General features: G+C 42.6%; 2 protein-coding genes across 3 annotated transcripts; both read left to right on the forward strand.

Annotated features, from left to right (window-relative positions):
• Positions 1–15,868: 15,868 nt before the first annotated feature.
• On the forward strand, positions 15,869–35,940 carry GLYR1 (glyoxylate reductase 1). Of its 2 annotated transcripts, XM_087386158.1 has the most exons (9): positions 15,869–15,951; positions 16,077–16,247; positions 18,567–18,677; positions 18,779–18,880; positions 22,600–22,701; positions 24,310–24,425; positions 24,597–24,675; positions 24,767–24,937; positions 35,328–35,940. In XM_087386158.1, the coding sequence occupies exons 1-9, from the start codon at positions 15,949–15,951 to the stop codon at positions 35,424–35,426; spliced, it is 954 nt and encodes a 317-aa protein (XP_087242284.1). In that variant the 5' UTR covers positions 15,869–15,948; the 3' UTR covers positions 35,427–35,940. The 2 variants fall into 2 exon arrangements, with proteins under 2 accessions (XP_087242284.1, XP_087242285.1); XM_087386159.1 differs by lacking the exon at positions 15,869–15,951 and having other exon boundaries at positions 15,996–16,247.
• Positions 35,941–55,515: 19,575 nt separating this feature from the next.
• On the forward strand, positions 55,516–58,910 carry LOC147893999 (pentatricopeptide repeat-containing protein At3g16610-like). The gene is made up of 3 exons (XM_087386521.1): positions 55,516–55,847; positions 55,922–55,998; positions 56,076–58,910. Exons 2-3 carry the CDS (start codon positions 55,960–55,962, stop codon positions 58,785–58,787), a joined length of 2,751 nt encoding a protein of 916 aa, XP_087242647.1. The 5' UTR covers positions 55,516–55,847; positions 55,922–55,959; the 3' UTR covers positions 58,788–58,910.
• The last annotated feature ends 13,179 nt before the right edge of the window (positions 58,911–72,089 follow it).

Consider the following 72,089-nt stretch of genomic DNA (forward strand, 5'->3'; position numbering starts at 1 on the left):
CCTGGTGCATTTGCCCCAGCATAACAAAAATAGCTATTTCTCCTCTTTTTTCCCTCCATGACATAAGGCTCTTTATGGAAACCTTTGTCAAAGGAACCTTATAGAACCTTAAACCTTTCAAAATCTCTCAATACATGAAGAACTCGAAAGAATTAACTACTCAAACCGAGACAATAGAACATGCAAATGGAATCTACAAGACTAGCTAAAATAGTGAAGAAGATGCCTCAAAGAAGGAGGGCTTGTGCCATGATGGAGCAAGGGCTTACTCCTTGACAAAGGAAAAGCCTTATACTCTTTCATGCTCTAAAACCCTATTGCAGGATTGGGGAAAGAGTGGAGTGCACAAGATGGGTGACCATACTCTACATTGCATTGATCATAAACATGAATATCTCATTTGAGAACACCTTAGGTTTAGGGTTTGTCCCTATGTGCAATATCTATGGTGCAATTTACACCATCCTTAACACCCATCCCCTTCATCCATAATGGATGTATGTAGGAGCTTACCACATCATGTGGCATCTTAGAAATCATTAAACCTTGTCCATGACATAACATCATGGATGTCCTAAATTAAGACCTAAGGTCTACCTACCACTCTTTTATACCTTGAATTAATGCAAAGTTTGAACCCCAAATTATCCCAAGGGTAATTTAGTGAACTAATTTCACAGCCTATCCAATACTCTGTCTCAATTAGGTTTTATGACTAGTAGGTTGGAAAACTATTAGCCACTTGATCTTCTGTTAGATAATAGATAATTGTTTAGTATATTTCCTTTACAAAGTGTTTTTGCACCTCAATATGCTTTACTCGAGCATGAAATACAAGATCCTTGGCCAATGTAATAGAGCTTTGATTATGAGTCAACAATGATTTGGATCATTTTAAATAAGTCTAACATAATTTAAGAGGCTCCTAAACCAGATAGCCTTATGCTTGATTACAGGAACAAAGAGCTAATGTCAAAAAGCTCGGTCAGCTTCACAATCAAGTCTAGGATTGCTTGTTTGCTTAGGATAGATTTGCAAATGAAGAAACCACCTTGTGGGATCAAGCCACGACGCTGGCAGAACTGGTGGTTGCAAAAAAAGAAGAACTTCTCCAGAGCAGCTGTGCCCCCCAGCCCCCTCTGTCACTTTGGATCCGCCTCCCCCCCCCTTCGTAAGTACCTATTTCTTTTGTGGGCCTAACCGTCATCCACCCCCCCTCCTTGGCACCTGTGGTTTCCCAACTGGTCACTCCCCTTGTTGCCCGTCCCTTCAAGAGGCCTATCTCACAAGAGGACCCTTCCAGTGTTTCTTATAAGGTCTGCCGAAAATCACTATCTGCAGAAGAATTCATGGTGCGACTACGCAATCCTTTTGCCTCTCCTTCAATCCTTCCTGTCCCCGCTCCTAAAGTTAAAGATGAACCGATCTAAAGAAAAGATCTCATTTCTACTTTTCATGCTACTGTTCCTACTAAAACCTCTTCTGTTGATAAAAGCAGAGGTGATTCGGACTATTGTAATCATCATTCTAGTGTGGCCCCTACTTCTCCTGATCCTTATGCTCGTTTTCACCCTTTCCTACTGTTCCCAATCAAGTATTTCCATTATTAGAGGATTTTCGTATGGTAGTAGAATTCCATCTCTGAGAAAGTTCTTCAGCTTATAGCCCTCTCCAAATGTATATAATCATTTGATATATTACTACAAACCCTCTTTTTTTTTGGGGGGGGGGGGACCAGATAGCCTCACAGGTTGTGTGAGTGGATGCTCTATATTTGACTTCTATGGAGGATAAAGAAATAATACTTTTCTTTTGATTGCTCCATAATATTAGGTCAAATCCAACATTGAAGAATATCCAAAAGTAGACCTTTGTCATTCGAGGCTCGAGCACCTACTCAACCACTATTTGTAAACATTGATAGTCTTAGATCATGCTTCTTTTATATTCTATCCCATGATTCAAGGCTCTCTTAACATAAGTAAGAATTATATTAGGATATTATATTGAATAGATATGCTATGTCCAATTTGTTGGTGGCCATATATATCAGACTACTGATAAGGTATGTAAATAAGGTGCCATCTGCTCTAGGAAGGGTTATCAAAAAGTGAGTGATAAAAAATGAGCGAACATAAATAAGCAAGCAAGAAAAAGCAAGTGAGACCCCAATGAAAATCTCCATTAAGTAAAGATTTAAGGTTAACAAAGATATTTAGTTTACCAAACACGCTATGCCAAGAAAAAAGCCACACTACCACTAGGGTAAAATGGTGAATACATAGCCAATTAATACAAGTTAAACATGCTATATCCATTTCCCTCTGCCCATAGCCTTACATTCACATTGGCCACATAGTTTTGATGAACAAAGCCATTCACACTCCAAAAGTCTCTAATCCAATTCAAAAGGAGCAAAAAAAGATGTGCAATACAAAAGCACTTCGTGGTGGAGAGATAAACCACTTACTTGCCCATAGATCAAATAGGAACAGCGTAGGTGTTGTGTTAGCAAACTAAATCTTTTTGTGCTATGCCATTTACCAAAATATTTTCCTTGCATGCCATTTTCACGCAACCCTAGACCAAAATTGGAAGAGGTGCCTCTTTCCATCTACTTTTCAAGGTTTCTCCTACCACCCAAGGCTTGAAGCAATTCTATTTCTATAAGAGCATGTGGATGCAAAATGTGATGGACCCAAAAGAAAAAAAAGTGATGGACCATTACACTTAATCCAAGTACATAAATGAATACATAGTATATGTGATTCCAAGGCGTGTATGCATTCTTCTTTGCATCATGTTGTGCAAAGTCAATACATGTGTAACGTGCGAACTCCACTAGTATAATAGAGTAAGTAAAACCTTTAGCAATTCAACTTGGATTCCATACATGCACTTCATTTGGAATAATGAAATTGTCTTTCATAACCTGCCCATTTTCCATCATTTGCTTCTCGTTCCTATCTTTGAGTTCCCTTGCTCAATTTGTTCTCCATCTCACAATCTATCCATCATGAAGAGGTGGTCGTGTATGGCTTATTGTGTTGCCTTGTCACTCTTGAGTACCTTGGAAAGCATCCTCAAGGACAAAACCTTCTGCGATCAATAGGATCTTTCTCTTCTTTACTCAGAGAGGTACCCCAAGAAATATTCCTCTCAAAGAATTCCCTAGCACACCTTCGATTAATCGATCTACATTCCAGGTGTGGTAATTATTCTATTGCAAAACTAGAAAATTGCTCTATGATCCCTTTTGGATGCTACAGTCTACCCTTGAAGCAAGGTGCTAGCACACCTTGGTCAACCCCCTTACCTAGTAGATTAATCATTGCCTCACACCTCCCCATGTGACAGCACTATGAGGTTTAGTTCTACGTGTTTCCCAAATGGCATCATGCACATCCACCCCTTTATATTGCTTGCAGTTGGTTGATTTGAATGTCTCCAATTTCTGGCTTTCTTTTTTTGGCAAGCACTCTATTCATTTATGACTTATATGTATCCAAGATGATGACTTTTAAGATCATCCTCTTCAATAGGCAAACCCAAGCCCCTCTTTCTTCTTATTATTAAGGGTATTAAAATTGGCCTCTTCATCATGGGAGCATTGTTAAATGCTCTTGAAGCATGGATTTTGTCAAATCAACAAGCTTTTATCTCTGTGATCGACTAGAACCACCCTCTGAGATTCATTGTCACACAACATCCAGATTTGGTCCAGTCCCCAACTGCTTGGCTAACATGAATGCATGATAATGGGAACTTTATAGAGCACTCATTGTGAGATCCATGACCAGGGCTCATAAAAAGAAACATATTTTCTTGACCCATGACCAATTTTAAAAAGAAACATATTTGCTAGAATGTTTATTTTTAGCTAGATCCACTGTATACAAAATTGGAGCATAGGTATTTCTCCATCCTTTACATGAGTTAGAGACCAAAACTTATATTATTCTTTTCTTCTATTCATTTGCACAAGCTTTTGTGATTGCATCTCTTCATTTCTACATAATTGTTTATGTCGTTCTAGAATTGGGAGTTAATGCAACATCTTGTATGCTTATAGACTCATTTCCATTGAAAAATATAAGTTCTCTCCTTGCTTTCCATTTTATTTCTAGGCCCACCATTATAAATAGTTCTTATAGCGAGTTGTGTTTAACCTACACTACCCGCCCCATAAATCCTTGAGTTTGTGCTTTCTCGAACTCATTCTTCAACATTTTCTTATTTGTCATCTCTAAAGATTGAACTTCTGCATCTAGTTTTTGTAATTTAAACTCATATGTTGCTATGGTAAGCAACTCACATAGATATGGGTCATAGACATGTGCAACAATAGTAGCCCAACCTTTAACACATATGTAATCAAAATGCACCCACATATCTCCAAGATTTCCTCCATCCTCATTCTATTAGTTCAAGATCAATCGTAGAGGTCGTGGACATTTTAAAAATATGAGGCTTAGTCTTATTTGAATTTGGCTTGAAATCAACATGCTTTGCAAGAAAGGATAAGTACATTTTTGCTTCAATGATAGAATTGTATAGGCACTGTCGCCTATGAAAGAGTTCTTTCTTGCACACTCGATTGATCTTTGAAGACTCCTACGGTGGCATAGTGGAGTAAGTGTTTCAAGAACTCCATTTAACCTCAACTCATTCAGTTCATCATGCACAACACGCTCATTATCCACCAATATGTTTCTTTACACTGATATCATATAATCCTTGGATAGAAGGGAGAGAAGGGAGAGGATCAATAGAGACAATTGCAAATATGGAAGGAATTAAGCCCACATATGAAGTGGGTAGTTCAATACCAAGACATATAATCCTTGGAGAGAAGAGACCTCAAACTCCTTGGATCCTTTTAAGGGGATGAGGTCTGTTGGATTGGCTAGGTAGATGAGGGTTGGGGTGCCCTTAGTACACGACTCCACCATTTGGTATTGCCACATGTCCAAAAGTCATAATAACCAATGTGAGGACGAGTGATCTTTCAAGTACCAAGATACATTGATGTAATATACCATCATCTCCTTGTTAATAGAGTTGTTCTACAATGAGAGTATAGTTCATGGAGTTGTTCTACGATGAGGGTATAGTTCCATTCTTTCGAGTATCAAGATACATTCATGTAATATACCATCATCTCCTTGTTAATAGAGTTGTTCTACAATGAGAGTATAGTTCGTGGAGTTGCTCTACAATGAGGGTATAGTTCCATTCTTTCAAGGACAATAACCTATGCTAAGATAAAGGCACATGGTCTCAAATTTTTAACACCATCATACCAAAGTAAAGAAGGGAATGCCCATTCTTTAAAATACACGTTTTGTATATTTGTAGTCCAATTATCATACAAAAGACCTTTCAAATCATCATGTATTGTATCCTCATCTATATCCACACCCCTAAGTTCCTCACTATGAGCATGATCATCATTAGGAGATGAACTTGATGATCCATCCTCGTCGAAAAATAAACAATCACATTTTCCTCAGCCCTATGCAATCATAATGCTACTTCTATTTGTCCTTGAGTAAATCTAGAAGAGCTCTAGCTTCATTAATGCAATTCTTAAAGAGAAGCTTTTGTTTTAATGATGACAATTGTGTCCTTATGAAGCTATTTGGCATTTGTTAATTGGAAGTCATAAAAAAGAATTTAAAACTCATTAAGAACAAGCACACTTACATGAGGTTGATGTTTTCCCCATCTTTGCAAACACCTACCCAAGCATTTGCAACCATTTCAAGGGTGTACTTTCCATTGTATGCATCATGAATTTTGGTTCTAAACCTAAAGGAAAATAATCCACATTAATATCTAATCAAACCAATCACCTTTTCATTCCAAAATAAATGGCCAAGAGGATCATCCTATACAATTATTGCAACCATGGAATCGACCTTTATATCTTGCTCACTTCCACTCCACATTTCTACAAGTCGCTTGTCTTTTACAAAATCTCCAGGCACACAAACACATCTCTCACCTATGGATTCATCATACCTTCTAATTGTTCAAGAAGAGAAGTTGCTATATTTCCAATTGGAATTACATCAATTGATGGCCAATAGAAAGAAACATTTAGAGTTACATCATTATGCTCAAACTTGGTAAAAATTTGGGATTGTTTTCCAAAGAGCTCATTCCGCATCTTATGTCATCATCCCTTGCATATGTATGGGACTTCTCAATAAGATCCTTCTTTTCTTGAATGCGTCTATGGTCATCAATGTGCCTCTTTTGGCTTTGAAACCGTTGGACTTCTGATATTGCTTTCCATCCATAGATGTCTTTCCATGTCTCTTCTTTATGCAAAACTAATGATGAATCTGAACCATTCACAAAATTCCTAAAGTCATATGTCTCTTTCACATGTAGCACATGAGGATGTGTTGCTTGTCTTCAACTATAAGTGAAATCATTCTTGTAAAAGTGGAGGTATCCTATCACGTGAGCTTCTTTGACAATGTATTAAACATCTAATCAATTTCATCATGTGTGTGACCAACAAACAGAAACCCAAGTTTTATCTTAGTGAAGATACCTTTTTACACCAACATATTCAAAACACAAGCAAAATTTGATTCTTGTCTTCTCTAGTTGTGTTGTCCAACTGCAAATGTATGACAGAAAGAAGAGGCACTTCCTGTGTTGTAATTATATGATGAAGGATGGTGATTATTAGATTGTCTTCATATATGAGACGTCCCACATAATGCTTCGACACAAAAGAAACCTCCTTTAAAACCTTTGGTAACCTAACAAATGTGGGAGGTTGGTCTTTTTTTTGTCCAAGCCATCGATAACAATCCCTAAGTATTTGTTTAGATTCTTAAATACATTTCTTCATATGCTTTGTAATCTTTTCTCACTCCAAATCATGTTGTTCTCTATGGACCTTTAGATATTCATTTACTTGATCTGAAAGCACAATTTTTGCATTGAGAATAAGCATGCACTTAACATAAAACAGATGGACAACACATGAAACATTGAACATAGAGAAGTACCTCTTTCATTCTTGGAATTTTTTTTTTCCTCTAGCTTTTCAAGTTTCCACATATGCTACATATCCCCATTCTAACCCTCCTTAGGATGGTCACATTGTTGAGGTAATTCTTCCACAACCTTGCAAAATGGAACAACCTTGTGAAAAGGCAATAGCTAGTGTGTTCTTGATTACTGTTTGTATATTGAGAATGCCTCAAAGCTTGTGTAGTTGTTTATCAAGTGTAGTTTCCATATAGTTTCAATTACCTTTGCACGTGCCCTAAAATAACTTTTCATCCATGACATAGCAAAACTTCCATAAGGACCAATTAGCTTTCCATAGCATGATTGCTCCAAAGACATTCTTCAAGGACCTAGATTGACATGGCAACTTATGATATAACTTGATAAGAGCATCTGTGAATAGCTAAGGTGGATCAAGTCAAATCATAATGGATAGATGAACACAATAGGAGCAAAAGATGTGACTCACTTTATGCATGAGTGGTGGCCTTTAAGTAGGCTTAAGAATACAAAGGCATGACATCACATGTGATCTCATAATATAGCATCTAGACCTGACTTCTTCTCAATCACCTTCCTTGATTCCTTCAATCTACTTCAGTGGTAACCAAATCCAATCACACTGACTAATCATGTCACAAATACACATCCATAGTCATACCTAAACACACATCAAGATACAGACACACTCTCACGTTTATTCGTATGACTCCTAGCCTCTAGACTCTAGACACTTCATCCCAAGTACATCAATTTTCCCAACATTGCCCCCTCACCTCAACCCTTGCTACAGTCCAAGGAAATCTTCAAGATTTATCCACACTCAATGACAACATAAAAGAACCCAACTTGGAACTCACTCTAGTTACTTTGGCAGTAGCCTTATTTAGGCTCATTTGACCTAACATGATGTCACTCCAAATTTAGTCTATTGGTTTACAATATAGGGGATGGCATCAAGAACATGTATGAGTCCTTCTCCTAAAATGCCCAATCATGTTTAACAAAGTTGGCCACATCTGTAGCCTTAGTAATATCTTTTTCTTCTTCATCTCCATGATCTTTGATGAGATTTGTAGAAAGTCTTTTCTTTGTGTAGTGATTCTTTTCAAAGTGGCCTAGTTTCCCACAAAAATGAGATTTCATATTGCTCATATTCTTGAAGAAGGTCTTTGATGTTGATCCCTTGATAGTCTCTTGGTAAGATAGGCTTCCCCATATGAATAACATTGTTGTAGCTTGATTTTCTTCTCTTCTTTTGAAAGAGACCCAATTATGTCAACCAATTTAGGTGTAGGGAGATTTGTTAAAGTTGTGATGATATTTCCATAGTCTTCTTGTGTAGACTTTTCAATAGCATTGCTATGCAAACATCCTCATCCATGTCTACTTTAACCCCTGCAAGTTGGGTTAAGGTCGCGGTTGGAAGTGGACCCCCCCTTCTTAATTAAGCTCAAAAAATTGCATTAAGAGACTAATCTTGGAACTTTTTCCGTGAGTGCCAAAGGGTGCCAAAGAGCTCTCTAACTCTTCCCAAGCTTCAAAGGATGTGTCCTTTCCATCAATGTGATGGATGAACTCATCACTTAGCCCTGAAGAAATAATGGTAAGAGCTTTCTTGTCTTGAGCAATCCATGTGGCTTTAGAATCCCTCATTGAAGGCTTCTTCTCTTTCCCATTTGCAATACTCCAAATTCCCTTCTTCATAAGGATAAATTTCACCTTGCCTTGCCATGTATGAAACACATTTCCATCAAACTTATCTAACTTAACTGAAGTGCCCATGATACAATCATGGGAAGGTCTTACCATTGAGAGTGTGTGTTCTCAAGTACGATCTAATCCTTTATAAGAAAATTTCTTCAAAATGAACCATCACTATTCAAATGCATATTGTTGCATAAGAATTCCAAATCTTAGCATGATTGAAATACCAACTATTAGCATTGACTTACGACTTGCTCTTGCTCTTAACATTCTTTGACATGACTTTGAGATTTGACTTCTTGCTCAAGTGTTTCACATTTGAAAAGCAACAAGTCTTCGGCATTACAAAATAATTCGTACTTCAAAGAACTACAAAGCAACTATTGTGACATGTAAAACTCCAATGTACTTGAATCTTTATCTCGTTATTCAAGGAGTTCATAAGTACACATAAAGTTAAAGATGGTAATATTTGAAAACCATAAGGATTAGAAAATGCATTACCTATGAAACTCCTAGTCTTCCTCTAATTTTCAACAGTGGCACGTAGCCCAAAGCCATAGAAGCAGAGCTAAAAAGGAGCTCTGAGCAACAAGACTGAGATGTGAAAATAGGCAGCTATCACAAAAATAGTTGGCTTACTAGACTGTCACATATTCTCTAATATCTTCAAACAAGAGGCATTATAGCCTAAACAGTAGCAAATGCTTTTATGTTATATTCAGGTGGTTACACAATAGTAGCAAAGTAGATACAACACCGGCTAAGAGAGAACAATTACAACAAAGCTAAAACGCACATTAGATCTGAGGGTTTTGTTTCAGAATGAGACGGCTACTTCAACAGATTTCAATGCGGTAATGTGGAGAGAAGTGGATTATATACTTCGATAACTATAGTGAGAGTGATATTATGCAAGGTAACCAGTAGACCGATGGGAGCATTCCCTAGCAGATTGTATTCTACTCTAGAACAGTAAAGTGCGAGCATTCAAAAGGGACCTACTGTGAAAAAGTTAGCTAAGTATATATGATTGCTATAGAGCTTCTAAGTAATATTGTATGGGAAGGTGCCCTAGCACATTAAATCCTACTCTAGAATAGTAAAGTGCGAGCAGTCAAAAGGGACCTACTACAAGGGACTTAGCTAAGTATATAGGATTGCTATAGAGCTTCTAAATAATATTATGTGTAGCACAATAAGATTATATTACTAGACCTAGTAGCTGGCAAGCAAACTGAAAGGACTCTAGGATAATGCATAGCCTCAAAGACTCTGAAAAGAAACTATGTAGAGAACCAAGATTGACAAGGCTGTAGGAAAGGTTCTAATACCAATTGTAAAATAGCTAAGGTGAATGAAGTCCAATCATAATGGATAGATGAACACAATAGAAGCAAACGACGCAACTCACTTTAGTCATGAGTGGTGGCCTTTAAGTAGGCTTGAGAATACAAAGGAATGACATCACATGTGATACCATATTAGGGCTTCTAGATCAAAACAAATTCAATTACCTTCCTTGATTCCCTCAATCTACTTCGGGTGTAATGAACGCCAATCACACCAAGTAATCACACCACAAACACACTTGCATAGTCGCACCTAGACACATATCTAGATACACACCTATTATCATGTTTATTCATATGACCCCGAGCCTCTAAACTCTATACACTCTATCCCAAGTACATCAATTTGATGCTATTATCAAGTATTGTAATAATTCATGACAAAACTCAAGATTTCATCTTGTTCCATCATACACAACTCGTTGTTGTTGTTATTGACTTTTTGTCATAACTTATGAAAAAACTCGATAATAGCATCAAATTCTACCATAAGTTCTGATTTTTTTTTAATGTTTCTAGTAGTTTTTCATCCAAAAGTAGTTTTTTCACAAGAAAAGTGACTTGCAAAAGCAAGGTTAAAAACATACCAAAACAACTTTCTTTATCCCAAATCACCTCTTGTAGCAAGTTGCCTACAATCCTTCAAGCCATGATTTTCATCTCTTCCACATTCAAATCGCCTTCTTTCTCTTAAGCCATGATTTTTATCACTTTTGAAACACCTTCTTTCCTACACGCATTTCATCTCTCCCAAATCTCATCTCTCATTAAAGTCCCTTGTCCATGCGCACATTGCCTATCTCTAAGGTCACTTTTTGGTTGGCGTTGCTAGATAGTAAGAACAAAGAGAAAGAATTTTTACTTTTATCCTAAAAGCATGGCCAGGTACCTTGTCTCCTCCCAAATCTGCAAATATATGACAAAACTCGACGATGTTATCAAGTTTTGTCGTAAGTTATTCCACAAATTGATAATAGCATCAAGTTGTGTCATGAGCTATAAGAAAGATTTGCCAACAACGAGTTGTGTTTATGAGTATGTGTGAAGGATTTGTCGTAGTTATCGCCTCTCTTCCAATTATCATCTCTCTTTTAGGTTGATTTCAAGGCTTTCAATGAATCTATTGCAAGAATCTTTATAAATTCTTTACAAATGTATGACTTATTTTGACAAATTTATAATTCTCTATGCAGTCAAAAACCTTATCTCAAGTCCAAATTTAAAACTCCTTCTAAAGATTCAATCACCAGAACTTGAAATCCTGGTTGCAACAAAACATACATCTTCTCTTCGCTTCCTTCATCTGATCGAGGGGGGCCTCTTGAAAGTCTTGAAAGAGGGATCACTTTGAGGTAGCCAAGGACATTGAGTCAGCTCTTATTACAAATGCAAAGAAGGAAGCATTAAACTCATGACCATCCTCAAGGTTTTGTTAATGCAAATTTAACACCTCCTCCCAAGAAGCGTGCCTCACATCAAATCAAACAACAATATGATTTTCTAGATGATATGACCCCTCCAACTCATAAGCAAAGGCCTAGAAAAAGGCAACCTGTGCCTTTCTTGTAAGTATCTTCTCCACACATTGACATGCAAAGAGTATAGGCAAGGAGCTTGCTATCAAGATTGAGACGGAGGAGATTTTAGATGAAGCAAAGAATCTTTAACAAGTGTTGGGTACTAGAGCAACCTTGAAGATCTCAAGAAATAAAGGAAAAGGTGAGTTTGGTACACTGAAAACCCTTGGGTGTTCTTAATAATAGAGGATGACATTGATGCTCTTAATCTTTTAAATAAAAACAAGATGCACCATGTAACTATTATGGAATCTCTTTTTAGTGCAGCTATTTATACACCTATGGAGTTTGCAAGAGCAATATGTCAATGCATCAAGGACAATGGAAACATTGTCACTGAGCTATTGAAGCATGTCACTCTTGTTTAGTCTCAATGTAAGCAATCGGCTGCTTCACAAGATCAACAACAAAGACATCAAGATGATGAGATTGCAACCAGGTCCTTACATGCTACTTAAATGTCTATAGTAAAATCAAATTGAGACAAGGAAGTATGATAATGGAAAATGTGTGCAAGCTAATGAAGATGAAGAAGATGTATCAGTCAACAATGGTCCCTGGTGTAACATTAGGATTTGGATATATTGACTTTGAAGAAAATGGAACAAGGGAAAATTTCTGAAGAGAAAAGCTTATGGATGTTAGAAATTTCTATATACATATCGATAAGATTTACTAGCATCTAATTGATGAGGAAACTAGAACGAGAATATTATAAGGTCCACCTCACCCTTTGCATGTGCATAACCTAAAGACTATGATGAAGATCAATCCCTTAGCTAATGTTCTTCCTTTTATTAAAATGGTTGATTTATACCAATGTCCAACAAAGACTGACTTTGATCCTTGTTGAGTGGGTCAATATGTGAGAGATCTCAACAACGGAAGTGGAATGCAAGAAGGTAACAGAAAGGGAGAGCCATAAGAGAGAGCCACACAAATTTTGGTGGGTGTAGAACAACCTAATCTTCTATGTCATCAATATATATATGTGTTTGAGTATTGTACATAACCGGGGTTAAGGATAGTGGCCTTGAATCCTCACAACCTCCCACTTAAAGACCAATGTGCCTTTAAGGAAGAATAGCAAGTGAGCATACTATCCAATGCCCATCAATATGACTAGGTAGACTCTTTGTCAGTATATCTGCAGGGTTATCATCTGTATGAACCTTGACAAGATCTATGCGCTTGTCCATTAAGTGATAGATTAGGCTAAGTACGATCCGCACTTTGTCAGGTACATGGATTCAAACTATGCAGGGCATGCGGATAGCAAGAGATCGACTTTTGGTTATGTGTTCACCTTTGCAGGTGGTGCAGTGTCATGGATGTCTCGCGCATAAAAGTGTGTTGCTTTGTCTACCACAGGGGCTAAGTATGTTGCAGCCATAGAGGGTTGCAAGGAGGCTATATGGCTTGATTGGCTAGTGGTAGCTTTGGGGATTCATATAGGTGTACTACCATTACATAGTGATTCCATGAGTGCTATTCACCTAGCACGGAATCCGGTCTTTCATGCAAATACCAAACACATTGAGGTCAGGTCCCATTTCATCAGGGAGGTACTTGAGCATAAAGATCACAAAGGATCAAACCATAGAAGAAACTCCATGAGAGAGACACACTGTAGGCAATACTCAATCTATTGCAATGTGTATGTGTTTAACAATACATGATAGGCCTCTTATATAGAGTGTGCCCTTTGAATAATCAACACTTGTGGGATCCTCTGATCCACATCTCTCCTTGTGGATATCCTCAATCCACATCTCCACATCAAGTAGTCCACATCCTAGGGTGGCTACTTTAATTCTTTCCTTAGCACATACCTTAGCCTTTAATTATGTGCTTATGGCACCATATCTCAACACCTCCCCTTGGTGCCATGATCCATTGGCTATGGCAAGGTGGTTAGATGTGAGTTTACATTCCATCACCTCCCCTTAGTGCATGCATTGCTACTTAAGGTGGTCAAGTGTGGCTTTTACATGTCAATACCTCCCCTGGGTGCTTTGATAGCAACTCTTAGGTGGTCAAGTTTGATTACAAACATATGGGCTGAAGGTGGCAAGGTTGTTGCTTCTCAATGCTTGATGTCGATGGCATTTGCTTCTTTGCTTGATGTAGCTTGATGCATGATGCTTTGTTCTTCCATGTGCCTTGATTCTTTATATGTGGATGCCATGTTCTGTGCTATGGTCATCTCATGCACTTGTTCTTTCGCCATGCTTATGACAGCGATGTGTACATTCATGCTTTGCTTTTGCATTTGTTGCAAAGGTCTTACCAATTAATTTCTTTCAATATTGACAGTGTCTAATTGCTAATAATGATTCTGATTTAACAAGCATGTAGAGCTGAAAAAGGCAATCACTTTTCCTTTTTGGAGTGTGTCCAAATTCTTCCTAGATTGGAAGTTACAGCTTGTTGAAGTTTTGATCGAGAAATGGCTCTTGATGATGTGGCACAAGAGTTCATATGTTGCTTACAAACTGTTCTTGGTAGGGGCCTCTGTGCTCAGGTGGTAAGGGTGGTCACATGCAGTGATTGTGTGTGCCTGCAGAGGGTCAGAGTGCCATGTAGCACTGATAAGGTGGCAATTGAGTAACCTAATCAGGGATTAGCTTGACCCGAGGTTGGCTTAACCAACCCTATCCCCTTTTGCTGACCAGGGTTAACTTGACTTAACCAGACTTTTCCTTGGTTTGCCTAGGGTTTAATTAACCCAAGTTAGTTCAACCATTATACCACAGTTACACTTAATCCTTGGGTAGGTTATGCCTTATCTGCCACGTGTCTTTTCTCTTTTCTTTTCTAAGGTCTAATGACCTTGGCATTCTGAGCAGGCGGTGATACGTTGTCGTCACGGGAGATGTACGTTGTCATCGCGGGAGGTGTCTATGCGAGCATCTGTGGGTGCTTCTGTGAGGCGTCGCTGGAAGCAGGTGCTTGAACGAGGCATTTATAATGCTGGTAGATGGCAGGCAACGTTGGAGCTACGGCTGGAGAGTTCGAAGCGCAGAGGTTGCGGTTTGAAGGCAACGCCTGTTTGGAGTCTCATTGATGCGTTTGGAGTATCCTGCGAGGCTTGGAGCATCATTTGTTTGAGGGCGATAGACCATGAGCCATGAGCCGTTGAGCCGTTGAAAGAGGCTTTAGAGCATGTGCCCGTCGGTGTTGAGGAAGCCAGGGCTATGGAGCATTGGGCATGGGGCGTGGGAGCCGGTTGGCCAGGCGCGAGCCATAACCAAAGTGATCTGCATAAGGTATATCCAAAAAATCACGACCCTACGGCAATGATCGCTAGTGAAAATAGAACCTGAGATGTGTGAACGTAAGATCTATGCAGGTTTTACCATAGTGTATTGGCATGGGACCATAACAAAGAAAATGACTACAGAATGAATTTGACCTCAATTCAACACATTAGGTTTTCCATAATAACTATGTGGAGTGGATTGAAGAAAATGGTAGACCTTCCATTAAACTGGGAAAACGTTCTTGCCTAGAAACTGGACTAGTATTTGATGAAAATAAAGCATCTGATGTCTTATGAAAATAAGGCAATTTAGTCTAGCCCGGCATTTAGAAAAGTTCCAATTTGAAAATTATTAGACCAAAACTTCATCTTGTAGTCAAAATGATGCAAATATGTCCTACAAAGTAAAAGAGAGGAAGGTTGATGTACATATTAAGTCCATTTCGAATCATATAAAAATCACTCGTTAGAAGGCAATGCAAGGGATTGGTGATGAGAAGGTTATAACTTATGTTTTATCCCGTGTTATTGGAAAGGAGTTATTACTTGACAAAATGGAGTTATCACTCGATGAAAATCACTCATTAGAAAGACAATCCAAGGTATTGCACTTAACAAAATGGCGATGAGCGAGCATTTCTTAAGGATTTTATTAAACTTTAACATTGAAATACTATTCTAAGATATTGATTTATTAACAATGTAAGTGCATGCTATCTTTTGAGTTTTGATTTGGTTTCACTTTGAGAAGTTTCAAAGAGTGTGATATTTTATGTTGTTGCCAATGGGATGGTTAAGGTGAGTGAGTGTGTGTGTGTGTGTTTTGAAGTGCGTGAGTTCAAGCCTCTCCTAGGCCTGGCGACACCACAATACCCAAAAATCTTGATATGTTATGTAGGTCTAAGTATAAATTTGGGAAAAAGCAATAATAGTGAAGTAAGTGTCGTGCCATTATTTCCCAGTTACTTAGAGACTAATGCCATTTTTGGCCGTCTATGATTAGTGGGGGGTGCCCATGGTGGGAGGGGGGTCCCCTAAACGCCACTCATTGCTCCTAAAATTCTCACTTTGTCAATTCCCCAAGGTGAAGCAAAATATATAGTTCTTTCTAACATTATTGTTGATTGGTTGCCTCTTCCGCAGATTGAGGGAGCTCGCAATTACATTTGCGGTGCCGTCGATCCACGCTTCGGACGCTCTCGAGTCGCGATGGAGATTGGCTTCTTGGGCTTGGGAATCATGGGCGCTCCCATGGCCCGGAATCTCCTCAAGAACGGCTTCAAAGTTACCGTCTGGAACAGGACCGTTTCCAAGGTATTCTACAACAGCTCCTTCGCTGTTTTTCCGTCGTTTGGAAATGAAACCATGCGTGGCTTTTCTGCCGAGCTCATTGAAATGAGCTGGACGGATTAAACGCCTTACAGCTATGTCTGAAATAGTCAGGGGCCAATATACACCAATTTGGATTGTCCCCTGTTGAATTGCCTCTCTATCAAGCGGCCCGTTGCTGTGCATAAAGGAGCAAGGAAACCATTGATATCGGCACACATAGAAAAGTTTTGTATGTGCTTGGTATTGGATTTATGCGCAAGCTCCTCTGATCTGCAATTCCAGATCGTGTGAAAACTTTGCATATCTGTTGGAATCTTCATCCCGCTCAAAGGACTGCTAATCCAGTGCAGTTTCTAAATTATGTTGAGTGTCTGCAAGGAGTGGCCTTTTACGGTTCGGGCACAGGACGACAAGAGTGCCTGAGCTAAGGGGGCAAGGTTGTCTACCTGAGTTTTCGTACATGTTTAAATGGGACAACCGTCCACTGAGACCAAAAATAGACTTCGACCAAAAATTTATACATAGGCATCGAAAGCCCCCGGGAAAATGACGTTGCTACTACCGCACACTAATTTTGTGATTCCATCTTTATCCTTTTTGTGCATAGCCTGAGTAGTATTTCTTGCTGTAGCTCTGGAACCTTAATTTATATGACCCTTTTTATTCAATGCGTGCTTGCTTTCAAATGAGATATGTTCCCGTGGTATTAGCAGACATGCAAATTTTACTTTGTGTAGTTTTCCGTCCATGTTGCAGCCTCCTGATTTTTGCAAAGAATTGCTTGTCTTAGAGAGACTAAATAAAATACTTTAGTCTTCAGAAGTAGTTGTAGCTTGAATGAAGAGAATGAGGAAGCAGCAATAGAGAGCTAGTAAGACTCTCCAACATTAGAGTCCATGGGATTCCCTGTATACCCTCCACTGTGATAGATGCTATGACTTTTGTGACCTCCATCTTGGGGGTACAAGAGCATGGGATTGAGAAGGCCTGGTGTTTACTTTTCTGACCTCCATCTTGGGGGTGCAAGAGCATGGGATTGAGAAGGCTTTGTGCATATGACGTGACCACATCAAAGACCAGCCCGCAGTGAGATACCTAGGCTTGGCTTGTGGCACTGTGCAAGAGTGCAACTCTTCGGGATCACCTACAGGTTCATATGGATTAGGATTTGACTCCCTTGTAGTTAGAGGAGAGACAGATTCTCTTACAGCAACGGGATGCCACTTGTAAGGAGGGAAAGTTGGCTTTGATATGGGAGGAACAACCTTGACTGGCCCTAGATGGACACGCCTAGAGAGGTAGGGTCTATGAGAACCGAGATTCAGTGGAGCATTGGAGTCATACACAGGACGAGATATTGTCTTCTACACTAAGGCTCGCCGAATCCCAAAGTGTCCACTGCCATCAGCGTGCAGATATACACGGGAGTAAGCCTATCGCGATGAAACGAGAGATACGATGATAGAGCGACTATTGGCCGATATCACCTCTTATACTCTCAGCCGACTGTCGGAGTTGGTCCCCCAGACAACATGCATAGGATTCGTCACGACTCACTCATATGGTCAATTGACTGACTAGCCCACAGACAAGGATCTTCTCCCCTTCCTTTTTGGGGGTTTTGGTTCTCATACGGACATCATTTTTGTACTTTCCTGTACAGATAGCACGGTTTATCCCTCTATTGATATTCTCATCTTAGACATCAGCCTTGTGTGTCTGTAGTGGCCCCACCCCCTAGCTTTTATTGTATATGGTTTTTCTTTAGTCTCATAGATCCTGCAGTCTGTCGAAGACGTTAATCGACTTTCTTTCTTTCTTTCTCTCTAGCCTCTCGTGTTTGCATGTACATTTTCCTAATAAAGTAGACTAGTCTTGCTACATATAGTTAAAGGGCAGGTTTATGTACATGAAAGCTGCCATATACTTTTTTGGTCTAAGCAGAGTTTGCAAGTACTATGGTAATGTCCCGACCTTTTGTGTATTAGATCATGAAGTTAATGTCTATTTTCTGCCGTCAATTTCGTGGGATAGGATTTTGCTGTGCAATCTATAAAAGAAACGGTTTTCATGAAACTGTAAAGGAGGTTGGAAAAGGGGGCAATGACAACAACTGCGTAGCAATAAGGAAAGTGGGAGGAGGTCGTGCGATTAAACCATAGCATTGAAGAGAATTGGTGTCTTGGGGAAAGAACATTTCGGAAAAGTTGTTCATGTTGAGACAGCCTTTCAAAAAGGTCTATTTCTTTTACGACATGAACAATACACTATTAAAGTTCCTAGTCTTTGTGATTTTTTCAGAGTGAGGAGCTAGTGAAAGATGGTGCCACTCTTGAAACAAGCCCGGCAAATGTTGTGAGAAAATGCAATATCACTATTGCAATGCTTGCTGATCCAGCTGTTGCTCTCTCTGTGAGTTTTTCTTTTCAGGATAGCTACTTGGTTGCAGGCTGATAGTGTTGTAAAATGAGCTTACAGTAAAATGTTTTCTCTTTGCTGTTTGTTGTGCACAGGTTGTCTTTGAGAAGGATGGGGTTCTAGAATCGATGGGACCAGGCAAGGCATATGTAGATATGTCTACTGTGGATTCCAAAACCTCTTGTACTATCAGTAAGGTCTTGTTCTTGCTATTGTGACACAGTTTATGATATCACATGACACATCTGATGGACATTGATACTCTCGTTTGCAGCTCAAGCATGTATCTACCTGATATTATTGACGCAAGATAATTCGTAATTTAGAACTATGGAAAATCCCAGTAAACATTCTTGATATTAGGACTGCAACACCAGAAAAAAGAACACTAATGATCTTTCAGAATTCCTATGGAGCATTTTGATTCCATAAAACATAGTTATACAATTGGTTGTATGTAGGTGATCCTCAGCTCTAACTTATCCTATTATCTGGCCGCTAATGGATTTTGAACTACTCAACTCTCTACTTCATTCTGCAATCATGTTTGTTTTTAACCTTGGTACTGTGTGTGCATAAGAGTGCCGGGAGTGTGGTTTATGTGAGAGAAGAGGCGGGCCTGTCGCTCTAGAAACGTCTGCTAGAAGTCCTTAAAGTTCTTACTAAACAAGATGTTTATTAACACCTAGTTTTGGTGAATGAAAGCTAGCTTCTTTTGGCAGATCAGGTGGCGATACTTGCCTCACTTGGATGGGTGATGCTTAGTCTCTAATCTGAGTTGGACTCAATACTCGGAAGGGGAGAGAAAGAAAGAAAGAAAGTTGTACTAAGCTCTTCGGGAGGCCTTGCTGGCATATGAGACAAAGCACAAACAATAGAGTAAAGGATACTTCCCATTCCAAGCATGGACCACTGATGTGCCTCAAAGAAATGAAAAAAAAGAACTTACATGACCATCCTGCAATCTTGAGAGTCAACATCTCTCACGGAAGGTATTCCCCATGCATGCAATGGCTCTCCATTTTGGCTCACAACTGAGAGCAACTCTTAGAGAAGGAACATGGCAATCTTATCCAGCCCAAGAGAAGAAAGAGTGGACTCTTCCACGAGCCCAAGCACTCCTGAAACGAGCTGTCACTTGAACGCTGGCATACAAGCTGCTGTCTGTACAATGTTTCCCAAAAAGCTGACCGTACAAGTAACGCAACAGCCTGTGCATATTCCCGTACTCAGCATGTGAGCAGTCCGCACAAGCAATTAAGAGCCCGTACTAATCCGTACGTACTGTAGCCGTACCAGCTTCCAAAACAGTCCATACACACATTGTAAGCCCACATGTTCAGCCCCATACGACTGTACAGCTGTACACACAGCCAGCCTACCCTTTGCTCCCGTGTGTGATCCAGCCCCTCCACAAGCTCACCACTCCTCCGTACGCCCGTTGGCTTTCCTCCGCACGGTCACCATCAAACCAGCTCGTTTACAAGACTGCAACCCGAGCCCTCGTTTTCCATACGGGAAGTCCTCCTGTGAGCTTGTGCTTGCACGTAGTCCATCCTCCTTCCGTGATTCTGCCCCCGCGCCATCCTTTCCCATCCAATCTTTTTCCTAAGGCCTTCCTTTCCAAAAGGGGGCTGCATGGGCTTGTCACGTGGCAGCCCATGCCTTGGGTTGCCCCTAAGGGATTTATTTGCCCCTAGGCCCCCTCTAGTGGGGCCTTTTTAAAAGCCCACCAATGGCCAACCTTAACTCTAAGGTTCTTTGGCCCCCTCTTAGGCCCCAAATTCACCCCCAAGGCATAATTTGCTAGGGGTTCTAGGCTCTAGCACATCAAGCAACCCTTGACCTCGCTCCTTGTTTAAGGTCCTGTCCACATGTAAGCCAACATGCATGCACCATAAATTACGCCCTCGTGACATCCGACTAGTGGCCTCCCATTGTTACCCTCTACTTTTTGGGTTTTCTGTCTTGTAGCGACATTACAATGTATTTATTTTCTTGTTTTAGATACCAGCCTTGGGGTATGGATGTGATTTTTAGCAGCCTCACCCCTTAGCTTTCATTGTACCTATTTGTTAAAAGTCTCATAGACCCTTTGGTCTTTTGTAGACATCAATAAACTTTCTTTCTTTCAGGCCGACACAGGTTACCATGGATGGCTTTATCTTCATCCATGACTTTAGTAGCTAAGGGCAATTAGAGGTGTTGGTATGCACGTATGTGCAAATGGTTTGAAAGTAAGCAATGATCTCCGTAGAAGCTATGAGCTCACAGAGCCCAACCAAGTCTTGAATGTGTGTAGCTATAAGAAATTCTCCAGAATAAATTGGTTAACCTCATGGTAAGCGAGAACACAGGGGACCTCAAGGCTCGACTGAAAGGGGGATAATCTATCCATATGAACCCTAGATATAGATATCAGATGAGGGTTTCATCGACCCGCTAGGCTACTCAGGGATCCACCCCCCTACTCTTTTGAGGATATTGATCTGGCAGTTCCGTATTTCATCACACCAACAATGCATTGAGAGTGGGCGGGCTAAGGGCATACCTAGAGAGGGCTGCATCTGCACTTTATGTGACCTATAGGAGATTGAGTCAGAGGAGCACTTTGCTTTTAGATGCCTTGTGTACCTTGAGATCCGAGGTTGCTACCATTATATTTTCAGGGATGGATTTGGACCCGTCTATATCTCGTCTTACCCATATTAGAGATGTTTTGTGACTTCATTCATGAGGCCATATGACACAAAGACCTACTCAAGGCACATATACGAGATCAGGGTGCTTAGCCAGATTTTGACTTAGAGTGTGATTACTGAGTTTTTCCAGCCAGATACACAGACTAGAAGGCCCAGGGGGACACCGTAGCCTAGGCTCAATGCTAGTGATATGACAAACCCGTCAGCGTGTCATTGCACATATCCAACTCAGGGATCTTCCTTCCATGTTCACCAGACTAGAGGCCCGGCTGATGGGTTCCCCATATACTGACCGTTGCTAGCGCTCTATCATGGGTTTTATGCCATCGCAGCCCCGTACATCATTGGGGCCTTCATGTGGGCTTGACTTCTCCACCAGCATTGAGCAGCCCACTGCAGTGATGCCACACCACAGCTTCCATCCTCTCCATGGGCTCATGCATTGTTTTGTACAAGTGTTTGTATGTTTATGCTGCACTTGTCTTGGGTGTAGATGCTTGCTTAGAGGCTCCACACATTCAGCTCATTGTAGCTGGTTTTATAGTCTCATAGACCCTTCAGTCTTACAAAGACTTTTAATAAACTTTCTTTCTTTTTTAATTTCTTTCTTTCTCTCTCATCATCCCATGGTGGCTTGTATTAGATACTATTTTGATTGTACTTTGTCTCATAGGCCCGTGAGACCTTTGAAGACATTAATATTTCTTTCTTTCTTTTTTTCTTTGTCTCTCTCACGTGCGCGGGCACATGTGTATCTGCCCTAGTTAGTATTGTGAATACTTTAAAGTTTACATTCTTAAACATTAGATTGAAAAAAACTTCGAGCTAAATCCAACAATTAATACATTGATATTTTGTATTGCTGCATAGGGGAAACCTTTCTGTTTTCCTGTCTGTGTGATTGCTTGTTGATGCATGTGCAGCTGTCACCTTCCTGCTATACTTTTTTATCATATACTACCTCTAGCTCAGGCATGTTTGCATGAGTCCATGTGTTGTACTGAGTGAAGCTTTTGTGAGGAGTTTTTCCATACATAGAAAATCAAAAGTGTATTATGAACACGATCCTCTGCTTTCTTTCAAAAAAATCAAAGTTGAATCAGTAGATCACTGCCTTCTTGTTAAAATTCCTTATGGCGCCTTTTTTCCCCACCTGTGCTTGTAAGTTGGATAATAGCAACATAAGGGACTTAATATCGTCTCCAATGTTGCAGGCTATAATAGAAAAAGGGGGACGCTTCCTGGAGGCTCCTGTCTCAGGTAGTAAGAAACCTGCTGAGGATGGTACACTTATCATTCTTGCAGCAGGAGATGAGGTACAATGTTTGACAAATTTTCCTCTGTCTTTGTTATTAGGCTTGCTCGCTCATGTCCGGATCGCTTATATTAATGTCTACCTGGTATTATATATGGCTTGGAAAGATCCTTTTTGTTGTATGCAGAATTAATTTGGTGGACAAGTCTTCTGTGCATGTACTTTTTGTGGGCATTTGTAGCATCAGTTGGGGATGTCATAACAAGTAGTTCAAGCTGTGCGTGAAGTCTTCATGGTTTGAAGTATCACGAGCAGACTCTCATAAAACTAAGACTGCATGCGTCTTGTTTAATTTTTAAAGCTCATTTCAGAATGAGACAAAGCCGTTCAGAGATGAAGGCCTTCACTTAAATTGTGTGCGACTTGTAGCAACTGTTTCATTCTATTTACTCCTATTCTTAGTATGCATTTGCCTACCTATCTCTTCCTTCTCAATTATTGTGCGAATAGATGAAGTGCGTATCTTTTCAACAATTGTATTAAACAGTATTAAGGACGTGATCTGCTTTGCTCAGTGCTAGCCTCTCGTTCGTGGACCTGAAATACTTGAAGTGCACAAGACTTGAGATCCTTTCATAATCTAAGTAGCAGCTTGTGTATGGATAGTGACGAGTGATACACATAAATGAATTAATGAGATTCTCTATGTCCCTATAGCGAAACCATAGCCAAGGGAACAGAGTTTGGAAGAATCAGTGGGAAAAGAAGACCATGCTGAGCTTGATTCTAGTCCATCTTGGTGAAATGACTTGAGATGTCTAGAATAAGTGGGAGCTTTTGGTATACATAATAACACTACTTTTTATGTTATTTTACTTCACTTTGTGAGGTGAAGGCGGGGCTCGGCCGGTCATAAGAGGCATCTACATACCGATCTAGGTGGAAGACTTTGTCGGGCGGGGAGTTTGGCTGGAAATCACATCTATTAAAAGATAATGCAGATGTCCTAAGAGGAGCTCAATGAGAGAAAAATTTCGTGTGGAACAAAGGGGAAAGTTATTTGATTTGCTTTCATTCCTAGGATTTCAGATTTAGTATCCTCATGTAATTTACTTGTTTATTCCTTTTTATTTCACTATATTTTAATTTGAATATCCTTCGATTTGGGTTCTTCTTGTCTTGGTCGCTTCCATTAAACCTTTAATCCATGACTCTGGGACTAATATATGCTTACAAAGATATGACATTTTATGGAGGTCACATACACCTACATCTAGGTATGAGAAGGGAGGTCATATCATCTGGTCCTTGTTATGCATGTAAATTTTTTGTGTGTGAGAGAGAGCGAGAGTGTGTGTATAGGTCATAGATATGAAAAGTGTGTGTGTGTGTGTGTGTGTGTGTGTGTTTGTGTGTGTGAATCATATAAGTGTTGGTGTGTCCAGGAAATGTGTGTGTGTGTGTTGTGTGTAAATGAGAGGGCGGTAAATAAGAGGGAGGTTAAAATGGAAGTGTGTGTGTGTGTATGCGTGCATGCGCGCACGCATGCGTGAAGAAGATGAGGCTTTCCCAGCCTATAAAATGCCTCCTATTTTGTGATGTTGAGTTCGAGGGTAGACTTGAGATTGCCACTGTTGCACTCATTTTGTGGAACTGTGAATGTTTTCAGTCTCTCTATGAGGAGATTGCACCTGCTTTTAAAGTAATGGGAAAGCAGTCGTTTTTTCTTGGAGACATTGGAAATGGAGCCAAATATAAACTGGTGGTCAACATGATTATGGGGAGGTGATTAGTAGAACTGCCTTCATACTTTTGAAAATATGTAGTGCTTGTTATGTAGTATGTGTATCTTAATTGCTTCTCTCACGTATGAAATCATATTGCTATGTAATCTGATAGGTCAGAAAGCACATGAGCGAACTCTAATTTTTTTGTTCACCTATTTTTTTGTCACAGTGTGATGAACGCATTCTCAGAGGGGCTTGTCTTAGCTGACAAAAGTGGGTTGAGCCAGCAATCACTTCTAGATATACTGGTACTCTACTTTTCCACGAGTGTGGATTGACATCATGATGTTAAGGAGATTTCATCTCAAGAAACTACATGTGTTTTCTGGAAATGTACAGGAACTTGGTGCTATTGCAAATCCCATGTTCAAAATGAAGGGCTCCTCTATGATGAAAGGCCAATTTAGCCCTGCTTTTCCTTTGAAACATCAGCAAAAGGACATGCGACTCGCCCTTGCTTTGGGTGATGAGGTTTCTGTTTCAATGCCTGTTGCAGCGGCTTCTAATGAGGTAACACATGAAAAACGGTGCATTTTGACTGTAATTTAAGGCTATTTTCTATGTATAATATATACATGCATACATTTATATAGAGTATATGTATCTACATGTGTATTTATGAGTTTGTACATACATATACATATACACATACGTATATGTAAGTAAGCATCTGTATATGTTTGTTAATTATGCACAGGCATGCACACACACACTTGTCATGCGCGCGCGTGTGTGATGTACACACACACACACACACACACATCAAGATTCAAAACATTTATGCAATGATGAATCTAACAAGTCACTTATGTTGATAAAAGCTGGAACACCAGCAAACTTTTGAACCCCATACAAAGTCATGATAAGAAGCAAAAATTCAATCTAGATCAAAATTGGTCCATCTCCACCCAGCTTTATTTTGAACAAGTTTCTATGACCAAAAGGAATTTGTTCATACTTTATGCAAGAAAACCAACTTTGCAAGCTAAGGGCCATGGTGGTAAGATACAAAACGCTAGTAATGTTGGTTTGAGTACCTAAAGTTCTAAAATGTTAGAACCACTTTTATACAAACGTCTAATATAATTAAATGTAAAATTTGAGGATGTCAGATAGTATGGTTGGGTTTGAGGTAAGTCCCCCCCCCACGCCCCTGTCCCCCAAACACCAAACATTTCTAAAGTACATAACATCCATAAAGAACCTAATTATTAGGTATGTGACCTAAACTAACCTTGCTAATGGGCATACGAGATTCTTTGTTGCGACTCATTTCCTACTTGATTTCTTTAGGATGCTTACTATTTTCTTGGTTCTTCCTGATTTGCTTTTTCTCTTGGGATTTTCCACAAACATTTGTCATATTTTTCCTTGATGATCGGACTTCATTTTCTTTTCTGGTATAAGATTCATGAGACTTTTCATCGTCTTTGGCCCCTTGGGTTTGGCCCCACCTGCTTTGGATCTTCAGTGTATTGGATAATATGTTGGTAGTGGTTTTTCCCTTTCAATCTTAGTCTACGGAGTATTACTTGCTACTCCCTGGCCACAACTTAGTCCTAGTTGGAGTCTCCAAGTTGGATGTGATTTTATATGACGTCTACAACTTGAATAGTAAATCTAGAGACAGTGTTTTGCATCTTTGGTCGTCTTCTCCGTGCTTCGATGGCAATGCTCCTTACAATTGGCATTCCATTATACAAGTCTTTCATCAAATGCACGAAGATGCATTCAAGGGGAATTTCTCCACCACTTAGAATCAGAGGTATCTTATATCCCAAATTAATGCTCCAACACACTTTGATCTAATGATCTGTGCTGGCTTGCTCAGGTAATCCATTGGGCCTATGTACTAGTGAATGAATGGAACTGGCCTATGTACTAGTGAATGAATGGAACTGTGACATAAATGGGATTACTCCAATCATGGCTTAATTGGTGCGAGACACTCAAATTCAGGGCATGATCGGGCTTCCACAAATGTCTCAATCGTCTGCTTCTCCTGTTGATACCTTGGGATTGCTTTGTACATACCTTGGGATTGCATCCAAAATACGTGGTTCAGATCTGGGTTTGAAAGTATGTGCGCACTTGAGGGAGACGAGAACCACACTTTCAAGGAATATTGAGCAATGGTTCTATCTTAGCTGGTTCAAATCGGGTCATTTATTGTCCAATAGTGTAAGGTTTGAAATTGTGACTTGTTGCAGCTTTGTTCAGTTCTCATCAAGATTTCCAGATTCAATTGATGGACATTTTCACACAATCTCTCCACACTGAGCAAATCTAGTTCTCATCATCCAGCCTAACATCTATATTTTGGCCTGAAAAGTGTACCCATATCTTCTCTTATATGTTGCAAGTTCCCCAACCCATCTATATGGAAAATTGTATAGTCCCTAAGGCAACTTCTCAAACTTGAATATACACATAGAGATTAATGTTTGAATGATTGATGGATGGTATAAAATCTCTATGTTGATGTCATCACTCAAACCATAATTTAGACAAACACAAACTTGACGATACTAATCGCTACGCAAATGAACATAAACAAATAGCCAATAGAGGGGTTGATAGGGGGCTTCCCCCATCATGAATATGAATATACAATGGAAGACATAGATACTATGTGATTCGTAGCATGCATTAATAAATGAAGGTTACAAATGTAATGAGAAAGAAGGTTTATTAATGTCTACAAAAGACTAAAGGGTTTATGAGACTTAAAAAAACCATATACAATGAAAGCTAAAGGGTGGGGCCAGCCAAAATGGGCAGATTCCCACTTATGCCATGCGAGGTTGGGTCACCTCAACTACAAAATCTTGGTTAAAATGCATTCACAGGACATGGTGGTTGCTCTCCCACCCATGCATGCACTGGTTAAACATGTGTGTGAGGGATGCTTGTTGGGCAAAATGCACCGTTTCTCATTTCCAAAGGATGGGACAATTGGTGCATCTAGGAAGGTTCACCTTGTGCATAGTGATGTGTGCGGGCTGATGCGGACAGCATCTCTTGGGGGCTACCTTTACTTTTGTACCTTTGGAGATGACTACACAAGATTCACTTGGATATATGGCATGAAGGCCAAATTTGATGTGTTCTTATGCTTCAGACATTGGCTTGCCATGGCTGAAAATGAATCCGGGACAAGCTTCTTACTCTACGCACTGACAGGGAGGGGGGGGGTACATATCCCGTGATATCTCTGATTTTTTGGCAACTCGGGGTATTATTCATCAATGTCTTGTGCCTTATACTCTGCAGTAGGATGGGCTAGTAGAGAGGAAAAATCGGTCAGAGATGGAAATGAGCTGGTGCATGCTCAAAGGGAAGTCTTTGCCAAATAAGTTTTGGTTGGATGCTGTCATGTGCTCCAACTATGTGCTCGTACCCACAAAGGCATTGAAGACTATCACACCTTAAAAGGCATGCCACAGCCGCAAACCTGAAATTTCTCATATGCGGGTGTTTGGGTCATTGGCTTATGGTCATGTGCCATCTTAGCCGAGGCATAAGCTTGAAGACAAAGCTGTAAAATGCATATTCATTGGTTATAGCGCAGAGAGCAAGGGATACAGGTTGTATCAGCCACAGTCTACTATTGACGCCTCATATGTCTTTTGCCTCTCTTTGAGTTGCCCACAGATTCACAGCAGCTAGTGCAGAGTGTTGTGTTGTGCCATACACTTCTAGCACTGCACATCCTCCACCAGTAGCTCTTGCTCAGCTTGATTTGCCTTCAGTTGATGACCATGCTATTGAGTAGGCAGTTGCACAGGAGAGTGCTGTCATTAGACAGCAAAAATCAGTCCTGAGATGGCTTTTGGACACACTCAGGGACATCAAACAAGCTGAACCTTTTCCAGCCTGCACTAGAGGTGTGCATAAACAAATGCATGGCAACTATTTGGCTGTAGCCTTGGTTGCTATTGCTTGCAATGAGGAACCTCTATGTCACAAGGATGCCTTTGACAGCAAGGAATGGATGTATGCCATGAAGGCTGAGCTTGAATCCATTCATGCAACACATCATTGCTTTCTTCTATACTTGTCACAGAATTGGTCATGTGCTGCACCATAAACACAAAGTGGGTCTACAAGGTGAAAAGGAAAGCTAATGGCAGTGTTGATTGCCTCAAAGCCCGCTTGGTTGCAAAGGGCTATGCTTGAGGAGACCTTTGCTCGCATATCACACATCACTACTATCAAGTGTGTTATTGCTATGGCATCTAATCGGCATTGGGAGGTTCATCAGCTGGACATAAAGGCCGCCTTCCTTAATGGTGATCTTCCGGAAGAGGTCTATGTCACGCAGCCACTTGGTTTTGAACAATTGGGTTTTGAAAATATGGTTTGCTAGCTTAGAAAATCCCTCTATGGATTGAAGTGGGCACCCCGGGCATGGTATGCGAAGACACATGCATTTTTGACAGCTCGTGGCTTTTAGAACAGCCCAACCGAGGCCACTCTTTATGTTCCAAAGAGTGGAGCAGAATTTTTAATTCTGATTTTATATGTGGATGACATGCTTATCATTGGGCCGGATATGGATACAGCAGATTTCAAGGTTGATTTACAGCAGTCTTTTGCCATGATAGATATGGGCCGGTTGCACTATTATTTGGGCATACAGTTTGCATATGTTGAAGGGGGTATAATGACAAGTATATTGGACAGCTCCTTGATCACTTCTAGTTCGAGGATTGCAAGCCAGTTTCTACTCAATTGGAGCCTAGCTTTCGTTTCTCCTCCGAAAACTGGGAAAACCTCCATAATGAATTCTTGAAACTCTCCCAAGCTCTAATGATAGCAGCCATAAGAGGTGAAGGTGGCATCGTGATGTCTATAGAAGAAAAATCCACCGAGTGCCGTCCATCCAATCACCGCTAGAAGATGGAGTCAAAATAAGTCCTCTGACCACAAGCTTACAAAGCAAAGCTTTGCACTAAAGCATTTTGAAGGTGCGATTTTTCAGCAGAAAACAGTAGCCAAAGTTGTTAGAAGCTTGTAAAGCAATCCTCTATGCTGAAGTATTTCTAAAGGGCTATTTTTCAGCAGAAAACAGGAGCCAAATTTGTTCGAAGGCTTGCTGATGTTATTCCAAGCATTTTGACTAGTCACACGGGCATCAAAGATTCATCGTCATGTATTTCCTCTTAGCCTCACCGCGGCCACTCAAGGAGACCATCCTTGGTCAGATGGAGGAAATGCTCTCCATAGAAAGCCAGTTTGGTAGCATGTGTCTGTGTTGGAGATACTCAGGTGTACTGAATGGTCAAATAGGGTCCATTGTCCCAGTTGTAAACCCCCATATGAGCAGAGCACAAGGACATGGTAATAGTAATGGGGGGCATGAGAGTCTGCTGTGTGTGCATCAGGTCTGGATGCCACATGGGCAAATCTAGGAGGAGGGAAAAATCCACTGGACAGCCAGATGGATAGCACTGTAGGCTGCTGTGTGGGCTGCTACGTAGTCCAGGATTTAGGGCTGGCAATGGAGCTTTGGAAAAGAGCATATTTATACAGACGGCACACGGAGGTGTACCAGCAGGTGCAGAGGCCAGAGCAGGTAACAATAATGCAGCAGCAAGTACAGCAGAACTTCTGCAAGGCCTGGAAGAGAGAAACTACAGTGGGCAGATGTGCACATCGGGTACAGCAGAGCTGGAGCAGGAGCCAGCAGGCTGCACATATACATGGGCCAGGGAGGACTGCCAGTAGGTCGGCAGTCTGGACAGTCTGTGATCTGCGGAAATGGACTTTGACATTTTCTTGTGTTGGTTTGGTTTTTTTCTTTAGGGGGAAGAAAACACTTTGCTAGAACTAAACACGGATCTGTTTTTGCCTATACTAAAAAGAAAGAAATTTTATTAGAGTCTTCGGAAGACCGATGGGTCTATGAGACTGAAAGAAAACCTGATACAAATCGCAGTAAGGGTGGAGCTACTAAAACGAGCATCATCACCCGTGATGAATCTTAAGTCTGATCATACATAATCAAATACATCTGGGTATGACAATGAAAAGAAAAAAAAAAACATTGGGGTGGAGCGGAATCCTCCGTATGGCATGTTGCCCTAGCTGGTGTATAGCTGGTGATGGGACGCTGGCGTCAGTCAAGGGGTCCCGTGTGTCTCGGTAGAGAAATTAGTGCAAACTGCCAAAACTGAAAATGCCACAATTCACTATAAATTTTTTTTCCATGAAAAAGACTCTATTAAGTGTGAAAGAAACCCACGGGAGCGAGCTCGAAGTGAAAATACATCATGCTAGGCATGAGGAGAAAAAAACAGCTCAGAATGAGCTGGAAAGAAACCAAGATTGAGGCTGAAAATTCCACCTCAATCCTGCTGTAGTCTCTTTAAAAATAGGGGAACCCCTCCATTCCCTAAGGAATGTTCACTATAAATTAAGTGTCTCACCTTCACTCTGATACCAAATATAAAACTCCAATCCATTCTCTCTTCATAAACCTCATAAGTGTTCAAGCAAGATTCGCTAGCCAACCAAACGCATAAGCCTCAAACACCTTTGCTGCCTTAAAACACCTAGCTTTGAGTATACAATTCACAAAACACCATGCATTGATTTGCAATGTGCTAGCTCATGCCCCCAATTCCCTAGAAAACTCCTTGCTATATTTAGCTACTCGCGAGGCCTTAGCCATCCTCCCCATTCATTTAATCAATTATGCCCTTTGGGTCTTCAACTAACTTAACTAACATAACTCTTGACCCTAGGCATGCACCTTCAAGTGCATAGTCAATCAACTAACCAAACCAATGTGCATGGACACCTCAGAGCCTTCTAGTCATCTCGAACCCCAATCATCAAAGACCTCAATAGCTAAGTCCTTGACTATCAAAACAATTGACTATTTCCATTCATATACATTACCATTAGTCTCTCGAAGGGCTTTCCATCATCGGCCTATCTGAGGTCATGCTACATTCTAACTAGAGCGTAACAAGCTCGGGTCACTAGAGAAAGTCTGTGATAATCCTCTAAGTTAGGCTTTGATGGTTCCTCTTGTGCTCTTCTCGGCAGTCACATGAGCTGATTTGTCTTTGGGCCTCAAGGAGGAAAATGGCCATGCGTCTCTGACCTGGAAGATACCCAAACTCTACTACGGATTATCCGAGCGAGAAGCAAAACTTGTAGTCTCTCTATGCAGGACTAATTAGTCTCCGATAGATCTCTTCCCCAAAAGGGACTGCCATACAAGTGAATTAAAATTTGGTCCTGGGGCTGGGAAATGCGAGTGGAAGCTTGAAGGTTGAGAGTCGCAAGTGCGGCATATCCTTCGGTCGCAAGTGCGGCATATCCTCTGCTCAAACGAAGCTGACATGATTGGTCACATTGTGAAGATCGGGCTTGAGAGAAGAGGACCCCTATATATATATATATATATATATAGAATGCAATATCCATTGCTGCCCTGTCTCGAAGGTAAGCTACTCTCAATGTGCGGTTACCCAAGATGTATTCAAGATCATGACCTTGGTTTTACCTAGGTTGACCTTCAAATCATGTATCTCACAAAAAGATTAGAGTGAAGCCAAATGCTGTTGGAGACCTTCAACTTATGAGGAGATTAAAACCAAATCATTTGCATATAGTAGAATTGGGATCAGGGAGCCAATGTTGTGAGGATGAAGGAACTCAATCTTGTTGATATATAGGCCAAACAAGGTTGGTGACAAAGAACAACCTTGGACAATCTCATCCTTTGTAATGTCTCTGGCCCAAAAGACCTTTGCGTACTGACTACAATATCGAAGTGGAAGGATTTTGTGTCTACATGCTGTAAATTATTCCTCAAAAAACTGTCGTTTTAGCATCATCAGCGATGCATGTTCCTCTAGTAGATCGTACATGAGCAGCCGGTCATAGTAAGCTTGAACGTTATGCAAAGGTGCCGAATTAAAATTAGGATTTTACGGCTCATATGCAAGCTAGGCCTCATTGATGTTGGAGATGATAACCGTGGTTTTATTGAGATCGACCCTAATGTCTTACTATCACAATGTAGAGAGCTGTCAGGTTTCTCCGTGCAAAGGTAGTTCTTTGGTATGTGTACCATACGGAAAATTCCATGCGGTACAGTACGACGTGTTCCATATACTATGGTACATGTACCAAAAGAGTATTTTTTTTCGGGTGTGTTTCAAAAAGTAAACTTGTAAACAGGGCTGTCGTTCGAATGTGTCCCCTTACCTTCAAATGTATACTTGTAATTATAAAATGTACCTAAAAATCCCTTTGCCGCTTCAAATCAATTAAGCACTTGTTTGTGTACACTTGCCACCTCTTTCCTCCTCATCCGACCTCAAGGCTGATTTCTACCCCTTCCTATAGACCACAAAATCCCTCTGTACATCCTTCTTTTCCAAGCTGTAGTCACTCCCATGGTCCAACAACCCCATAGACTATAAAGTATCGACTCTGTCAAACATATTGTGTGGTATGCACTTTGCCTATGAATCTTTGTATAAAGCCATGACTGTCCAAATCACACCACATGAAATGTCGAGAGTGGAGTCGTGAGTTGAGGTAGGCTCATGGTACAAAGTTGAAGGCCTTGCAAAAGTCTGCAAAGCAGCAGTACACTCTTTACTTCAGTTTCTGGCATCCCCATGAGAGCTCTAGAGTTAAAATTTGATCTACTGTGAAATAAATCCTCATTGGCCACACACCTGCAGTGTTAAGAGCGGAGCCATGAGTTGAGCTAGGCTCATGAAATGGAGTTGAAGGTCGTGCATAAGTCTACAAAGCAGCAGTATACTCTTTACTTCAGTTTCTGGCATCCCCATGAGAGCTCTAGAGTTAAAATTTGATCTACTGTGAAATAAATCCTCATTGGCCACACGCCTGCAGTGTCAAGAGTGGAGCCATGAGTTGAGCTAGGCTCATGAAATGGAGTTGAAGGTCGTGCATAAGTCTACAAAGCAGCAGTATACTCTCTACTTTGGTGTCTAGCCTCCCTATGAGAGAGCTCTAGAGTAGCTCAAGTGTTAGAAAATAGGCTCTTTTTTTTTTGGGTTAGAACAGTGACTTTGTATAAAGCCATGACTGTCCAAATGACGCCACATGCAATGTCGAGAGTGGAGTCGTGAGTTGAGGTAGGCTCATGGTACATAGTTGAAGGCCTTGCAAAAGTCTGCAAAGCAGCAGTATACTCTTTACTTCAGTTTCTGGCATCCCCATGAGAGCTCTAGAGTTAAAATTTGATCTACTGTGAAATAAATCCTCATTGGCCACACGCCTGCAGTGTCAAGAGCGGAGCCATGAGTTGAGCTAGGCTCATGAAATGGAGTTGAAGGTCGTGCACAATCTACAAAGCAGCAGTATACTCTCTACTTTGGTGTCTAGCCTCCCTATGGGAGAGCTCTAGAGTAGCTCAAGTGTTAGAAAATAGGCTCTTGTTTTTTGGGTTAGAACAGTGACTTTGTATAAAGCCATGACTGTCCAAATGATGCCACATGCAATGTCGAGAGTGGAGTCGTGAGTTGAGGTAGGCTCATGGTACAAAGTTGAAGGCCTTGCAAAAGTCTGCAAAGCAGCAGTATACTCTTTACTTCAGTTTCTGGCATCCCCATGAGAGCTCTAGAGTTAAAATTTGATCTACTGTGAAATAAATCCTCATTGGCCACACGCCTGCAGTGTCAAGAGTGGAGCCATGAGTTGAGCTAGGCTCATGAAATGGAGTTGAAGGTCGTGCATAAGTCTACAAAGCAGCAGTATACTCTCTGCTTTGGTGTCTAGCCCCCCTATGAGAGAGCTCTAGAGTAGCTCAAGTGTTAGAAAATAGGCTCTTGTTTTTTGGGTTAGAACAGTGACTTTGTATAAAGCCATGACTGTCCAAATGACGCCACATGCAATGTCAAGACTGGAGTTGTGAGTTGAGGTAGGCTCATGGTACAAAGTTGAAGGCCTTGCAAAAGTCTGCAAAGCAGCAGTATACTCTTTACTTCAGTTTCTGGCATCCCCATGAGAGCTCTAGAGTTAAAATTTGATCTACTGTGAAGTAAATCCTCATTGGCCACACGCCTGCAGTTAAGAGCGGAGCCATGAGTTGAGCTAGGCTCATGAAATGGAGTTGAAGGTCGTGTATAAGTCTACAAAGCAGCAGTATACTCTCTACTTTGGTGTCTAGCCTCCCTATGGGAGAGCTCTAGAGTAGCTCAAGTGTTAGAAAATAGGCTCTTTTTTTTTGGGTTAGAACAGTGGCATGAATATTTTGGTGATATATCTTTGGTAGGGCTCTACCGAGGCCGGGTCAAAGTTGTCATAACTTGCATTGAACAATAGCAGTGAATGTCTCAGTATATTGAAGCTGACCTTTGTAAAGATACATGAAAATGCAAAATCTTTTTTAAGAGTAGCATATTTCAGTTGGTTTTTAGTTCAAGTCAATATGATTATGGACCATTGCAAACAGTTTTTGATCAGTGTTCCATCTATATTACGCCTGCCCCGCCGACCCCCCCCCCCCCAAAAAAAAAAAAACACACACTTTTTTTTTTTTGGGGGTAATTCCATGGACTTGTATTAGAAGATTAATATTGTACAAAGAGACTCTCCTAAAAGGGGAGAGCCCAAATCAAACAGGCATCATAAACAGATTGCCTTAAGGAAGCTCTGAAGAATTCATAGGGCTGATGGAAGTGTTTGTGCAAGTATGCCATATTATGTTCAGTCCAGAAGGTCCATAGAGCCCAAAATCTAATCCAGTGAAAGAGTAGAGAATAAGGTCTCAATGGAGTCACACACACACACACACGCACGCAAACACTTCCCGCGTAATAAAAGGAGAAAGAAATAAGAGAAAAAGGCGGCGAATATATAACACAATCTCTTTACAAACACCTAACTGTTATTTTCTTGGCAGGCTTTTAAAAAGGCTAGGAGCTTGGGATTTGGTGACCTGGATTTCTCGGCAGTGTATAGAAGTGTTGCTCATGGGTCTGATTCTGGGAAATCTATGTAGGTTACTTCTGGTCACCCTTTACAAAGCGTCTTTGCAGGGCACCGAGCTCAAGCTGCTGCCTGTGGATTTGAACTTTTCTGCATTTTAAACGTCTAGATCACCTTGTGATTGCCCTTACCAAGGGAAGTAGTGACACCAAAATTTCTTTGTGATCAGTGGCGACCAGCAGTTAATGGCATTATGATTATGCTTAGAGTGGTTTGTGTTTAATGTATCTCATCTGCTTCAGTGTCTCAATCCTAGCATTTCAGACAGCACAATACTTCTTTGGCATGCTCCCCAATGTTAATGAGTGACTATTTTAGAATATTTGGGGTATTCTGATCGGTTATTGTGTATTGGGGGCCTGGAGAAAAAGTCTGTATGGATCATTCCCTGACAGGGTTTTTAAGAACTTTTTCTCTGAGATGTTGGGGACCCTTGATTGGCTCAGCATAATTTCTTCTAGTGTCATATGACTACCACCATAATAAAAGCACATGGTCCACTCTGTATACAGTTGAGGGATCTTCTTAGTTTTTTGCTTGGTATTCTGAGATACATGCAAAGGGCTGTCCAAAAAAAAAGCGCGATCTTTGGACTTTGGAAGTGTCATTTTGACGTATACTTGATTAGACAATTTAAGGACGTTTTAGACTTGGAATCCATTCAATAGCATAAACAGAGATTTGCTTTGTTGCAGCTGAACCATGTACAGACTGCCCTCAAACTGGATGTACTGTTGTTTCTTTTTTTACTTAGCTCTCGCTTCACCAAGATTGAACTCAAAGCCTAGCTAAGGGTCCTTATGAAATCTAGATATAGGTGCTTGCAAATCATCAGAAAGGGGGGTTGAATATAGGTGGTGCACTTATTTTCTTGCTAAGATTTGAAGGTATTTAACTACTCAGTCCACAGGAAAGTGTTGGACTTACATATATATGTAGATAAATACAACAAACTTTTGCTAGACATCAGCCTAGAAAACAGTGCATTCCTGGCTCAATCGTGCATGGTTCTGAGTGTTCTGCTTTCTTACGAGTGCTACTGACTGACAAGTTTTATCTAAAACCTGGATATAGTTTTATGATTTTACAATTTCCTACAGCTAGTAAAAAATTTCAGCCTTAAATATATCATTACCTTTTTAATGATAAATCGAAGAGATTTTTATTGGAACATAGTCTTATCTAACACCTAAATATAATATTATAGTTTTATAAGTTAATCACAGCTGGTAAAATTTTTCAGCCTTGAATTTATCATTACTGCATTGATGATATATCATAGAGCATTTTGGAACATTTTCATATCAATATTGGAAAATACCAAGAGAACTTTCTTTGGTGCAATCATACAGCTAGGAAAACATTGCCATGCTCGTTACATACATGGAGCAGTTATTCTTCCCAGGTGTTTTGTAACATTGTCTTATGTCATGCCAATTAAGATCTTATCCAACCACACACACACACACACGCACACACGCACGTGGAGAGAGAGAGAGAGAGAGAGAGAGAGAGAGAGAGATTAAGGCTTCTGGGACAAAGTGCACAGAAAAGCGAACTCATACAAGCCTTAGTGGGCTGAAGAAAAGGGTACGCTAGGACCCTTGCTGAGTACTAGTCTATGCTAACAGAATCATAATCATAATCATAGGCAAAAAAAAGTCAGCTACGGTTGTAGAATGGGCCATATCAATCAAATTTATCCAGGCGCTAGGATGAAACCGAAGCCTGGTACAGTGATGTCTCGGGTGGGCTGCAAAGATGTCTCGTATTTGTGTTTGTCAAGTTGTCTGGTGTTTCGGTGGGAGACGAGGTCTCCTCGCTCTCTGGACTCTCTGGGCTATGTCTAGAGTGACCCCTCGTCTTTGTCGGTCTCCCCTGAGGAAAGTTGTGATAGGTCGGATCTCAATAGAGTGTACTCTAGGGGCCCTCTGTCGCACGTGGCCTTTGCGTCCCTCTCTTGGTGGTACTGTGCCGGCTGCTCATCCAGGTTGCTCTCATATCGGCTAGCTCCTCTTCCTCCACTCCACTGTGTCCGGGGGTGACTCAAATGTATAGAAGTCTGTGACGTGCCATTGTGCCTGGTCACCCTCTCTGTCTTGTAGTGGTCTGACCATCCCTTCTGCTCTCTGATATGTCGTAGAAGTGTCTCCTTGTGTCGTCGCATCTCCATCAGATAAAGCTTGATACAGACTTGGTCATGGAAATGGATTAGTCATGACAAAGGACCGAAGCCACTCCCCTCTAGGTAGAGACAGTGGTAGTGTCCTCGAATCTCGTAGTAGACTGGGCAAACACAAAGAACTCTGTCTCAACCGCCCTCAGCGTACATAGCATGCATGCCCGTTGCTCTCCCTGCCTCGATCCTCAACTGATGGGACGAAACCCGCATTTGACCAATGGCAATCCTCAGTGCATGAGAGACTCCTCTATCCTCGAGATACTGGGGTCTGATTATGAATCCCTCCTTTGATACTCTTAGGAAGTGGTCGCGATAAAACTGGGTCTTGGGGGGGAGCTTCTGGTCCCCTCCCCAAGTTCGGGAGTGTGAAGCTGGAGGAGGTTTAATCGTATGATACAGTTGATCTCATCTTGCGGGATCGACTTAGGAGGTACATCCATGCTATACTGAAAGGGGGGCAACTTGTCCATCTGGATACTGTGTTTGGCAAGCCATGTAGATATGCATGCATACCATGTGTCTCCCCGCTCTCTGCAAGTTGTCTGGATGACTCTAGGGCCAACCTCGGAAGTTTCCAATGGGGTAAGTCCCAGACTCTGTGGATGAAAGTCAATGTCTGAAAGATGGCATCAACCTGGAGAGGTGTCATGACGAACTCTGCCTGTACTATCTCATGTGGAACTCAGGGCTTACATCGGATCATCGTGGATCCCATCGTCACCTGTAGCCGCTCAAAGCTCCTCTTGTCCTTGGAAGATCGCACCCCCAGAAAGTGTTAGAACAAATTGATATTTTGGGCATAGCATATGGTCTAGACATTATTGATTGTAGGACAGTGTATGAAGTTGTGTGAGCACCTCAGTAGGTGAGTCTAGTGACTTGGGAGTTAGGTATGTCAGGTTGGTGTGATGTGTGGGATTCGAGTGATCATAGGAGGTAACTGATTGAGCTAATTATGGAGATGATTGTGGATTTGAGATCTACCAACATGGAGGCAGTTGCCTATATATGTAACGACTCATGAATAAAGTGTTATTCAGTGTGCCTCAACATTTGCCTCATTATCTACAATGTTCCAACATGTGGTATTAGAGCCTTGAACCACTTCTAGCCACGCCTACCTAGCTTCTGCCACGTGTCCACCTTCCCCAAACCAAACATGGGCTTTCTCTTCTTCTACTCTTCTACCCTGAGCTTGTGAGGACGAATTCGTCGTATCCAACCATTGATTTCCAGAATGCTTCGAGCCCAGTAATCCTGTCCTTAGGGCGCACCTTCCCATCGGAGGGATTAACGAAATTCTGCACGGATTTGCAGTGCTGATACGACATGTGCTGAGCAAAAACTCACAAAATTCTGGAGCTGCTGTTGCATTTGGGTTCCAAGCTCTTAGTTGAGGTTTAGCAATATGCCTCAAGCTTCCTGCTCGTGAATTTTGGTCAACATTGGTCCATAGAAGAAGTCGCATTCGTCATTTTTCTTCACGATTTCGCCAGTGCAATGTTGGGCGACATGGCACGATTCTTTGCAAATGCTTCCTGCTCCTGATGGGCAACTATAAGAGCTTTGATTTCCACCTGAAAGCCCTCTGATTGATGCACCGAAGCTCTCCAATTTTGGCCTACAGTTCCTGTTTCTTCAATTTAGGGGAAATTTGGGGGTGATGGTCAAAGTTCGACTATTTTTTGCAATTGATCATCCAAAATTTTTCTCCTCTATCTGTTTTAGTTCCTTGAACTCTAATTTCCAGAAACGTATTGAGTTTATACCTCGCATTTAATTTATTTTGGAACTCTATGCTTGCGGAAAGAGTTTGACCATAGTTGACTTCATGTTTGACTTGGCATAATGCCTACTTCTCAAGGGTGCACAAGTGTGGTTACAGCCAAGAAAACCAAGGAGGAAAAGCCCAAGGAAGAGGAGACAAGGAGGCCCAAGTACAAGGTCATCAAGAAAACACTACCGACTTACGAGTCATATGAGCTTCTATGTACAAGAGTAGACACTGCCCTTGTTCTATTGACAAGTGGTAAGACCCTCTTCATATTTTATTTATTTGAAGGCATATGGGATGCATGTGATCATAAAGCTGAAGTCAACTTGTTGGAGGCTACTCTTTTGGTAGCAAACTTCACTAAGAAAGGAGTAATAAAACAAAGGAGCTGTACCAACAATGATATGCTTGTTCTCTCGAAAACTATGAAGACCAGGAAGAAAGAACCACAAACCAAGATGTTGCAAATACCTCTACCAATGAGGAATTGACTGAGGAGACTTTCATCCATGAGGGCATTGGCCCTAAACTCTTAAATTAGGATTGTGTGTTTGGAGTCAATAAGGTGCTCTGCCATGGATATTCCATCCTAAAATGATAATGTTTTTCCTTTAAGACCGTTGAGTGTGCTTGTTTTCCATGTACTTGGTAGTTTTAGAGACACCACCCATTGTAAACCAAGAATCCTAGGAGTGAGTCACAGGTTGGGGCCATGCGTGTTGCCACATGATGGTGGGCAAGCCATGGAGCATCCCATGTAGTACTACTGAGGGATGAGGTCATCAATTTGTGGGGGAGTGTTAGAACAAATTGATATTTTGGGCATAGCATATGGTCTATGACAAAACATGTGTGCCTCAGGATCTATGGAGCACTCTAAGGTGGATGGAACCTGTGTGGAGACATGATGAAGAGAGTGCTCATGACATGTATCTCAAGTCAATTAGGTTCCAAGATAGATTAGCTTGGACTCATAAAGAGAATCTTGAGATAGTGCAAAGTGCTTGATTGATATTCCTTCAAATGAACCTCCCTTTTATAGGTGAGGGTACTTACATCCATTTTGCTTGCTCACATGTGGGATATCTCCTCCATGCCATGTGGCAGCTTATCCTTTGCTCATACCTTTGCTCTACAAGTGCTCATGGTACCACAACTCTCAACACCTCCCCTTGGTGCCATAACCCTTTGGCTACTGCAAGGTGGTCAGATGTGAGTTACAAATCCATCACCTCCCCTTAGTGCATGCATTGCTACTTAAGGTGGTCAAGTGTGGCTTCTACATGTCAATACCTCCCCTGGGTGCTTTCATAGCTACTCTCAGGTGGTCAGGTTTGATTACAAAACATATAGGCAAGGTTGGCAAGGTTTTTCGTTTCTCAATACATTCCATTGATGTCACCATTTGGCTCATGGCTTGATGACGATCTTGTTGTCTTCTTCGCTTGATGCATGATGCTTTGTTCTTCCATGTGCCTTGATGCTTTGTGTGTGGATGCCATGCTTCCTGCTATGGTCATCTCATGCACTTGTGCTTTTGGCATGCTTATGATAATAATGTGTGCATTCATGCTTTGCTTTTCCATTTGTTGCAAAGGTCTTACCAATTGATTTCTTTCAATATTGGCAGTGTCTAATTGCATACAATGATTCTGACTTGACAAGCGCGTAGAGCTCGAAAAGACGTTCACTTTTCCTTTTTGGAGCATGTCCAAATTCTTCCTGGATTGCAAGTTATGGCTTGTTGAATCTTTTGTGAAGAAGAGGGGCCTTTGATGATGTGGCACAGGGATTCACATGCTGAATTCCATACTGTGCTTAGCAAGAAGCTGTGTGCTTAGAAGGCACTTTAACTAACCTTGAACTTAATCTAACCACGGGTTAGTGTGGGTTGAGTTGACCAGACTTGGGTTTACTTAACCAAACCAAACTAAGTTAAATTTAACCATAGTTAATTTTTATCCTGCCACGTGGCAGTTATCTGAGACCTTGGAGAAGGAAGAAGGAGATCTTTGAAGCTTCTGCGACGAACTTGCAACGACGATGGCTTCGCAGTTTCGAAACTGTGCACTCGATTCATGCCGGTAGCCTGTGCCGTGAATCGATGGTCTACAGGATGAAGCTGCTCATGTCGTAGCCGATCATCAAAGGCCGATTCGTGTCGATAATTCTGATTCCACAGAGGTGGAGCAGATATCCATGTTCAGCTTGCTTGTGTCTTTTGGAGAAGGCTCGTTGGCTGTGAGGTCCTTGTTCATATAAAGAGCCTGGCTGGAGGCAGAAGCTTGAGTGTTGGAGCTAGCCCGCTGCGTCGTTGTAGAGCCACCGTGAGCTTTGGAGCTGTGGGAAGAAGTCAACGGACGTTGCTGGGGCTTGTAGAAGGGAGCCGCTCGGGGCTACAGAGGAGCCGTGGTGCCTTGTAGAAGGCTGATGCAGGAGGGCTGTCGGTTGTGGGAGCGGAAGGCTTGATACTATGCAGAGGCTATTTGGCCGTAAGTTGGAGTGCCACTTTGATGGAGAAGGCCGTTGGAAGATTTGGCTGAGGTGCCTCTGCTGTGAGATGAAGCATGGGCGTCGATGGAGCTCGGCTAATCCTTCCCGGGTCGTAGGAGCCAGTTGTGTAGCCACCTTTTTGTTAGAGAGGTCTTTGCAGGAGGTCGTCCTTTGTCATTGGGGAGTTGCTGCTCTCTAGAGTGACTTTGTTGATGAAGGCACTTGAAGTACGTTTCTCTCGATGGAAGGCTAGGGAGCTTGGAGTGACTGGCTGACCATGCTATTGAGGCGTATCCGCAATCGTGTAGGCACAGGAGGAGCAGATGGAGGGGTAGATAGTGGTGCAAAGGAGGGGCGAATGAAGGAGCATGGTGGACAGGGGCACAAAGCAGGCTCAGAGGTAGCTAGTAGGGACTGAGGGACAAGGATAGCGAGGGGGGGATGGCGGGAGTCACATTTGAGAGGTGGCAAGGGGGGATTGAGGGGCATTGCGAGAGGCTTAGCAATGTGACGAGGAGGGATGAGAGGCAGTGTGTGTGAGAGAGAGAGAGAGAGAGAGAGAGAGAGAGAGAGAGAGAGAGAGTCTTCACGAGGCCAAAGGGTGTACGGGACTGAAAGAATCTAATTTAGTGAGTTGGACGGGTGGAAGCTCAAAGCAGGCATCACCACACAAGACGAATACAACATAGCCATAATCATAAAGACAACAGTACATAAGAAAGAAATCTCTGAGCCCATGGAGAAGATGAGAGCTATATCCAGTAGCATTTTGATGATGATCAAGCCTACTAAGAGGTAGCCGACGAAGTATTAGGTTGTGGAAGCATGAAGCCTATGATAGAGCGCTGGTAGTTCTTGATATGTGTGGTCCTCTGTGGTCTTTTGGCTATTGCCATGTGTCAAACTAGTGCCTCTATCAACCCGATCAGTCGTGCCTCTAATCTAGTAAGCATGGAGGGAAGCCCTCCTAGTTTGAGCTCCATTGGTGAGTCTGCTATGTCTTTTTCTCTAGATCTCCAATCCGTCATCTCTGTGAGGCCTGTTGGTCCATGCTGTTTGGTTGGAAAAACTCAGTGATCATGCTATGAGTGGAGTCTAGCTGCACACTCTGATCTTGTCTATGTGTCATATGAGTAAATGCTCCCTATGTTGGACGACCTCATTAACAAATGTCACCAAGAATCTCTGAATCTGGGTAGGACAAGAATCTAGATAGGGGTTTGAAGGCATCCCTAAAGAGATAGTGATAGCGATCTCGAAGCTCATAGTATAGGGCATTTGAAAGCAAAATACTCCTCTAGCTCGATCTCCTAGCAATCACATAAAGTACAAGGGTGACTCTCTCGGGGTATGCCTCTAGCCTATCCACTCTCAATGTGAAGTCGATGGGGAGATGAAATTGTGTATATCCTAATAGATACATGAAGCCCTCTACAAAAACCTACAAGCAGTGGTCCCTATAAAAGCTGATCTTCACAAGCTCACTAGGTGCCAACCAGGTCTTGAATGTGTGTAGCTATAAAAGGTCCTCCCAGATAACATGGCTCACCTTGTGATATGTGAGCGAGATGGAGGGGGTCTCAATGCTATACTAAAAGGGGGGTAATCTGTCCATGTGGAGCTTCAAACTCTCAAACCATATGCATGTACGTGCACACCAACCTCCCATCATCCTTAGCTACTACAACCATGGATGAAGATAGGGCTAGCCATGGTAGGCTATGTCGGCTTCTAGTGCAAGAGCTATAATCCCAAGTGCGATAGAGGTTTCTGATAACTTGGAATGTTGCATCAAGATTTTTGACATGGGACTAGAGGAGTACTATGAATAATTTGTGTAAGCAAGAGGACCTAAAGCATCTACACTCAAGCCTAATCTATCTCTGATAGGTCTCGCTCCCAACAAAGGATACCCATACATACCCATTTGAAAGACTAAGGAGTTAAAGAGAAGAGACTTGGTTTGAAGATCTTGGAAATGAGAGTGAAAGCATTGATGCTAAAGTCTAGCACGTGTGGCATATCCCCTACTTAGTCGGGCCTGCATTACTCATCGCATCATGAAAATTAGGCTAGACAAAAGAACCCCAAGAATGTGTAACCCATCAAACTTGAGCTACTCTTTGTGCATGGCTGCATGGATGTATTGAAGATCATGACCTTGGTTTTGCTAAGGTTGACCTTCAAGTCATATGTCTTGCAAAAATCATGAAATGCATCCAATTCTTGCTAGAGGCTTTGTGCTGAGGATGAGAGTAAACCACATCGTTTGGTATAGAAATATCTAGACCAAGGATTTGGTGAGAGAGTAGCTAGCCCCCCTAGGATCTTTATGAAAGGCTCGAGCTCATCTATATAGAGGTCAAACAAGGTTTGTGATAATAGACAACCTTCTTTGATCCCAATAGTTCTCAAAATCTCATCTGTCCACCGTGCATCTATTCAAATCTTACTTGAGAGTCTCATAAAGTGCCATTACTTCCTAGATGATCTCCTGACCATACCCCTATTTATGGCAGGCAGCCTAGGGAGATGTTTAGTTCTTCTCACACCTCCTTGAGCAATGTGTCATGAATATAGGCCGTAGGTTTTACTTTGATTTCCTTTGATCTTAGGCCCTTGATTTGTTTTGATATAAAAGCTAAGCTTTTGACTAAACTAGTCATCGCATTGCACAATTTCCTCTTTCTTGATTCTTGATTTTGAGAATTGCGAGCAAGTAGTGGTGAACCAAAAGTTACATCGCCCAAGGGAATTCTTGATCGGTAAGGTCTATAATCCAGAGCTCTACAGATTTGAAGGCTGTCTAGAATTGATTGCAAGGAATGGGTTCACAATCAAGATATGCTTTGGATGCTGCGGCCTCCTTGTAGGCTCCAAAAACTCCCTGGCAGGCAACATGAAGCTCCAATCCATGCACAAGATCAGATTCCAAATCCATAATTGAATCAGGTCTCGAAAGGTTGATTGGATCTAAAACTTTTCGACCGCTAGAGTATCACCGTCACAAAAAACAAGCTCGGCATTGAACCCACAAGAGAGAAATTCATCAATTCACAGTGCAGCAACGAGATGTGTTCCAGGAAGGTTCCCACCACATCACAAACGAGGACAGTGCCGACAATATGTTTGGTGATGGCTCGAGAGAAGAGGGCTCCTGTTTTCATTGATCGTTATGATTCAAAAAGGATCCTCCACTACATAGTTCAAAATTCGCCGATGGTTCCTCCACATGGAGAGGTCGATTCGGGTCAACTAAACATTCACAGGAATTGGAGAGGTCATAAAAAGCAAAGGCTGAGGAAGGTCAAAGATGGTGCAGATCAGAGAATGCGACTCCCTCGAAACCGCTAGTCTCGACATGCCCTACTCTTATCGTGCAGGCAGTTGCTCCACCTACGTTGCCAAGATCGTCAAAGGAACCGCTGATCAGTCCAAAGGATCTTTTCTTCCATAGTCCGCAACACTGACAAACTGCCCATGTAATGTAGTAGATTGATTGTGCTGAAGGTCTTGACAAAGTATCATGTGAGCTCACTTGGACCTAGTATGTAGGGAGATAACAAAACATGCAGTGGCACAAAACTCAACATTTTAAAAGTTATAGTCTTTGTCGATGCTACACATCAGTCTCACTCATGGAACAAGGTGGTGATGAGTACACAAAGTTCACGAAACAAGGTGGTGATGAATACACAAATCTCACACCTCTTGTCTACCATTTTGCCTGATTCTATTGAAGACTTGTAGTGCTCTGGAGCAATATACATGCTTGCGTTGGTTGAGCATGCCTAGACTGATGAGGACGATAAACAAGCTCGTTCTACATCCCAAAACTCAGTGCCTTATGGCGTAAGAATATTAATTTCTGTATATGCGAATAGTGAGAGGATTTGGTATGTGATTTACTTGATTGAATTAGCGAATAGCTTCAAGAGTCCCGATTGCAGCAATAAAGATTCCAAAGCTGGGCTTGTACTCAAGTGCACACTTTCCCCCTAAAATCTTATTGAGACGGTGGGAAAGAGACATGTATCTTGCCGAAATAGCTCCAGACCCCAACTTAAGTCTCAATGATCTTGGGGTATAAGTGTCTACCTTTGCCTAGCCTTTGCATTTTTCTTCAACAAATTATTTGTTGAGGTGTCACCTACCAAATGGGGCTATCATCTAGGTTTAGCAACATGCTTAGGTCATTGTGAGCTTGGCCATCGGATTGTTGGGATTGAGCATGCAAGCAGCCAAATGTAAGTTGGCTAAGGGATGAAAATCTATGCTTCCTTTGTCATTGCAGGCATGTGGCAAAGTTGACTCGAAGCTATATTTTTGTGGATGATAAATTTCACCCATAGGTTCCCAAACATATTCACAACTTGGAGTATAAGTGAGCAAAGAGATATGGCTGCAACGAATCTTTGAAGTGGCTGCAAGTATTACAAAGGAAGTGAATCTAAATGGGAGGCCTTCAACCAAAAGACGCCGGTGTTGAGCTGTGACCAGCAGGTGCTCAACACCATGGTACGATGAGCTTGCGGGGGTGCATGATCTCTGAGAGCATTTCCTATTAGCTGAGTGGAACTTATTGCCCTACAAGTTCTTGGATATTGATGGCATCAAATATGCATATCTTACTGCTGCAAATTGAGTCTAGAAACCCCATCGTGCCTACAAAATTAATGTTGTTGTGGGGTTCGTAAGACCATTGAATGATTAGAGCTCTATTGGAATGATGCTAGTCAATCTATCTATCTGTCTATCACTTCGCGCATCACGTTAGCCATAGTGGAGACATTGCGGTGAGGTTGTTGAACGCCAGCCAGCCTCCAGGATTTGGTGTTAAGCTATTGTAAGCAACCAAGATGGATTTGGTTTTAAGCAGGTGCTAGGACATAAAGCGTAACAAGGGTCCTTGAAGAGATGAAGGCCAACTTGGCATAGCCTTGGCATGTGAAGCTTTGGAAAAGCTCGCAATTACCAATGCTTTGCTCTCACAAGTTTGAAAGCTTGACTTACTGCAATGTTCAAACTCCCATTTTCCCGAGGTATGTAACATTAGCTAAGTGGAGAGTGAGAATGTTACGTGCTCTACTCCGGAATTCCTTTAATGATAGTTGTCTTTTTGTGATGTCCATAGTCTACTAAACGATCTGAGAATGTTGGAATCATCCTACTCAAGGATACACACAAATCCTCTCAGGCTCACATTGGCGAGTTTTTGGGATATTATCTCTGAGATTAAACAAATTGCCTAACATGCTGCTCATAGTGATTTTACCAACATTCGACTATGATTATGACTATTGACATTCAGGTAATATGCCACTATCATATCCATTCGTGAGACTTCTCCTCGGTGCTAATATTCTTGGTGTTTATACTCTCGACGTTATCTTGGCACCCAAGGAAGAGACCATTCCCTCAGATTATAACTCTTTGGGGAAGGAAGCGTGCCGCCTCCCTGCCCACACTATGTGTGGTTATAATATTATACATTATCATATAAATATTTTCAACAGCTCGTCCATTCAAAATTGCTTGTTTTCAATTTGATTCTTACAACATTCCTCTCTTTTAATGCATGTTATCGATGCGAGGGAGCAAGGAAATCCAAGATGGATGCAAGATCGAAGGATGATGACACCTTTATTCATATGGTTGTAGTCCATGTGACAATATTGTATAGATTGCAATGAGGATCAATTATTGTATCTCTTTATTCATGTATATGTTGGACTTCAGCTTTCAAAATATGGAGATCATGAAATCAATAATAAATCACTACCCCTAACATTTGCAGGGAGGATTGGGTCCTAATGGACCTAGTGTTGCGTCTCATGTCCATCATTTTACTAATTTGCTTTTTTCCTTAAAAATTTGATAAAATACTAGGATTCAAGCTCACTTTTGAGTTAGTGGTTATGTGCTCCATGATGGAAAGGCTGCGTGCCGCAAATCTAGTCGCATGAATACTTGATGACATGAGCTCTCAGTACTATTCAAAAGCTTTGCAAAAATCCATAAAGTGTAGCAATAAACCCCCTCTTTCCATGCTCTAGCCTCCTCAATAATACCACTAAGTGAGAAATTTCCTCCCAATTACGAAATTTGAGGGATGAAAGATGGTGATGGTGATGGCGATGGCAATGTGTACCATACCAAGCTCCCTCCACTCAGAATTAAGTATGGAGCCATAGCTGGTGGAGTACAACCCATACAACTGAATGATCAATTCTTGTTGTTTTTGCTTGCTGATACTGAGCTAGCCTTCGGAGATGTCACTTTCCCTACCCTTTTTGCAAAAGATAAATCTGCGCAAGAGGTGGTCAGCCTTAAAGGAAACATTCCTCTCTTTTGAAATGGCATGACCTTCTCAAGAGCACAAGGTGGTAGAGGAGGAAGTGCCTGCCCCTCTTACATGGCTACAACACAGAAGACATGTGGGGGGTTTTTCTCTATATCCGTGAGAATGTCTTCTTCTTATCGCTTTGCTAGCGCAACCAATACTGACTTCACAATCGGAGAATACAAAAATGAGGGTGTTGGCAAAAATGGAGGACAAGGTGGTGGAGAAACAAGTTGAGGTGGATCTTAAGGCAGTGAGATAAGAAGCACCATTCAATTGAAATTGGAGCCAAGCAATGCCATGCATGAGCTAAAAGGACCTTTGAAGGAAGCACCTGTGAAATAGAAAGTGAAAGAGAAACTAATGGAGGAGGAGGCCGTTCCAACACAATTAGCACGTCATTCATCACCTTGGTGAAGATATAGCTCACTCTTGTAAAGGAGGAGACGAACATGCAAGAAGGGATGGACATGCAATAAAAAGGTGGTGATGGAAGCATACGGACTAAGGACGATAGTGCCAACCAGGGGAGAGGACATAGAGATGATAGAGGTAAGGCTCCCTCCATGCCCAGTGGTAAGAACCCCCCCCGATCAGCTTGCAAGAAAAGGATGGTATGTAGAGAACTTCTGAAAAGGCAACAGGAGAGGAAATTGAAGAAGGAGCATGAGGATCTCGTGCTGAACATAGCCTCCCTAATTTAGGTACTTCAATCATGGCCTTCCTTTACAACGAGTTGCTTAAGATTGGTTGAGTGCTCACGCCCTTGTCGATCATCTCCCTGGTGTTAGATCTCCCTTAACAGCCATAGAAACTTGGATTAGAACTAACTGGGTACGCAGGGGTAAGGTTGTCTCTAACACAAACCTCAGATGGTTGCCAAAGCCTTGCAACATGGATTGTGGACTATTAGACATCAACCCCTTTATTTGGAATGGTGGTCTCCCAGCTTCTCTCTTGACACTCCTAGATCCACCATGATGCCTATCTAGGTGGAGTTGCATGATCTTCCCCTCTCCTTGTGTAATCAACTTCCTTTTCTATGTAGAGGTATAAGAGAGGTTATTGGTGTTGAAAAAGAAAATTTTATCAACCCCAAGAGGAACCCTCAAGAGTGCATTAAGCAAAGATCTCCCTAATACCTTGGTTGTCTTGAATGGAATGGCAGTGTATATAAAGAGCAGCAACTACTTTACAAAAACCTTCCTAATTCATGTTTCTTATGTAGTCTAGCCACACATGTTTTTGGTCACCAAGTTCAAGAGCATGGTAGCCTAGCCCATGTCATTGCATCCATGAGACATCATCTCGTTCAAATGATTTGTCGTATATTTTGGATGCATATTTGATGTATCCACATTTGGCAAACATGTCAATAGTGGAATTTTTCACGTCAATGAGAGGATTTATCATAGTTCTTAATGTTAGAAGAATACATTTACCTTCCTGGTTTTAGGCTTCCTAAGCTTGCACGTGCACTAGGATGCATAAAAAAGTGATCATAGTTGGTCTCATACCTCTTAGTACCATCAATTTGAGGCTCATTTTAGCATTCCTGGACTTGGAATACCCGCCAATCATTTTAGTCCAAAAAACCACATCTTGTTTAGGCATGTTATTAAAGAATTTTCATACATCCTTTATGCTTCCACATTTGTCATATGTCAATAAAGGCATTCCCCAAGAAAATATTAAGTTTGAAACTGAGTTTTCCATATGTGAATATGAGCCCTTTTGTTTTCTCTAGACTTCCTAAGACAGCACTGGCATTGATGATGCTCCCTAGAGTGAGCAAATCTAGCATTATAACTTATCTTCTTGACTCCTAAAAGAACCAAATACCCTCCATTAAAAGAACATGCCTTGTATATCATCTCATTCCATGAGTTCAAACTTTCTTAGGAGATCGGGTAAAAAATGTGTCTCCCATCCTTCATATTGTGCATTTGTCATACATGTCAACTAGCTTAATGGTAACAAAATGTTTGGAAGAGATTCCAACATCATGAGGTGGGTGTGATTATCTCTCCATCCACACTGATAATTTCTTGTTGATACACCCTTGCAAGAGCCAAATGTACACATAGGAATATGAAAGAATGCCACATGGGAGCATCATATCCAAAATATGGAGCAAATTCTCTTTCTCATGCTTATGAGATTTCCTATTATCGCTTTTATTAGTAAAGGTCATGTGCAAAGGTTAGAAACATATATATCTTTTTGTCCTAGGACATCATAATGCCTGAAAAGTGGTTCCTAATAATTTGTGTAATGTCAAAACATATTCACACATCATAACTTAAAGGGTAGATACAACCCATATAAAGAAACATCAAAAGTATAAGTAAGGAAATGAATTCTACATAAGCTGGTGGAATTAACTCATTTTGTGGACTATGCAATCTCTAGCTTAGAATGCTTGCATCTTGGGCCCAAAAAGATTAGCAGCCAAATCTTACCTAGAAAACACTTAAAATGTCTCAATAGACTTGAACATAACTCCTCAATTGCTCAAGCTACACGTAATTGTACTTTGGGCATAGAAAGAGCAACAACAAGACACCTAAAACTCTGAATAAAGATGAAATAAAAACGAAATTATAATAGATCAAGAACATATGTAAAGGGTATGGGGATTGAAACCTTCCTCATCCTTGAAATTGCAAAGCCCAAATTATGTTTCTCTGTGAAATGATCATCATCCTAATCCCCTTGAAATTTGCCCAGCTCATGTAAGAGGATGGCAAGGAGCATGCAAGTATGATACAAAGATGGTAGGGAAGTGAGGAATTAAAGGCAGGATATTTGCAAGGAAGGAAAGGGCAATATAGGGAAGGACTATAGAATGGTCATCGCAAATTTGCAAGCAAAAGAGGTAGAGGGTGGTTGATGTTTAAAATGGATTATGCTAAGAGGCATTGGAATTCAACATATTGCTTTATGTTGGTTTTTTTCCAAGGTGTTTACCCATAACATAAATTTATTTTGCCTTTAATAGGCTCAATTATTACTCAACAATGATGAATTGGGATGATGAAGCCAATGTTCAATTAATTCAAGCATGTATAAGCAAGCATCAATTTCAAAGATAGAGCTATATTAGATACATATCTACTTAATATTATAATCCAGCCTGGCTTCTCTAATTATAAGCATTTATTTTTTTTTCATTTGTATGGGATTACTAGATCTTATCCTCCTCAACATCAAGATTTTGAATTTTAGGTTTAGCACTCTGCTAGCTATGTCTTGGGTTTAACAAGTGCACAATATATATTTAAAATATGAGTTTTTAAGAAGCTTTCCCATCATAAAACAAAAATCATATTGTGACATGGAATTGGATTGAAGATGCAAGGAATCTATGATCCCAAATGGAATGAAAAATGAGATAAACATCATTAGATTGGGATTGCAAGATCTCAACACTTTGAAATTGAAACTCATAGCAGCAAGCCTTCTATCAAAACCATCTCACCAACAGAGGTTGTGTTCAATTGCTTGTAGATCCAAGGTAATCACAAGAACCGAGTTTGTACACTATGTCGACTCCTCTCCTCTTGCACTACATCAACAAATGATCTCAAGAAACCATAATATTGTCAAGCATTTGGTCAACCTATATTACAGATGCCCAGCATGCCTTGAGGATACCACATTCTACGAGTATCACAAAACATATGTGACCCATGGTGCCAAACAAAACATGTGTAACAACATCGGCCTATATTATGGAAGGCCAACATGCCTTGAGGATACCACATTCTACAAGTATCACAGAACATATGTGACCCATGGTGCCAAACAAAATATGTGTAACAACGTTGGCATCCATGTATTCAATAATCATGTAGTTAAGAGTAACTGGTCATTAGATTCACTGAATTCCACCCTGGTCATCAACCTTCTTCTAGAATGTGCTTTTGCAAAAGCCAAGCTTCAGCTGAGCTCATATCAGAAAACAACATTGCAGAATTGTACTTTGTTGAATGTCAAATGCGTGGCCTTGTCTTGAATAATGAGGATCTTGAAATGTACTTCACAGAGTATACATGCCTTTTGAAAGAGATTCTTTTTGAACTCGAGATTGACTTTGATGAAGTCAAAAGAATCGCTTGATAACATTGAATCACATAAACCACTAGATGAAAAGACGAAGGGCATATTAGTATATGCATGTGAATTGCTGCGATTTGGGTCCAATGTGTCTTTAGATTTATTAAGGACACAACAAGACATCAAGGTAGTGCAATTTTAGGCCAATTCATGGAACAATACCACCATACACATGATGGCACGAAGGTCACTTATTTTTTCAATAAGCCATTTTTGGACTAGAGATTCGTCGGTACAGACATAGATCCATTCATGTCTTCGGAATCAAACCATGGCAAGTAAATGGAAAGCATAGTTTCTTTCTATTGAGATATGGTGCCATGTGTACATAGATTAAAGGCTAAGGTATGGTATAGCAAAGAATCAAAGTAGCCACCCTAGGATGTGGACTACATGATGTAGAGATGTGGATTGAGGATATCCACAAGGAGAGATGTGGATCAGAGGATCCCATAGGTGTTGACTATTCAAATGGCACTCTCTATAAGAGGCCTATCATGTATTGTTGAGAACACACATTGCAAGAGATATAGATTTGCTATCTCCCTCTCATGTCTTATTTAGTGTGCTTTGAATCTCCTTAGTTATTCTACTAATCTTGTGTGCACTAGGAGAGCACGATCCGTACTTTCTCATGGTATCAGAGCTTAGGTCTAGTCTCCTAGATTAGTTGTAGGCTTGTCTTAGGAGCACTTGTTCTCTCCTAGGTTAGTTTTAGTTTTAGATTGAGAGAATTCCATCCATGAGAGTTTGAGACATTTCCTTTCTTGTGAGAGCTAGATCAATTTCTTTGATTGTGTGAGAGAGAGAGACAGAATCATGTTCATGCCTCTTGAATGATTGTTCATGTTATATATTTTTTGAGAGATTTCTATTGAGAGAGAGACCTTAGTTTCACACTTCCACCCAACTTCAAGATAGGAAAGCTAAAACGACAGGCTGAAAAACTCTGGCTCTAAGACCTTGACTTCAACAACTGCAACAGCTAACCTAGATATTCAGTCTCTCAGTGCTCAGCTCAGCTGCTTCTACAAACTACTATGCTTTAACAAGTCTACAATGCAAATGGCCTCCGCCACGACAAGCTAAGTGAGCTCAAAGCCAACGGATCTCTTGGTGGCTCTGGACTATCTCCAGCCTCAATGAACGACCAGCCATTTGTGCCTAGTAGCTCCAACACCTAGCCCTAGTGATGTGACCTCCGCTAGCCTTCGTGCTCCTCTAAGCTCCATCTAAGGCTCAACAATCGTGACTAGACGGGGGACGTCTGCAGTCCATCAGCAACATGCAACTTAAGCTCCCCTGCGACTTCCATGGCACCCCAACAGAGCCGGCAACCAAGACTTCTACAAGCTCCACAGGCCTCAACGGCCAGCTCTCCCGACCGCAACACCAGAAGCTTCCATACAATCGAAAGATGATCGACTCCCTTTTTTCTGCATGGTCTCCAGAACACAAAGTATCTGACCCAATCAAGAAGCGCTCTAGAGACGAGTTTCAGATCACACTTGGCCTTGCAGATCGCCCCTAGAGATGAACACCACACTCGGCTTGCAGATCGCCCCTAGAGATGAACACCATTTTGTGGATAGGCACCACTCAGGTAATCTGGTATAACTTACAAGTTGCGCTTGCATTTTGATGCCCCACGAACTTAACCCCGTCAACAAGCTGCATCTCTTGCCATTCTCCCGCCTCGTTAATCCTAGAGAAAGGGAGTGTATGCCCTCATACCATGGGAATGAAGGAGGAATATTTGAGTGCACGCTCTTGGAACAGATTGAAGTGCGAATAGTCCACACTCATCAATGGCAGACCCCTGGACCGCGTCGCCGTCGTCTGCAGAGAAGTTGCAAATCTTCTCTCTTCTCTAAGGTGTAAACCTTAGGACATGTGGTAGTAGATGGAGAAGACACGTGGCAGGATAAGATGTAGCTATGATTAAGTTAGCTTTACTTGGTCAATGGTCAAGTAGCCCATACTAAGCACGGTTAAGTTTTTACTTAGGTTCAGTTTAATTGGACCATGGTTAGGTTTAACTTACCTTGGGTTCATAGAGTTTGGTTAGGTTACACAGGGTTTGGTTCAGTTACAGGTTGGTTGAGTTTCAGTTTGGTCAAAGTTGTGCCAAATAAGCATGCACAGTCAGCAGTGCCACCTAGGAAAAGGATTGCGAAATCAAACAAAGACAGAGCACCTTCGTTTATAAGTTGATGTGGTACATCTGAGCCACGAATGATCTTCTTTTTTCCTTCCGCAATAGCTTGCTTTGTTCTGTTAGTGTTAGAATCTTCCACGACTTTTGCAATGTAATAGATAAACAACGCAGACCAGCAAGAAATTGTCGCGCTAAACTACTAAGAAGAAATATGAACAATTACCACGATAACGAGACGTTGCCTCTTTAGCACACCCTGGATGGGGTTCCACGATGCTCATCATGTCTACCAACAAATACAAAGAGGAAATAAAAAGTGAAGGAAGGAACAGAACTTTAAATGTGGAAAACGAATATACTGAAATCAATAGAAAAAGTTCGAAGCTGTCGTATACCTTTCTCGAATTGGCTACTGCTAGTGTCCATGGAATCATTGGATGCCTGTTGTTCCTCATCCAAACTTCCCATGGTAACAAACATGCGTTTGTGCAGCAACGTTACCGTAGAAATGCAATGGTCCTTCTCACATCTCCTCTCAAGTTTTATAGCAAAAAACAAACATAGCATGTCGCAACGAACAGGCTACCCAAGACCGAAATAGAACCTCAAACAAAAGCACCCATACTTATACTACTTGTAGTTGATGGACGCAGCACAACATTGAAAAAGCGCCTCCACGCATGGATGTAGGATACTACCAAGTCTGGGATTGCGATTTCTCTCCTCCCAAGGCAAGTCGGGCTAAGTTTCGCTACAGATGGTGCTACAAGCGAATGGCTAATTACCACTTGGACGTAGACGAGCAACGCATGCGTATTTACTTGCATGTGCGCAAGGCTTCGACACACGGACGCATGCGTACTGATCTGCATGCCCGCCAAGGATTGACACGTGGAAGCGCACAAGAGAGGCTCAGGCTGGCGCACGTGAAAAACCACCTGCAAGCGACACGTGGGCGACAAAGGAAGCGCAAAACATGGCAAAAGCAATGGTTTTGTGGATATTCACCCCATTTTGTTGGTGGTTTATCTTGTTTAAGCAAGCTGAGCAATCCCCTCAGGAAAGAGACTTATGGAGACTCAAACGGTCTGTCTCACCCATACAACTATCTGGAGGCAATCTGACGTATGAAATAACCTGCCAAGCAAATCGGAGGAAGAGGAAGGTAGCATGAAGGGGCTGAAGCATGAGCTTCGTCGACGTCCAGGTATAGCGCACTCTGGCAGTTGGAGATGACTCGCCCTATGCCCATGGCTTCCCTCCACGGGGGCAGAAGAGTCACCCAGGACGCCGGCTTTCCGTTCCTGGAACCGCTGGCCGTGGCGGAGGGCTCTTATTGAAGTCTCTCGAAAAGTTTAAGTGCAGGTACTACAGACAGACCTCAAATTTTAGTCTCGACACTTCTGGCCGTTGGTTCTCATTGTCAACATGCTTGGCAGGTACGTTAACGACAGAACTGCTATGGCAAGAGTACTTCATGGATCCTTCTCACTGGTGGGACAAACGAAGGAACAAAGTAAGTGTGCGACGAAACGAATTGCGCAGGCAAAGCCATAGATATGTTGGGCTTGTCTGAACTGTGAGTTTTAACAGGCTAACCCAAGGGCTCCAGATTTCAAGCGTAAACTCACGACGGAGTTGCTATGCATAGACAGCCGGTACAATCCAAGTTGGGTTAAAGATATGCTCGATGAAAAGGACCCTGGAAGGAAGGGAATGCAAGGGGCCAATGCATCTACCGGTCTGGCACGATTCAACATGGAAGAACGGGGGAACGCATCTAAAGCACTGCAACTGCAAGACAAGAATGCTTGGGAGATGTTGAGCTTAGGAGAGGCACTCACGTCTTTGGAAGGGATGCCCAAGCTGCCTTTGGTTGAGAACTTTATATGCGTCCTCCAAAAGTGCAGAAAAGAGAAAAACCTATTGTGTGCGAAGCGCTTGCATGCTTACATGTGTAACTGTGGGCTGGAAGCTCATAGATGTCTTGGGAACTACCTTGTCCCAATGTTGGTGGAATGTGGAAGCATGTGCAATGCCCTGGAGGGTTTTAACAGGTTGACTGATCCCAATGAACATTCTTGGACTTCTCTCATCATGGGCCATATTGAATGCGGGAAATCACGGCATGCCCTCAACCTGTACCAGAAAATGCAAGTGGATTGCGTACATCCTAGCGAGTATACTTTTGTGGCCCTACTAAAGGCTTGTGCTAGGCTGAAAGATGTGGAGATAGGCCAAGAATTACATGCTGAGATTACCAGAAAGGGGTTGGATGCAAATTCTTTTGTTGGCAACACCTTGGTGGACATGTATGCTAAATGTCATTCCCTTGCAAAAGCAAGGGAAGTGTTTGACAAGCTTCCTGTTCATGATGTAGTTTCCTGGAATGTACTTATCACCGGATATGTGGAGCATGGGCGTGTTGAGGATGCTCTGAACTGTTTTGAACAGATGCAACGGAAGGGTGTGTCTCCAGATGCTGTCACGTGTGTTTGCAGCTTGAAAGCTTGTGGCAGTAGAGGAGCCATACACAAGGGCCGAGACATACACTCTGAGATTGCCAGAAAGGGGTTGGAAAATGACCCTTTTGTTGGCAACACCTTGGTCGACATGTATGCCAAATGTGGCTCACTTGCAAAAGCATGGGAGGTACTTGACAAGCTTCCAGTTCAAAATGCCGTCTCGTGGAATGCACTAATCGCAGGGTATGTGGAGCACGGGCTAGGTGAGGAAGCACTGAACTGTTTTAAACATATGCAACTGGAGGGTGTGGTTCCAGATGCTATCACGTTGGTTTGCAGTTTGAAAGCTTGCTGTAGCACAGGAAACATAGACAAGGGTCGAGAAATCCATGGTGAGATTGCCAGAAAGGAATTGGAAAGGGACCCTTTTATTGGCAGCATCTTGGTGGACATGTATGCCAAAGGTGGCTTGCTTGCAACAGCACAGGAAGTGTTTGACAAGCTTCTAGTCCGAGATGTAGTCTTGTGGAGTGCACTAATGGCAGGCTATGCTGAGCATGGGCTTGGTGAGGAAGTGCTGGACTGTTTGGAACAGATGCAACTGGAGGGTTTGTCTCCTGATGCTGTCACATTTGTTTGCAGCTTGAAAGCTTGTGCAAGCACAGGAGCCATAAACAAGGGCAAAGAAATACATGGCAAGATTGCAAGAAAGGGGCTGGAAAGAGATCCTTTTGTTGGCAATACCTTGGTTGACATGTATGCCAAATGTGGCTTGCTTGCAAAAGCACAGGAAGTGTTTGACAAGCTTCCAGTTCGAGATGTAGTTTCATGGAGTGCACTAATTGCAGGATATGTGCAGCAAGGGCTTGGTGAGGAAGCACTGGACTGTTTTAGACAGATGCAACTGGAGGATGTCTCTCCAGATGCTGTCACATTTATTTGCAGCTTGAAAGCTTGTGGCATCACAGGAGCTATAGATGAGGGCCAAGAAATACATGCTGAGATTGCTAGAAAGGGGTTGGAAAAGGATCCCGGTGTTGGCAACACCTTGGTGGACATGTATGCTAGATGTGGGTTGCTTGCAAGGGCACAAGAAGTGTTTGACAAGCTACCAGTTCATGATGTAGTCTCATGGAGTGCACTAACTGCAGGGTATGCTGATCACGGACTTGTGGAGGAAGCACTGAATCATTTCGAAGAAATGCAACTCGAGGGTATCTCTCCGGATGTAGTGTCATGGAGTGCCCTTATTGCAGCATATGCTCAGCTAGGAGAAAGTGAAAGTGTTTTCCATATGTTTAAAAGAATGATACGAGAAGGCATAAAGCCGAACGAATTCACATTTCTCAGTGTTCTTACAGTCTGCAGTCACGCTGGTCTCGTGGATAAGGGCCAGAAGTACTTTGAGGCCATGAGCAAAGACTATGGTATCACTCCAACTATTGAGCACCACATCTGCATGGTTGATCTTCTTTGCCGTGCAGGCCAATTAGGTGAGGGGGTAGCTATGGTGGAGAAGATGCCTTTCCAACCTGTTCTTGCAGTGTGGCATACTGTGTTGCGTGCTTGTCGAAAGTGGGGTAATGTGGAGCTTGGAAGACAGGCCTTTGAGCATGCAGTGAGATCGGATGAAAAGGATGCTGCAGCTTACGTCTTGATGTCTAACATCTATGCAGTCGCTCACGTGCTCGAGGACAAGAACAAGGTTGAGGCAATGAGATTGGAAAAACAAGCATGGAAGAAGCCAGTAGAGAGTTGGACTTTAGTTGACGGAATTGTGCATACCTTTATGGTGGGAGATACAAGACATTACCAGAGCAAAGATAATTATGCAAACTAAAACTCCTTTTTCTCAAAAATGCGAGAGGAAGGTTATGGCACACAAAATGATAGGTTATGTGTACACAGCCGGTAGCTGGCTATTGCCTGTGCTCTCCTCAAATACTAAGAGGATACCGAATGTGTAGAAAAAGTTTCTGGGTTTGTAAACTTTTGTGTACCATCACACATAATACACATGCCCTCCTAATACTTTTGCAAAGTATCCCAATCTAGCCAAAACATGGTGGAGATTGTATCTTCCCATTCCACACCACAATTGTAACTGTCCCATTCCACTACCTCCTATTTTGTTACAAGGTATTAACATGCCACTTAACTTTCTCTTTCTAGAAGGGCTTGAGGAACTGAGCTGCACCTGCTCCTGAGCTGGTCTGCCCCCGCCTCGTCTCCTCCTGCCCTCTTCCTCCGCCTGCAGCCCCCCCGCCTTCTGCCATCTCCTCCACCTCCAGCCCCTTCTCTGCCTCCTACCCCCCCGCCTTCTCTTCCTGCACCCCCCGCCGTCTCCTCTTCCACCCCCGCCTCCTTCCCTTCTCTACCTCCCACCCTCTTTGCCCCTCGCCTTCTCTCCTCCACCTCCCACCTTCTCCTCTCCTCGACTCCTCCTGCCCACTTCAGCTCCCTCCTATTCCACCCTCGTCTCCTAGGCCTCCACCCCACCTCTATTCCACCTCACCCCGCCTCTCTTCCGTCGCCTTACCTCCGTCCCGTCTCACGCATCCCTTGCCTCCCCTCCGCCCTTTTTTTTCCCCTTTTTTGCCTCTCCCCTTCTAGCCTCTCTCTTGCCCTCCTGTTCTTCTTCACCCTTCCGCCCCTCCTCCTTTTGCTGGTGATGCTGCGCATAGGCCGTGGCCTCCCTTAGCTTTATGGAAATCCTTTTGGTGCTGCCCATGGAGCTCGAGTATGGTGTAAACTTGCCTCTTCTAGGTGGTGTTTCTTGGGAAGCGGCCCGAGTTGCTCCTAGCCCATCATTGGGCCGGTACCGGAGCTCGTGAGCCCTTGGAGTAGCTACAATCCAGCCCCTTTCTTTTTTCCTTTTTTGAGTTTTTGCCCTCTCTTTCCTCCCTTTCCAAAAGGAGTAGGGAGTTTTGTGCTCCGTCTTGGAAAAAGAAACCTTGGTGGTGACCCTTGGTCTGGCCAGAGGGGCTCTATGGCAGCACCCTCGAATCCCACAGCCGTTAAGGTCATTCTTTCTCCAGCCGACAAGCAACAGGTGTAGCATGCAGTTCAATCCCTCCATGACAAGGTGGCAGTGGGTAGAATTGTGGGCCTCACACCCACAAGGAGACAAGTGAAAGATTGGATCCGGGTGAGCTTGGTACTAGAGGATGACCACATTCAGGAGGTCACCACTAAGAAAGAGGTGTCTTCTTTATCCAGCTGAGCTCCCGTGCTATTGCGTTGACACTGGTGGAGCAGAGCCCATCCTCCTTGGCCCGCATTTGGTGTACCTCTTCCCTTGGTACCACGGCTTTATAATGGAGGACATGGACGCGGCACACTATGTTCCCTGATTCCCGGTTTCGCTCCACTTCTCAGGGCTCCCAAAGGAATACAAAGCCATCCTCCCCTCCATTGGTAGAGCGTTTGACACGGTGCTGGAGTCCCGACAGCATCAGTGGTAGCGATCACACTGGTGGTTGAGAACCCAAAGTCCCTCCTAGAGTTGATCATCCTCAAGAACCTTGAAGGGGGTACACTTTGTCAGCAAGTGGAGATTTCTAGGTTACTAGGCTAGTGTCTTTGTTGCAGGCAGATGGGTCATTTTACTAGAGACTGTGCTCTCAAGGCCGAGCTCCTCCCTTCTACCCGCAAGGCAGGCAGAGTCAGCAGGCCAAGGCTTAGCGCCCCCTTGAGCAAGAGCAGCAGAAGTCTTAGACCCCCTGGGTGACACCTTCAAAGGGGGATTGGACCCAGGTAAAAAAGAAAAGAAACCAAGCAAACTGGCTTGAAAGCACCAGGCAATGGGCTAGACGCATGGATAGAGAGAGAGTAGTTCAAGAGGCACCCACGGAGGAGCAGCTGCAGTCGTCAGTAGTGAGCCTTAAGAGTTCCTAATGTTACGATGGCGAAAGCTGTGAAGTTAGCCCAGTATCGCGTGAGGAGGAGGGTATCCAAAGCCCTGGCAAGCCTGATCATCAGCAAGGTGGGCCTGTGGTGTTCGCCCATACTCCTTCCCGTCTCCTCCCCCCCGAATCCCTCTCACTCCCTCCCCTTCCTCCCGAGCTCCTCCCACCCCCTCCTCCCCCCCTCGCCCCTTCTATTATGGTCATCCTCACCACCCGTCCCCATCCCTCCGCCTCCCCTCCCACCCTCCGTCCCCCTCCCTCCTCCGTAGTAGCTTCTTCAACCTCCCACCCCGCCCTTGGACCTACCTCGACTCCCCTAAGACAGCCCCCTTTCGTTTCCTCGTCTCAGCATCCTATCCCCTCCCTCCATTCAAGGGGGGGATACAGAGAGAAGGGGCTCATCCTCCTGATTAGTACCTTCCAAACTCGAACCGGGGCACCCTGTACTATGGTACTTTCGGAGATTGGGGCCTTGGAACTACCTAGAGATTCCGAACTCTTACTGTCTACCCCTAGAGGTAATGCTTATGATCTTGCAGCCCCAGAAAGGGAGTTCGATCAGTATACTGGGCTCCCAGACGCACTCAATTTAGAGATTCTAGTTTGCCTCCATAAGGGTTGGAGAAGTGGTCCCTAGTGGTATTTGATGCTAGCCTGGGGGATCACATTTCATGCATGATGGACGAATGAATGGGGCCACAGGGACTGGACATTTGGCATGCCCATGGTGTTGAAGTGAATTTTCAGTTGAGCTTCATGTGGGAGAAGCCGATGTATGGTTTGGTAATAGGGCTAATCAGATTGCCGCTTGAGGCAAAGATTGTTCAGACATACTACTGGCCACTCCAGAGGTGTGCTGGTTTGTTCGGGATGGAAGTCTCCTTCATGATGAAGTGGGCACTAAAGATTGGCATAGAGTCAGTGTCCACCCTAATACGTCAACGTACGGAGCCCAAACTCCTCTTCCTCTTAACCCCCAGCAAAGTCACAAAAGGTAGTTTTTTTGGAACAGGCACCCACTTATAAGAGAGCCTTGTTTTCTACTTCCCCGTCCTCATGAGCTAGACCATAAGAATGTGCACGGGCTCCATGACCATGCTCGTAGGCAATCGTAGTACGTGATCCTTCGACAAAAGTTGCAGAGGGCAATGATAGGGTGGGCAGTGGACTTCCTTTTGATACAGGAACATATGTTCTTAGCATCAGACGCCAGACGGCGACACCACCTCCTTCCGAGGAGAGGCCCAGAGGTGTGGTCCCTTGCCATAGGATGGAGCGGAGGGGTTTGCATCTTGGTTTCACAGGCAGTGGTCCCACACGTCTATGATCAAGGTGAACTTTCCCAAGACGGGTAGTTTGGATGGGAGTCAAGATGGGAGTGGGATCCTGAATATATATGCCCTAGCATGCAAATAGCACCGTCCGACCTTTTGGAGGAGGCTAACAGAGTGTCTTCCAAATATTGACTCCTAGATCATTGGAAGAGGCTGACAAAGTGTCTTCTAGATATTGACTTCTGGATCGTTGGAGAAGACTTCAACAACTTGGAGTTTGGCGAGGACAAGCAGGGTAAGTGCCTGGGAGCAGAGCGGAGCACTTGGGAGCAGTTCATCTTCACGATCAGCGGCAGAGACCCGTGGTGAGAGCCAGAGCTCAGCAGGATACCTAGCAGCCTCCTCTTCTCTTTCAGCCAGAAGTGACATGATGGACTGCTTGAGAGACTGGATCACTTCTACATTGGGGACTAGGCAATCCACAGAGGCGGCTCTACTGGGATTCTAGCAGGCACCACAATGTCAGGACACTCTCCAGCAGTACTTTACCTAGAACAACCCGGTCGGGGTCTTCCTTAAAAGGGGGTCCACATTCCAGAGGACCTCCTATAGGATGAGGAGATTCAACAGGTTATGGCAGAGATTTGGTAGCAATGAGAGTTAGCACCTTGCAAGGGCTAGGCTTTCTGGGTGGTAGATGCGATTCGGAGGAGCAATGAGGAGTTGCAGTGTCACGCCCTTAGACGGAGGAGGGCTCTTTAGGAGCACGAGTGTGCACTGCAACGAGACCTTGCCTTCATAGAGAGGCTCAGGGAGAAGGACTCAAGATCCTAGTGGCTTAGTGATAGATATGAGAGCATGCGTCTTGAGCTCCAGGACATAGAGATTCGACGGGTTGAGTTCTCCTACCACTCCACCCGGGCCTGTTAGGTACAGTGGGGGGACAGGATGACAAAGTAGTTCTTTTAGATCATAGGACCTCCATTGGCAGGCACTCAGTTAGAGTGTTTACGAGAGCTCCAGGGCATTATGCACACTCATCCACAGGAGATTCTAGAGCTAACCACGGTTTTCTACAGTCACCTTTTTCAGGTGTAGAGGATGACTCAAGCTTGCCTTGTGGCCCGTGAGCTAGTTTAGAACCACGTTTTGACGGTAGTCTCATGGGAGTCATGCAGGAGTCTGGAGGAGCCTTTCACGATAGATGCGGAGCTCTGCTAAGCCCTCAAGGAACTCTCGACCCAGAACTGTCCTGGCAAAGATGGCTTGACTCCCCGAAACTTTTAGGAGATCATTTCAATCCCTTTCCGTCTAGCTTGCCAAAAGATCTTCGACATGGGCTCCCTTCCTCAGTCCATGAGCAGGGGGTGGATTTGTTTGATTCCGAAATGTGGCCATAGGTCAAACATTATTCAATGGAGACCGATCACCCTGCTTGATATCGCATACAAGATCCTCGCCAAGGTCTTGAGTTTGCGGTTATGGCCTCATCTCACCGACATCATCCATGAGCGCAGACATCATTTGACCAACATCATCCATGACACGCAAACTAGCTTTGTTCAGGAGCGTAGCATCTTGGACAACATTTTCATGATCTGGGAGGCAGTGGATTAGGCCAAGGAGGAGTCACAGCCTTTGGCCAACTTTCTCTTGGATTTTGAGAAGGCTTATGAGAGGGTGGAGTGGTCTTTCGTGAAGGGCATTATGCAGAGGTTGGGTTTCTTAGACGGATGGATTAGAAGAGTCTTTGCTCTTTATGCGGGGAGCTCTAGTCAGATGCTTGTCGGTGGACACATGGGTGAGGCCTTTCCTCTACCTCGCTCGGTTCGTTAGGGTTGGCCCCCAGCTTCCTTTCTTTTCTTGTTTGTGGCGGAGGCATTGGGCTACTACTTGAGATCGTAGATGGTGGGCCTCATAGGATTGAGGCTTCCAATCAAAAAGGAGGAGGACCTGTTGGACTTAGAGTTTGTAGATGACGCAGCCTTATACGTAGATGGCACCATAGCAAGCTTGGAGAGAGTCAGGGGAGCCCTGGCTATCTTACTATGAGGCCTCAGGTGCACGGATCAATTGGACAAAATCCATCGGTTTCTTCACAGGCTCTGAGGAGACACAGGAGATTTGAGAGTGGGGGAGTGCCTTGGCTTCCACTGGATACCGCGGGGCCAGACAGCGAGATACCTCAGATGCCAAGTGGGTATTGACATTACAACATAGTAGCATATCACCCCGGCAGTCCTTGATAGAGTTCGACGCAAGCTTCTCTATTGGAGCTCGGCCAAACTCTCCCTAGCAGGTGATGCCCTAGTGGAAAACCAGGTCCTTCTTACCACGGCCTTGTACATTGCCTTCTACTAGTGCTTTCACTGAGGGTGCATTGGACAGTGCCAACGTTTGGTTCAAAATTTCCTTGGGGTAGAATTGGATGGCACGAGGAATACCAAAGCCTAGGTCGCTTAGTAGACAGTGATCATGCCGCAGGTATTGGGAGGCTTGGGTATCATTGATCATGAGATGCAGAGCAGAGCCCTCTTGGGTAAGTTAGTTGTGTGCGGCCTCATCCTGGGTGTAGAGTCTTGGAAGCTCCTCTTACAGCATGGATTTCTCAGGAATACCCCACGCACTGGGGGGCAGTGGTAGCATTCACACAGATGGATCTTTTCATAGATCCCCCTTACGAGAAAGGGTTCCCCATGATGAGGAGCCTCCATAGGGTCCAGTAGAGATTAGCAATGGGACTCATCCGTGCTCAGCCCCGTTGCAGAGAGGAGTTCAAGCGTCAGCCCCTCATTTGGTACCCGGAGATTAAGGATTAGGATGGGCGTATGCTCGGGCAGTGGTCTCACATTGGATGGACACAGTGGGAGAGTGGCCCAGCCTGCTCTTTTGGCAAATGGAGCAGATTACCCATGGAGGCAGAGATAAGGCTTGGAGCCTTAGCGCATATGCAAGGGACAGGGCAACAAGTGAGGGAGATTGACCTAGCCATCCCTAAGTCTTGGCGGGAGGGACTCCGTGTGTGGATGGATAGTAGATAGTTTGGTTATTGGGATCCCCCTAAGAATGATGATTCAGCGAGGTACCACATAGCCGGGTTTCTTTCATGTAGGACTTGGAGGCCTACTTCAGGCACTCACTAAGAGAAACTTGGAGATGGAAGGGAGTCTAGATGGGATCCATTGGCAGATGATCAGAGTGGTGGGCTGATTGGGGAAGGAGTGGCACATTGATCCTCCCGACATCCCAGAGCAAGATGCCCCCAGATGGTGCCGCTGGCTTTGGGAAGGTACGCCCTTGAAGGGGAATTCAAAAGAGTGGTTTTGGGCTTCCGGGTTCAGCCTCACTGAGCAAGTGAATGAGGTGCCCTTCTTTTCCTATATCACTTGGATTGGCAGGAGGCTTCAAATGGACTATTTGATTTGGACCCCTTCAAGGGAGAGGCATTGGGTGGCCCAGAGGGTGCCCCAAGAGGTCCGCATCTATGGTCTAGTTTGCGACCGAGGAAGATCTCCTTTTTCTTCTGGTTGGCCACCCACAAAGGCTTGCCCATAGTCTTGTGGTTGGAGCAGATGCAGGTGGAGGGGCAATGTCACTATTGCTCTACTAGATTTTTGGAGACGATCCATCACTGCTTTCAGAGCTATCATGGTGCAATGAGGATTTGAATGGGAGCCCTTTGGATTATGACCTGCATGCGGAGCCTTCAAAGGGACTATACCTGGGGGATGGTGGCCTAGTTGCTTGAGGGAGGTCACCTGTTTCCAAATTGATGAGGTCTCTCTAGCTTATCGGATACAGGGTCATAGCATTTAGAGGGTAGAGCTTTATGAGGCAGTCCCTCTTGGTAGCCTGGGTCCTCATCCCCCTCCGGAGGATAGTGTGTGGGAGGTAGTAGGCAATATCACAGTGTGGAACATTTAGGTTACTCCCTGGTGAAGGGTGAGCATCCGATTCCACCCTCAGCTACCTTGGTCGCCATCTGGCAAGATATCATCTACACCCTTTGCTCCACCTGGGAGCGTGGGACCTCGGGCTCTAGAGCAACAGTCACGAGGCGCACTTGTTTCTGCAAGGCTTAGCTTCCATGAGTTTTCTCATTAGGAAAAAAGGGAGCTCATTTTGGGGCCTTTTACGGTTTGGAAAAATAAGCTCTCAACCAATCAATAGAGGGCCAACGTAACGTTGAAAATTCACGAAAATAAGAGAAAATAGAAAAAAGAAACAATACTTTATGTAGGTACAAGCATGCTATATTAATGTGGAGATTGGTTTTTTATTCTCACAAGATCTTTGGACAAGAAGATAGAATCTAAACTAACATTTTATCTGACAAGGGCCTTCCCGCTTCCACCTTCCTTTAAACTTTGAAATGTTGTGCCGCCTTTCGTTCGAAAGGTCTACCATTCTACACCATTGCCTCATTGTGCAGCAGCCTTTCTTTTCCAAAACTGCTCCCTTGATCCTGTTTGGCGTAGAGTAAGATGTTTCTCGACAACTGTCTGTCTGCCCACTTTCTCTTTCTTGAAACTTCAAATTGTTATCTTAGTTACATTACTTTGCTATTGTTACAGATTCAGAAAATCTCCATGGTGAATCAAAACCACGGCCGTTCTTGTGGAAGACGCTCTGTGGATGATAATGCTACGAAGGCAGAATTATACCAAACATCCTTACCCCGTCGACCTGCTTCTTCTATTTCGTCGGTAGAGAATTCAAGTACAGTCAAAATGGAAGGAACTTGGGAAAGGTTTAGTGTTTCGAAAGGACCATGGGTGCTCATGCAACCTAGCAAAAGAAAAAGACCCCTGACAAAAAACATTTTCTTGGCATCGTGGAAGGGAAGAGTACGAGATTTTAAAATCACCAGAGGGAAGATATCCATGAAAGAAGTTTTGATTCAGCACGTGTACATGGATAAAGAACTTGTCTTGCGAGACTATCCAAAAAATCTTCCGCAACACAGGCCTAATTGTATATTTTTCTATTGTGGTTTTTTTCTTTACGAGGTGTATGGATTTTTAAGATGAAGCTTTCTCTCTTAGCTTATTGACATTCTTGTGTTGTCTTATTTCAGATTTATATCCTTCATCGTATGAGACATGGCAAAACATCGATTGTATTCTGGGATTTATAGATGTTCTGCATGGATCGATAGGAGAACAACAATACCAAGGTCGATGTGCAACAGAGCTAGCTCAATCGGGTATATTTTTTATTGATCATTTTTATTAGTTGCTGGACAAAGCTAACACACATGGTGTATTAATAAAACAAGACCTTCCGACATGGAATTCAGTGGATTGGCCTCACCCACATTCTAGTGTTACAGAGGCATATAGGGCGAAGCTTTTTATAGAAGTACAGAAAGCTCTGAGGCCCAATATTGCCACTAGGATAGTAAAAATTTCTTTATGCATGCCTCTCACAGTTTTTGTGGACTTGTCCAGTGAAGGTTTCAAAAACAATGTTCACAGTTAAAGCAACAAATTCGGCATGCATGCCACAATTTTTGGATAAAGTTGGGATAAGAAGACATGTAGTTCAGTGTTTTGTGAGGTTGTCCAACCTTCTATGCAACTGAAGTACATGGTTGCATCACAAAATTTTATCTTCTCTTTTTATTACAAGCGCAGTCGAATGCTAGGCACAAAACTAGTCCCAATGGATCAAGATGAAGATTCTTTTGGTGCAGAAAATAAACTTATTGATATTGATGTTGTTGAGAATGGTGATGTGCTAGTCAATATCTCATTAAGAGAATGTTGCTCCCTAGCTCAATTGCACAGTGACATTCTGTTTGAGACAGAAGGTTCTATCTCAAACGACTTTTTATTTGTCTACAACAACAAAAAGGTACACCATCTGATTTATCCTAGTAGTCTCATTAAGCATTGCTATTAGTTTAATTTACCACTCTGATTCATATTGCTTTTTTGCAATTGCTCAAAAGAAGAGAGAGCTCAATAAAATGCAAAGACATTGAAAATTTAAAAATTGAGATAACACAGACTCCATAAACAAAGGTTTTGTATTCAATCAAGTAAGATTTTATACAGAACTGTTTAGTTAAATATGTAGAACATATTTCTGACATCCATTTTCTATTTATGTACAGCTTGATCCAAAGGCTGCTCTACATTTTTTGGAGGATCTTTTTTCTGCTGCTCCATCCTGTCCTGTGCAGTATGTTGGTGTTGCTCCATTGTCTCCTCCAATGCCCTAGGAGCATCTCTTTGCTGCTGCTCCACCTTCTCCTCAACAACATCAGCAGCAGGTCTTTGCTCCTGTGTCTTCTCCTCCTCAGCACTAGGTGATTGATCCTGTGGCTTCTGGTCCTCAGCATTAGGTGCTTCATCTGTGGCATCAAGGTGTATGACACCTTCTTGTACTTTAGAGCTCTCACCCAGCTCCACAGTAGCTGGTACAATAGGTTTGGGGGAGGCATAGCTCAAAAACCTCCAAATTGTATGAGCTCTAAAATTATATACATAGTTTGAGCTGAAGCTATCCTCTTTCATCTGCAATGGCAGACGATAATTTAGAACACTTTGTATTATTATGAATTATCTTCAAGCTAAATGAAAATTATTTTTTCTTACAAGGTCTGGCTGTTCCTTCTCAAAGTAGCTTGAAAGTAGATATTTTGCATTGATCAGCACTCTCCATCCGTAGCTACTTGAATCATCTTGTTGTGGTGTCTGTACAGTTGGAAAGATATGTTAGGACCTGTTAGCATATGCACAAAACACCCACAAAACAAAATTATTCAATAAGTTCAAAGACATAGCATTTAATAGACATCAGTAGAGGGAATGACTTTTTACCTCTAGACTTATTGGCTCTATTGAATCCAAAAGAGAGACATTGGGAGGACAGTGATCCAAGGCATCTAAAAGCCTTCTAATACAACTGCAATATATATAATTTAGTTAGTATGATATCAAAATAATGAAGTTTTAAGTTCAAAAATCACACATAGCACTTACAATTTCAGCTCTCTGTGTGTGTTTTTAAGAGAGTTGAATAGAAAGCATTGCTTTTGCTAGATGTCAATAGAAACAAAACTCCAGTGGTCACTGCATAAGGAAAAAAGCATAAGGAAATCAAAGGCTACAAGAGTTTCCAATCTTGCTATGGTATGGAAGAAGTAGTCACCCACATACCTGCTATGGTATGGAAGTAGCAAAACATCAATTACTTCAAAATTGTAGTGTTTGAACCAGCTGGAAATACTAATGAGAGTCTCCTTCGCATCTCTTAATTTAGAAGAAATGGCAGGATCAATAATATGGACTGTATGCTGTACAGAGGGGTGAAGCCAGCTTCTCATCATGCTGCATAAGACTAAAAAATAATTAGGGTAGGTTATAAAGGAGGTTTAAGGAGGATTGATTTGTAAAAAATGTAAAATAATAGACACTTACTAGAGCATTGCAAGAATGATAGTATCTGAGCAATACTCATTCTTATGAGCCAATGCTGCTAAGCATTGTTTTGTCAAGTCAAAATCATTCACTGAAACTTCATCCTCAATATGGACAACTACATTAGGGCCCAGCTCTTGCAACCTTCTATGTATCTGCAACTCCTTCTTTCCAGTCTCCACATCTATAATAGATTTTGTTTCTTTTATTTGCTGCTTCAGTGACTCCTCATAAGCAGCCTTCCCTCTGGTGTTCTTTGAGTGCGTTACCTCAACAACCTTTACCTCATCTACCTTCAACTTCCTTATAGGTGGCATTAGCGATATGTCTCTCATCTTTATGTCCTACCATTCCACAGGATGAACAAGCTTGTCATACCTCCATCTCACTCTGGACAAAGTGTTGAAGTCTTTGGCCATCAAAGTCACCCTGTGAGCATGGGCTGCTACCAGCATTGCATCTTCAAAATATTTTTCCAAGTAATCCTCTGCCATTTCCTGTAAGGAAAGAATGGCAGTTCTATTCCACCTGAACCCAAGGTTCCAACTATCACGAATTTCTCTCACCAGTCTTTGAAAAGGTGCCTTGGGTATTGCAAAGCCTATAGCTTTCTATTGCCTCCTGATCTCCCTTAGCACACCTCCACCATGATTCAATCTTTTGGCCTTTTGCTTGAGCACGCTCATTGGCTTACCCTTCCTACCATGTGCAGCTCTTCCCTTTGGAGGCACACTAAATTTCTTGGTACCTGCCCCAGCTGCTGTTGCTGCAAGCCCTGGCCCTTTGCTAACTTTCCTTGCAGTTGACTTGGTTCTTGCCATCACTCTGAAAAACTGCATACAAAGGATTGGAAAGAGATTACAGACATGGAGAACATGTTTTGACAAAAAAAAGGCAATCACAGGGGTGGATGAAGCAATATAGAGAAATTTGCAATAAAATGCGATACGAGGAGTTTGAAATTCCAAACAGGTCCAAATCATGTTTTTCTGCAAATTCCTGAAATGACATGCTGGTGCATTCCTACAGTGATTTCTCTGTCTCTACAACTAAATACAGTATGAATGGAGTTTATGCAAGAAGATTACAGCCATGGATAGCTATGGAAGTCACAAAACCAGAATGACAGGGGTTGATGAAGCAATATTTCAATATTTGCAACAAAACGCGATTTCAGCTGTTTGAAATTCCTAAGGCCTTCTCCTCACGTTTTCCTGCAAATTCATGAGGCAGCATGCTGGAATATGCCTTCAGTCATTTGAAGGTGTTTGCATAACCATGCAGGATGGATTGAGTCTATGGAAGGCAAGAAGTGTGCACAGACTGAAGGAAGAACCCATAAGTACAGTTTTACCCTCACATGCAAATATCACACTTGAAGATCTGCATTCCTACAGTGATTTCTCTGTCTTGACTTGAGTCTATGCATTTCCATGCAAGATGGATTGTTTCTATTGTAGGCAAGAAGATTGCAGAGACTAAGGGGAGAACCCATTGTTACTGACCTGAAATCTATCTGTGGATGTGCTGTGCTGCTGATGAGTAACTTGTGATGAGGATGAACCTGTGCTGCTGGATAGGATGCTGATGTTGCAGAGTATGGAGGTAGGGAGGCAAGAGAGCAGAGACTGGAGGGCAAGAGGTCTGAAACAGGATACCATTAATAAGTGCATATACAAATAAGGCATCTTCTAAATCCCACACGCGTGGAATGTAGTCGTTTTTCACACGTGTGGATGGGACCCAGATCTCTTGGAGTTTGAAATTTGGCATGTGTGAAAGGTACACTTTATGCCTTGGAACTTGTGCCATTCATGATTTCATAATCAATTCCACAACCACTCTTCCCTCCCCTGTCTCCCAATCTTTCATCCCTGCCACGACCCTCGCATCTTCCATTTCCTTCTCTCTGATCCTTTCCTACCCAGCACACTCCATCCAGACTGCAACCTGCCTGAAGACTACTACCACTGCCAGATCTCCAGGTTACCTAGAGTGCAGAGTTCAAGCTAGTGAAAGAGCAGGAGATTTACCAGTGCAACTCCAATAGCATGAAAAAGGAAAAAAAAGGTCAGAATTCTAGATTGGTTTCAATGTTTTTTAACATATATTTCTTCCATCCATTGGATTTTTGATGTCCAAATGTCTTCACTCAGCTCCACCCTTCTTGTTACATTTTCAATTTATACTGTCCAAGAATGTGGTAAATCACCCAGGAATTTGATTGGAGATGGATATGAATAGAAACTAGAAATTTGCAACAAAATGCGAGGAGAGTGGTTTATAAATCTCTAAATAGCCCATATCGCATTTTGCTGCAAATTCCTGTTGTTGACACATTCCTCATGAAAAGTTTCACTCAGCTCCAGCATTTCTCTTGCATATGAGATCATAGTGTCCAGGAATCACTGAGATGAACCTAGTGTTTGATTTGACATGCACATGAACAGAACTGGAGAATTTGCAACAAAATGCGAGGAGAGTGGTTTATAAATCTCTAAATAGCCCATATCGCATTTTGCTGCAAATTCCT

Source organism: Dipteris shenzhenensis, chromosome 15 (genome assembly GCF_047967505.1).
Source record: "Dipteris shenzhenensis isolate YYH24624 ecotype China chromosome 15, Dip_SZ_1.0, whole genome shotgun sequence".
In the NCBI taxonomy this organism is placed as follows: domain Eukaryota; kingdom Viridiplantae; phylum Streptophyta; class Polypodiopsida; order Gleicheniales; family Dipteridaceae; genus Dipteris; species Dipteris shenzhenensis.

Coding starts and splice junctions, on each gene's coding strand:
- LOC147893999 (XM_087386521.1), top strand. CDS start 55,960: ATGGATCCTTCTCACTGGTGGGACAAACGAAGGAACAAA. Junction 55,999..56,075: donor GGGACAAACGAAGGAACAAA/GTAAGTGTGCGA, acceptor GAGTTTTAACAG/GCTAACCCAAGGGCTCCAGA.
- GLYR1 (XM_087386158.1), top strand. Junction 18,678..18,778: donor ATCCAGCTGTTGCTCTCTCT/GTGAGTTTTTCT, acceptor TGTTGTGCACAG/GTTGTCTTTGAGAAGGATGG. Junction 18,881..22,599: donor CCTCTTGTACTATCAGTAAG/GTCTTGTTCTTG, acceptor CCAATGTTGCAG/GCTATAATAGAAAAAGGGGG.